We start from the raw sequence: 50,677 nt of genomic DNA, 5'->3' as shown, positions 1-50,677 counted from the left end.
TCAGCCTGCCAGTGAGCTGAGAGTGGGCTCTAGCCTATTACTGGAACTTTCTAGATCTTAGTGAGCTCCATGGTGTCCAGGTTTCCGTGTTCCAGAAAGACCAATACCCAAACTCGGAGTCTTTTTGCACACATCGACAGGTCTCAGGCATCGCTGGGCCCGTGTTCCACCTTGGAGGGGAGCTGGTTTACTCCTCCCTCTCTCACACGTACATACCAATTCAGTATTCACTGTACTTTTATAACTGGCCTGTCATAGTTCCGCTTGCTTCTGCTGGCCACCAGCTGTGTACATCACCATCATGAGCATCTCATGGGTCTACCTGTGTCGCTCCCAGATATTTTGCCAGATTAGCTTCCTATGTGTAGGCAGGCTTGTGTAAGAGCAAGGGATTTGGAGTCAGACATGCTTGGGTTCAGATTCAGGTTGGCCCTAGCTGTGTACTTTTAGACAAGGGATTTGACTTCATCGGCCTCGGGTTCCTCATTTGCTCAATGATGATAATAATAATGCCTATTTCCGTAGGCAGTTGTGGCAAGTAAACGAAATGAAGAATAGAAAGCCTGGCAGGTGGGAGGGTGGGGCGCCTAGGTGGCTCAGTCAGTTGAGTGTCCGACTTCAGCTCAGGTCATGTTCTCGCAGTTGATGAGTTTGAGCCCCGCGTCGGGCTCTGTGCTGACAGCTCAGAGCCTGGAGCCTGCTTCTGATTCTGTGTCTCCCTCTCTCTCTGCTCTTCCCCCGCTTACGCTCTTTCTCTGTCTCAAAAATAAAGATAAACATTTAAAAAAAATTTTTTTAATTGAAAAAAAAAAAAGAAAGTCTGGGGCATGGTAGGTGATAAATGGGGGTGATTACTGACGCTGGTAGGTTTTTGGCTTCTGGCTGGGCCTCTGTGCTCTGCTTCCTGTCCCCATGTCTCTCTGTCCTGTGACCCATGGCACAAGGCAAAGTGTTGGGCCAGGCCCTGCAGACAGTGTTCAGAATGGCTGCAAGCAGTTGCCCACAGGCTGGACGAGAATCCTTTACAAACGGGGACTGCACACATCACTTGTGTCATACACACAGGAACACACATGTGGGAGACCTCATTTTCCCACCCTCAAACTGGAGCACCTGGTCTGACCGGGCCAATGTATTCATGGGGCTAAAGGAGCAAAATGTCTGAAGCGAGTCCTTGCAGACTGCCCAGCTTCTAATCTTGGCGCATTCGGCCACCTGGGGGAGCCCTCTGTCACTTTCAGAAAAGAGGGAGTGGAGGGGGATGTGTGGAAAGGGGAGGGGTGCCGGCTGCTTTGGGGGCCAGAGAAGAGCTGGAAGAGTGGAGTGGGGTGTCAATTCCCCCTAAAAAGCATCTCTTCCAGGAGCCAGGCCGGGAGTTAACCCGTCTGTTGCCAGCCTCCACCCCTTAGGCCCCTGGGGCGTCTGGGTTCTGAGTAGAGATGGCCAGGGCAGGGTGAGCTGGGGGCATTTGGCCTCCTTGGGAGCCGTGCTGTGGGGACAACATGGAATTCTGTGCAAGCGACTGAGTCCCTCAAAATGTTCCCGCCCTAAGCTCAGGAAGAGTAATGCACGTGTGTGCGTGTGTGTGTGTGTGTGTGTGTGTGTGTGTGTGTGTTTAGCTTCTCAAATCACTGGGATTCCCAAGTCAGCCAAACCACCTGAAGCCCTGAGAAGCCCTCTGTGAACCTCCTGCTTAGTGATTTGGCCCCCTGTCACTGTGCCGGGGACCACCAGGCAGAGCGCAGAACCGGTGCTCCCTCTGGCTCCTCTGAACAGCACTGCTGGCGTCAGCCTGCACTGAGGGAGGTCACGTGCTCCCAAATCCTCACAGGGCCCGAGAGGTCATTCCATGCGGCCCTACCCCCTTGCCAGGTGAGGAGACTGAGGCACAGAGGGAGACAGAACTTGCCCCAGGTCACCCAGCTGGGAGGCAGTGAGGCCTCTTTGAACCCAGGATGTCTGATTCCCCTCCTTCCCCTCCCCACCCTCTGCCACTTCTGGAAGACTCTGGCACTGAGACCCAGGCTGACAGAGACAGCTGCAAGAAGGGCCAGAGAGGTGGACGCTGGTGGGAGCAGAAGAAGGAGGTCAGCAAACCAGACACGGCGCTGCAGAGACTAGCCTTTGAGTGGTTTCAGGGTGGCCATGAGCTGAGGAAGGAGGAGAGGAGGAGGAAGTACTGCCGGGTGTGGTCATCTCTGTCAAGAGTGTGGCTGTGAGGAAAGGGAGCCAAGAGGGAGGTGGGCTCAGGGTACTCGGGTTAACATGGAGGACTTGGTAGCTTCTGTGTTGATGGGAAGGAGCCAACACTGCGTATCAACTGGAGTCAGGTGCCCAGGACCAGGGGTGGGGTAGGGTGGGAGCCAGCACAGTGGCTGGAGCCACCTCTGCTTCCTCATGGGGGACAGCAATCTGAGCTGTTGGCAGGTGACTGAGGCAGGAAGTAGGATGCCCAGGCAGGAGGGGCTCTCTCTTCTCTGGGACTTGGCCGGTAGGGAATGGGAGCCAAGAAGAGGGAGGAGTAGAGAGGAGGGAGTGGGGCTTTCCAGCTGGCTCAGGGCTGGGGGTTGGGGATCAGATGTGAGAGCCCGGGGAGGGGGCCAGGGCCCAGAGTCACCCAGATCTGTAACCTGTCTCCTTTGCCTCCTTCCTGAGGCTCTCACCCGGCTCCCCCTTGCAGGCAGACTCTTAGGATGCTCAAGAACTGAGGCTCACTGATTTTGATGAAAAACAAGAGTTTCAGTAAAATGGGGACCTTCTGTCCTTGTCCAGGGCCTGACACTGCCAGGTGGTCTAGGTCTAAGGTGTTTTTGGTGTCCTCTAGCAGGTGGGCAGAGAGAGAGACCTGGGGGGTAGACCCTCCCATCTTCCCTTGGGACTGACCCTCTTTTCCTGGCCTCATGTCCCCCTCCCTACCAAACTCCCATCTCTTCCTCTATCCACTTGGCCCCCCACAAGGACCCCTGGAGCCACCTTCTGGAGGAGTGAGGCCTGGAAGGTGGCCCTGTAGGGTGGTGCTGGTAAGCCCCTCCTTATGGCCCATTCTACTCCCTGAAGCCTGCAACCTGGGGAACAGATGGCCCCCCCTCCCTGACGGCTCCTCAGTAAACCCTGGGGGCCCCTGGCTCCTCCTTGTGGCCTCCCCAGTGTCCCCCCTCCCATTTTGGGAAGCAGTGAGCTGAAAAGAGACAACATCTGGGTCTCCCCAGGGCCCCAGTGGCCCAGCTGCTAGCCTGGCCAGCAGCCTCAGGAAATAGCCACCCCTCCCCCCAGGGCTGGTGTCACCCTGATCAGTATCATTTGAGTACTTGCCATCCTTTGAAGCAGGATCCCAAGCTTGGCACCCTCTTATCCCAAGATATTTCATGCAAGAAAGAGCCTTGGGGGCCTGGCTTACAGAGACCCCTGGCCAAAGCCACAACTGTCCCTGTTATAGTGGGTGGCCAGGCAGCTCCTCAAAGGTCTTTGCCACATCAGCCACCAGACCCACAGGGCCAAGTCAGCCCCAGACTGAAAGACATTCCGCCCTGAGCCTGGGGAGGGGAGCATGCCACCAACAATCTGTGGGACAAGTGGCCTCAGAGGGGCAGAATGCTGTGCCTTTCATTGGACAGGGACCAAGGGCCCTGGGCTCAGGCAGAGGAGGGCTGGCTTACAGCCAGGGCCCTGTCCCCAGCACCTGAATGCCACCATGCCCCCCAGGTGCCCAGCCCACTGCTCTCTGTGAGGACACCCAGAGGCCAGGCCACAGGCACTCTTTAGAGCATCTGGGTCTCACTGGGCCTTGTCTGAAGAGCAGGAACAAGCACCGACTGATTTACATATTGAATTCTTGTTTGCATTTCACGCCCAGGTTCTGGCCTTGACCTTCTCCTCCCTCCTCCTTCCCACCTAGGAAAGACTCCTATGGTCTACTCTCTGAGAATCAGAACAATTACCCTTTGGCCAGCATAGCTGGGATCTTAGGACTGAGGGTCAATGAGCACAGTGAGCTGTTCCAAGTCATCCAGCCAGCTAGGGTCAGAGCTGGACCTCAACCCTGCCCCTGAGAATCCATCCAGGCTCTTTCCCTACACGTGCAGCCTGTCTTAGACCCTTAGACCAGAGGGGGTTCAGGGAGCTCTCTCAGGGGCCTCAGACCTGAGGGTCTGAGCCTGAGCATGAGTACAGGAGCAGGGATGAAGGCACTTGCCCCCCACTCAGAGCCAGCACAGTCGGGAAGGTGGTGGTAGAGTGAAGGTGTGTGCAGAAGCTGGGTGAAGGACAGCGAATGTGAGGGTGGGGTCTGGGCGTGGGTTCCGCTCTCCTTGGCACATCTGGGCCGCCCCAGTGAGTCCTGCGGTATGGGGGCCAAGCTGGTGTCCTGTTGGAGCTAGGTTGAGCCAGTGCCCCAGTGCCCTCCCTGCCCTCCGCCAGGACGGAGCTGAGAGCCTGCAGCACACAGGAACCAGGAAAGTCACCGTCATGCGGGCCTCTCCTGAGCCTTCCTTTCCTTCTGAGACTCGGGGGAATTTTATCTTCCTTTCAGTTGCCCTGCACTGACCTTGTTGGTTTCTGGGGTTTCCTCTCTGTCAAACAATGATCCTGCAATGGGATAGAGCAGGAGCAAGGCCCCTCCCCCACCTCGGGCCCCTCCCCCACTGGCCTGGCTCTGCCTGAGCTCCCACCATTGCACTGCCAGGCACACGACCACCTGGAATGATGCCTGGGCCCTCCCTGGCTGGCATTTCAGAGGGTGGGCACTCTGTAGCATAAAGTCCCTCTAGGGGAGAAAAACCTCTCTGGGCAGAGGTCCCCGGTCCCTTCCTAGGGGAACTTGGGGAACTCCACCTGCTACCTGCCTTTAGTCTGCAGGTTCAGGGCAGGCCTGATCCCAGCTAGACTCTCAGTCCCCCTGAGGCAGCCTCAGGGCCAGAGCTTCATTTTACCACCCTTTGTCAGATCCACAAACTGATGGCAAGAGGTGTGAGTTTGCCCTGGCCCCAAACTGCAGAGGAGATGGGGGGTGGGGGTGGCGCGGATGTCCAAAGTGTAGACCCGGCATAGGGTCGCTCCCTGTCTCCTGTTCATCCAGGAGTCAGCCAACAAACATGTATTAATCCCCAGCTGTGTGTTCACAGCCACCCTGCACCTATTCAGCTTTGTGAAGGGGCAAGACTGAGCCACAGTATCCAGAAGCCCTGAGACCTTAAGGAGCTCCAATAACTGTGGTCAGGTACCTGACAATTACCTGATAACTGGTCTTAGCTTGGGGTCCTGGTGAGAGCCCCAAAGCCAGGTTTTGCTTGCTGAGCAAAGGGCACACTCTGGCATCTTCTTTGCCCACAACCAGGGTCCTGGCCCCGTAAACAGGTACCATCCAGCAGGACTTGGGCTGCCCATTGCCTAACCTGGCCTCCTGAGATGCTGGTTTGCATCCCAGGCCATGACACTATTTTCATATGCAGCAAGGAGCCCTCCCCTTTGCTAAAACTGTGAAAGTAAAAAGCTGTGACCTTTGAGAGAGACACAGCCACAGGGGGACACTAGCAATAAGGCCTCGCAGGGTCAGGCTGCACAGGTTGGAACACAGAACACACTACTGTTTGCAAGAAACACTGGATGTGGTAGCCAGGTGGGAAGGATGAAGAGTGTTCTGGAAACGGTGTCATACACGGAATGGTGGGGAAAGCTGGTGTGGCTTAGCCCAGAGCAGATGACACTTCAGTGAGCATTCAGTATTATTTCATCATTCATTCTGACAACACATTCACTGAACACCACGATGCTCTGGGACCCTGGGAGTCTGCCTTCTTGGAACACACAGTCACACAGACCAGGACCATGAAGACGGACATTAAAGAAAGCAGATTTCAATTCTATTAAAGACATAACACACAGAAGAAGTACATTCCCTGCCACTGGAAGTAATCCAGGAACAAAGTAGGGGAGATGTCTGCTTTAGGTGTTGAGGTGACAGAGACGACCACTAAGATCACTTCTAACTTGGGGTGGCCTGGGTGGCTCAATCGATTAAGGTCTGACTTCAGCTGAGGTCGTGAACTCAAGTCATGATCTCACGGTTCATGAGTTGGAGCCCCGAAAGCCCACTTCAGATCCTCTGTCTCCCTCTCTCTCTGCCCCTGCCCTGCTTGTGCATGTGTGCACACTCTCTCTCTCTTTTTCTCTCTCTCAAATAAACATTAAAAAAAAAGATCATTTCTGATTCAAAGATTTGGCCATTTTATCTGTGTATGGATTATAGTATCTCATGCTTTTGACTGTCCATTTCCCCATCTTCTTTCTTCAGATTCCTTGGGGGGCTTCTCCCCAGTGTGAAAAGAGTCTATCCATTGATAGGCAAGGACGGCCATCGATCTCTTACTGACAGGATTCTTTACTTCAGCTTCTGGAACCTTATATCCTATAGAAGAGTGGTTTTCTAACTGGGGGTCTTAAATCCTTCTGTCGCACTGAACAAGGATGGGTGAGTGGCCTGGGGCGGTGGGCGGGGGGGGGGGGTCTGAGGCTGGAAATAATTTTCTGGTGTTGGGGAAGGCAGCTTGGGCATGAGTGCCCCGTGACTCAGAGGCAGACCCCAGGGAGCCAGGAATCTAGGGGCTGCAGAAGGAGGGATGGGAGTCACGGGGAAGCTGGAGAGGAGGGCTGGGAGCCAAGCAGAGTTTTTTCTCCTTCAGCCTGTTGGGGGTGGTGCTGCATGCCAAGGCCTCCAGGACCAGACATATCCCTGAGATGCAGCGTCAAATTATACTCCCTGAAATTAGACCAATTAGAGATTCACTAGGGTGGCAAGCTTCTTGCTGAAAGCCCCACTTAAAAAATATCCCATAGGGAACCTGCCCTATCAGACATTAAAGTTTGCTCAAAGGCTGTAATTGGCACAGATACTGGCCTCAGAATCCAGACCAGTTCAGAGGGTCAGGGCAGACAGCTCAGAACCTCGATGGGGATTGTGTCAGGGCCGGGGTGCCCTAATCAGGCTCTGGAGGCCTGCCCCTGCAGCCAGAAGGCAGCCCATGGGGCCCACGTTTTGATGCGGAGCGTTCTTGGAGGCCCGGAGCCTGAAGCCCCCCTGAAACAGAAGGCAGCAGGCTTTCTGCGATGCCTCTCATCCACTTCCCGCCCCTGGGCCATCCCTCCCATGAGTCACCCTGTTATCCCTCCACGGCCAAATATAGCTCCGGAGGCAAATGAGGGTGCTCCATTGTGCAGATGGACCAAGGAGGGGCCAGGGTGGTGGACCAGGCGAGGGGACCCAGCAGCCGGCCAGGCAGCCCACCCCTCGCCCCTTCCTCGCCCAGACCTGAGAGGTCTCCGCCTTGAACTCCAGATCTCAGGGCTACTTTGCCCACAAACGCAGGGGAAGTCGGCGAGCGGGAGGGTTCTGGCCGACAGACAGTGACCACTTCCTTCTAGGGGAACGTGCGACACGGGCAGGGGGACACAGAACAGGGCAGGGGGCCTTCCCCTTGGTTTTGTCCATCAGAGGAGGCCAGGTTCCCGCGCGCAGCGGCGGCCGTGCCAGTGAGCCAGGGTGGCCGCGAGGTCCCGGGCGTGCCCGCCGTCCCCAGCAGCCCCTCGGGCGCCGCCCCGGCCCGCGGAGCCACCACATAAGGAAATGTTTGCGCCTGGGCGGCGCGGCCCCTGGGCAGCGGCCCGCTCGCTCCCGCCCCCCTCCCCGCCTCCCCGCTCGCCGCCTCCTGGACGGGCCGGGCAGGGGCGGGTGCACCGAGGAGGAGCCGCCCGCGGCCCTGGGAGGCGGACTGGGAGGGCGGCTCGCGGGGTCGGCCGGCCCTGCCGCCGAGGGGGACGCCCTGCCGGGCTGGGTGGGATCGGCCGGAAGCCTCCTCCTGCCCCAAGCCCCCTGCGGAAGGCTGGGACCCGGGCTGCCCTGCGGGGGATGGGGGTGGGGGAGAGGACGGGACGCGTCCGGGACCACCAGGGCCCTCCCTGGCTTTGCCATCTCAGACGCTGGGATGTGTGACCCGGGCCCGGAGGGATGGTCCCCCTGAAGAAATCCCTCCCGCCCATTAGAAGCGGGCACGCTCGGCCAGCTGTCCCTCTCCGGGAGTCCAGAGCAGTGTCTTATTTCTCTGGATTGGGACCGAGGCATCCTGAGTCCCAGTCACTCCTTAGAGGAGAAACATATGTATAACCTGCCTGCTGGCGGGCAAGGTCAAGCTCACGTGGACTCCCTTCTGGAGTTTTCCATTAAATTATTTACACAGGCCCCGAACAAGCCCACAGACCTCTGCAAGAAGTCGGCAGGCACAAGGTGGTATTTATTCTTCTACAAACGGTCTCATTTCTCCAGGGATCCCCCCCCCCCCACACACACACATTTAAATGTGACCCTTGGAGGTAAGAAGCTGCCCAAGGGCGGTGCCTTCAAGGTCTCTGTGGTTTACTTTTGGGAGCTCGACGAATTCCCCACCAGGTGTTTCCTGGGCCGGACCCCACGCCCAGCCCAGCATTTAGAGGGGGCAGTTCTGGTCCTCTGCTCAGGGACTGGGGGACCGGGAAGCGTGACTCTGGAGCATACTCCAAAAAGAGCCGTTCAGGGAGGATGATATCACCCAGATCCTTGGCCTTTGGAAAAAGTGTGAAATGCAGAGCCGTGAATCCAGTACAACCTGCCCGTTCAGCAGGAGAGGGGGTGGGCCCACCTCACCTCCTTCCAGGTTACGTGGATTTGATTTAGATCAGATCTCAGGCTTGGTTTCCTAGGAGGTGCCGGCCTGTGGCCAGCCCTGCTGGTGGATTAAAGTGGTGGCATGTCACCCTTGCCTGAGTGACACTGTTACAGCAGCCATTTTTCCCCAAGGCCCCACCTCCCAGGCAGGCAGGGCTGCCCAGAAGTGGCTGCCAAGAGGGCTCGGCAGGATTGCTCCCACCCCTAAAGACAGCCCACAGTGCCCTTGTGAGGAAGGTCCCTAGTGGTTTTTTCTGCATAAAGTGCCTGGTGCTCCTGATCAGGAGGTCAGTTCTCCCTAACCCCAGTAGCAAGGACTATGGACCATGCCCAGGACTGGGGCAACTGTGGAATGCATGTGGGAGAGGGAGGCTATGTTTGGCAAGGTCACCCCCCATGGTAGGGTAGCAGGGGTTGTGCACCCATCCAGTCTGCACCTTCACAGCTCCCCAGTTGTTTTTCTTTTCCCCAAAGATTTTATTTTGAAGTACTCTCTACATCCAATGTGGGGCTCGAACCCACAGCTCCGAGAACAAGAGTCTCATGCTCTGCAGACTAAGCTAGCCAGGTCTGTGAGTTGTTTTATTATTTTTTACTTATTTATTTTTATTTTATTATTATTTTTTTTTTAAGACAGAGACAGAGCATGAGTGGGGAAGGGGCAGAGAGAGAGGGAGACACAGAATCTGAAGCAGGCTCCAGGCTCTGAGCTGTCAGCACAGAGCCTGACATGGGACTCGAACTCACGAACTATGAGATCATGACCTGAGCTGAAGTTGGACATTTAACCAACTGAGCCACCCAGGCGCCCCAATTTTTTACTTATTTTGAGAGAGAGAGATAGAGCGTGTGAGCGTATGCTCTAGTGGGGGAAGGGCAGAGAAAGAGGGAGAGAGAATCCCAAGCAGGTTCCATGCTCAGCTTAGAGCCCAACATGGGTCTCAATCCCACAACCATGACCTGAGCTGATATCAAGAGTAGGACACTTAACAGACTGAGCCACCTAGGTGTCCCATCCCTAGAGTTTTTTGTGTTTTTTTTGTTTTTTGTTGTTTTTTTTTTTAACATTTATTTATTTTTGGGACAGAGAGAGACAGAGCATGAACGGGGGAGGGGCAGAGAGAGAGGGAGACACAGAATGTGAAGTAGGCTCCAGGCTCTGAGCCATCAGCCCAGAGCCCGACGCGGGACTTGAACTCACGGACGGCGAGATCGTGACCTGAGCTGAAGTCGGACGCTCAACCGACTGAACCATCCAGGCGCCCCTCATCCCTAGAGTTTTAATCCCAGAGGCACAGGGGCAGCCCAGCGGGCTGTAATCCACATTGGATAGACTTTCAGCATCATATCAGGTGTGACGAAGCTATTTTGCTCTTGGGCCCTAGTGGCCTGCAATTTGGGTCTATAAGCTCCTAGAGGCAGGAAGTATTTGGTTGCTGCAGGGGTGATGAAGTTTTCCCTTCTTCCCTTCTAGTTTCTTTGGCTGGCCTAATAATTAAACTGATACAAGAGAGATTAACAAGAGAAAAACAAACAAAAGCATACATGCGTAATTGAATAAAATCCCCAAATGGCCAAACCCATCATCTTAGATACCATTTTCAGCTAAAGACAAAAGATGCTGGGGGTAGGGATCAATTATAGGAAGTTACCAGCAAAGCACAGTAAAAAAGTGTAAGGTTGTTTTGTAGATTTAAGTCCTTGTCTTCTCCATTGATAAGAGTTTCTAAAGATTTAGAGTCATCCTCCTCTTCTCCGTACAGTGAAGGAGTCACCCTTAGAAATGGAGATTTCCCTTATAAATGTAAATGTTTCTTACAAAAGGGTAACTTCTACTCCGTTTTCAGAGCTTCCCCTGTGTTTGCAGTCTCTGAAAACTAACCAGCCTAAAATAATCGTTATGCTAAAGAGGCATATTTTGGGGTAGTATATTTTGTTCCCCTTCACTGCTATATGCCTAGCCTTAACACAAGCCTAACACACAGCATATGCTTCAGAAAATTATCTTTTGGGGCGCGCGCGCGCACACACACACACACACACACACACACACAAATGCACGCGCGGACCTTCATTTCATATCCTAAAGATATGGGGCTCATGAGGATACATTTTTTATGCTTTAAGGCTGTCCTGTGAAGTGTCCTCCATCATGAGACACATTCAAATGATAACATATTGGGGTTGTTGTAGAGGGGTTCTCAATGGGAATGTAGAGGCATGTTAGAGTTGATGTATTTTTATGCCCATAAAATATACCTACGAATAGCAAGCATAACAAGAAAATATTCATAACCATATGAAATGTATGCTGAAGAGGTGGTTCTTTGATAACAGGACAAGGTGGGTCAGACAAGGAACTTCTAAAGTCAGTCCAGCATAAATGCTAACATCCCATGTGTATTCTGGGTTATTCTTGCTGTGCCTGCAGACTTCTCCACTGACATAGGTGCTTGCCCAGGCACCCAGCCAGTAAAGGTCAGCCCTGGGGCTTAAGTCCTTGTCTCTCCCCCATAGAGAGGAGTGTGCTCAACACAGAAGAGCCTGAAACACCAGGAGGTGTAAACAGCTGGGGAGACCATAGTCCCCCACCCTGTTTTTATACCCCATTCCTTCCCTGGGGAGGCCACTTTCCTTCTGAGCCTGTTCCCACTCTCTTGTCCCTTGGGCCCCACAAACAGTCCTCTTTACCACATACCCTCCTATCACCCGCCTCTTCTCCTTCAACCCCATAGTCTCAAAAGGAATTTGGTGGCATCTCCTGTTTAAATGCTTTCTAGAAAAAACTTCTCAGGCCTTTACAGGAAATTGGGACTTGACCCCTGATTCCCTCTGTAGCCAGGCCCTGGCCTTGGCTCATGCTTTCTCCAAAAAGGTTTTTCAAATCTTTCGGGCCAGGGGACTCCTTCCCAACGTCACCGTGTTGCCCGTAACTGCCCATTTCTTTGTGTTTCTTTCACTAGCTGCCCATCGCTGTCACCGCGTGGCCCCAATGCAAAGTGGGAGACGCCCAATGAGCTGGAAGGAAAGAAAAAAGATTAAAAGAAAGCTTAAGAATAGCATAGAGTAGCAGGCAGGTGTTCATTCTTCGCATGTAAACCCAGCAAGGGCATGTAAACTCAGCAAAGAATCCAAAATAGTCCAGAAACACCATAGTTTTTGAGGGTGCTCCTGACTGCGGGAGGCCGAGCTTGCACTAATGGGTCTGCACACGTCCCAGGGCAAACACAAGTTGGTGCATATACCAGACTCATGCATCCATGCACCTGTGCACATCTCAGGTTCGTGCGAACAGGAATCCGTACACACCCCTACCTCTGTGGGCAGCCATTCGGTGCAAACACAAGTGTGCGCATACTCGTGTGAAAAGCAAATCCTTGAGATCGTGCACAGAGGAAAACGTGGAAACCCACCGGTTCGTGCATATCGGATGGTGCAAACACAAGTCTACGTATACTGGGACGAATGCACTGTCCCGAGGTTGTACACACGTGGAAAGGGGCACACCCCAGGGTTGTGCACACACGAGGTCCCGCATGCCCCTTGGGCCAACTCTCAGGCCTAGTCCAGAGAAAGTAGAGGCGCCCATTCGACCCAAACTCGGGCACAGCTGTAGGGTCTGGGCGCCATCTTCGCCCCGCGAGCAGCGGAAAGATCAGCAGACCGGGCGGCCCTTGCGCAGGGGCCTTTGTTGTCCCTGCTTCCGGGCGTCCATCACGCGGAGTCCGCGCGCGCCGGAGCACGAAATGGCGGTTGGGGGCGGGGCGGGACGGGGCGACCCGGAACAGCGCCCACTCACGACTCCTGGCTTGGCGCGCCGTCCCGCCCCCTTGCGCAGGCGCACGGCACGGCGCGCGTTCCCGCGTTCCCTCCGACGCGCGCCGGGACACAAAGGGCTGGAGGGAAAGCACGGAGCGCGGCCAGCACCTACGGAGCGGCTAGCGGTCCGGAGCGGCCTGGAGCGGACTACCGGGGCCGGAGCCGGGCTCGCCGGAACCGCGCGCTGGGGCGCCGGGTGGGGCGTTGGGCGGCGCTCCTTCCCCTCCCCTCGTCTTCCTTCAACGGCCGTAACGGCCTCGCGAGCTGGGGTGGGGCGGAGCGGGCCGGCAGGGCGCAGGCGCCGAACTCCCGGCCGCCGCGGGGAGGGCCTGGCGCCTCCATTTTCCGTCGCGCGCCCTAATGGCGGAAGTGGATGCTTTTACCCGGGTGCGGAGGGAACGACTCGCCTCTGGGAAAGCCAGAGGCCTTCTCTCCCGCTTCTTTGCTCGGTCCGCGCGCTTCAGCGCGGGAGTTGACCGATGTAGCTCTTTATAAAGGTTTGGAATGTGATGTAAAAAAAAAAAAAAAGAAAAGGCCGACATCTCCGCAAATTACTACAATAGTTTGCAACTTGCTACTTCAAATTGGGAAATAGGGAGGTGGTGAGGATACTAATGCTGAAAAGGTAAAAATTTTTCCGTTATGGGATGTTTGTTAAAAACAATAATAGAACTTTTAAGGGGTATTTTTCATGATACAAATCCCTCTTCGTAGAAAATCTCGGAAGAAATCATGAAAGCTGGCATTCACTGAATAGTTACATGTCAGACCGTTTTAAGTGCTATAATTTTCCTAACTAGGTACAGATGGAGAAATAAACACAGCGAGGTTAAGCACACAAAAGTACTTCCAGGAAAGTACGAAAAGTGTTAAACCCACCTTTCAAGACAATCACTATTTCATAAACTGGCCTGGTTCCCGCCAGTGTTTTTCTGTCCGTTAAGAATAAGTTTGGTTCAAGTTACATGCAGCCTATGGCCTCTTGATCATCAGGGCCGTGGTTTGGAAAATGAGAAAGGCTCAGAGGGACCAGGCAGTGCCGGTTCCTCAGTTCCTCGCTGTGCCTGGAGCAGCTTGGTCCTGCCTAGTCTGGAGACAGCACTAGCTGATGCCCGAGGAGCACCCCAACTCTAGAATGTTGGCCTCTAGTGATCCTGGAGAATTCACATGACTGGTGACCATTTTTGGGAGTTGGGAGGAAAAGGGTCCTTATTCCTCTCTTTTTTCCTTCCCTTTTTTCCTACTGTAGCATTTTCTCAGGTCATAATTGCCGTACTTTAATTTCCCGAGCCCATTTCAGCCTATGAGGAAGGAAGGTATTTTCCTTGATCAGAGTAAGGTCAGTTTAAGAGAGGGCAGGGCAGGCATATCTCCTCATTTACAGGTGAAGCAGCTGAGATTTATGGCTAGAAGTCTGGACCAAGTTCATCAAATAATAGCGGAGAAGTGCTTCATCTAAGTTGAGGCATCTGCCTTGCGAAAACCTCAGTCTGGCAAGTCCTCAGCTTCCATGGGATCTGTTATGTCCCTGTTTGTCTTTCTATGTCTAACAACTTTGACAATATAGAGATCGCAACACCCAGCTGATAAATGGTAGGTGGTCTTCTTGCTTGGTGAAAGATGGGCTTTTCTTTTCTTTTTTAAAAAAAATATTTATTTTTTTAATTTGCATCCAAGTTAGTTAGCATGTAGTGCAACAGTGATTTCAGGAATAGATTCCTTAGTGCCCCTTACCCATTTAGCCCATCCCCCCTCCCACAACCCCTCCGGTAATCCTGTTTGTTCTCCATAGTTGAGTCTCTTATGTTTTGTCCCCCTCCCTGCTTTTAAATTATTTTTGCTTCCCTTCCATTATGTTCATCTGTTGTATCTTAAAGTTCTCATGTGAGTGAAGTCATATGGTATTTTTCTTTCTCTAATTTTGCTTAGCATATCACACTCTAGTTCCATCCATGTAGTTGCAAATGGCAAAATTTCATTCTTTTTGATTGCCGAATAATACTCCATTTATCCATTCATCCATTGATGGATATTTGAGCTCTTTCCATACTTTGGCTATTGTTGATAGTGCTGCTATAAACATTGGGGTGCATGTGCCCCTTTGAAACAGCACAGCTGTATCCCTTGGATAAAAACCTAGTAGTGCAATTGCTGGGTTGTAGGGTAGTTCTATTTTTAATTTTTTGAGGAACCTCCATACTGTTTTCCAGAGTAGCTGTACCAGTTTGCACTCCCACCAGCAGTGCAAAAGAGATCCTCTTTCTCTGCATCCTCACCAACATCTGTTGTTGCCTGAGTTGTTAATGTTAGCCATTCTGACAGGTGTGAGGTGGTATCTCATTGTGGTTTTGATTTGTATTTCCTTGATGTTGAGCATCTTTTCACATGGTGGTTGGCCATCTGGATGTCTTCTTTGGAGAAGTGTCTATTCATGTCTTTTGCCCATTTCTTCACTGGATTGTTTTTTGGGTGTTGAGTTTGAGAAGTTCTTTATAGGCTTTGGATACTAACCCTTTATCTGATATGTCATTTGCAAATATCTTCTCCCATTCTGTCGGTTGCCTTGTAGTTTTGCTGACTGTTTCCTTCGCTGTGCAGAAACTTTTTATTTTGATGTCCCAGTAGTTCATTTTTGCTTTTGTTTCCCTTGCTTCCGGAGACGTGTTGAGTAAGAAGTTGTTGTGGCCAAGGTCAAAGAGGTTTTTGCCTGCTTTCTCCTCGAGGATTTTGATGACTTCCTGTCTTACATTTAGGTCTTTCATCCATTTTGAGTTTATTTTTGAGTAACAGAGTGGTCCAGGTTCATTTTCTACATGTCGCTGTTCAGTTTTCCCAGCACCGCTTGCTGAAGAGACTGTCTTTATTCCATTGAATATTCTTTCCTGCTTTGCCAAAGATTAGTTGACCATACGTTTGTGGGTCCATTTCTGGGTTCTCTTTTCTGTTCCATTGATCCGAGTGTCTGTTCTTGTGCCAGTACCATACTATCTTGATGAGTACACCTTTGTAATACAGCTTGAAGTCTGGGAAAGATGGTCTTTTCTTAAACAGGTGGGGAGGTATGCAGCCAACATATCCCTCTTTACCATTAATCCTTTAAGGACTCATCTGTTTATCAAAATCCTTCTTATCCCATTAAAATTTTTTTTTAATGTTTATTTATTTTTTAGAGAGATAAGAGTATGAATGGAGAAGGGGCAGAGAGAGAGAGGGAGACACAGAATCTGAAGCAGGCTCCAGCTGTTAGCATAGAGCCCAATGCGGAGCTCGAACTCACAAGCCTTGAGATCATGACCTGAGCCAAAGTTGGAAGCTTAACCAACTGAGCCACCCAGGCACCCCCCCCCCCCATAGGCATCTTTAAGTTTATTTGTTTAAGTAATCTTTACACCCAACATGGGACTTGAACTCAAGACCCTGAGATCAAGAGTCTCATGCTCCACCAACTGAGCCAGCCAAGTGTGCTTCCTGATACTTATTTTGAAATATTCCTAGAAAATCAAGATGCTTGTGTCTGTGAAAAGCTTTCTAGATAATTACCTTTCCTTAACATTGTGTAAAACAAAGTACTTTAATACTTAGTAGCTTGTGGCTTTGCCAAGTACTTATTTCCTGATTCTGTGTTCTCATATGTACAATATGGATAAGAATATGTCCTGGCAGAGTTTTGGGAGGATGATTGGAGATGATGTTTCTAAAGTGCCTTGACCATAATAGGTGCTCAATAAACAAGTGGCAGCTATCGTGTTTGGTTGCTATTCTGTGTTAAGGAAGTATCAGGATTAACTAGCTGGTTGCATTTGAGAAAACATTAATATATAGTTCTCTGTTGAACACAGCATTTTGCTCAGTTCTACCCTAAAAAACATCCAAGATTGCTCAGAAACAACAAGTGTTGGTGAGGATGTAGAGAAAAAGGAACTCTCTTGCACTCTTGGTGGGAATGGACACTGGGGCAGCCACTGTGGAAAATGGTGTTGGTGGTTCCTCAAAAAATTAAAAATAGAATTACCCTACAACCCAGTAATCACACTACTGGGTACTTACCCAAAAAATACAAAAACACTAATTCAAAGGGATACAGGCACCCCCTACGTTTATCGCACCATTATTTATAATAGCCAATATGGAAGCAGCCCAAATGTCAATCAATAAATGAATGAATAGGGAAGATGTGGTATTTATATACAATGGCATATTATTTAGCCATTAAAAAGAATGAAATCTTGCCGTTTGCAATGACACGGATGGGTCTAGAGAGTATAATAGCGAAATAAGTCAGAGAAGGACAAATCCCATATGATTTCACTCATATGTGGAATTTAAGAAATAAATGATCAAAGGAGGAAAGCGAGAAGCCAAGAAACATTCTTGACTATAAAAAACAGACTGAGGGATGCTTGGGTGGCTCAGTCAGTTAAGTGTCCGACTCTTGATTTTGGCTCAGTCATGATCTCATGGTTCATGAGATGGAGTCCCACCTTGAGCATATGACCCTGATGGTGAGTCTAGGATGGTGGGGTGCTAACACGAGGTGGCAGTGGCCATGACTTAGGCAGAAGACCAGGAAGGCTTCCTGGATGCAGAGATGCCTCAGCTGAGCTGAACCTTCTCTTAAACTCTGAAGAGAGAAGAGGCACATTAAACTTGAAGAGCTGAACAAGTCCAGAAGGGCCGGGCATGGGAACTAAGGGGTAGGAGAGACAGGAGCTGAGACACAGAAAAAAATCAGACTATGGTGATTCCTCTAGGAGTATAGGAGAAGAAACACAATGTTTTTCCTCTACCACTTTAAATTATCTGATTGGAGCCTTGTAAATTAGTCTGTCAGACACAGATTACTAAGAGAAAAACACGTTTATTAAAATGTACATCACACAAACACAAGGAAGCACCAGTGGTAAGTAATTCAAAGGAGTGATTAGAACTTGGGCTTCTTACAGCGTGTTAATAAGAGAACAATACATTTTCAGAGAAGCGACAAGACCAGGGTTGCCTGTGTGGCTCAGTTGTTAAGCTTCCAACTTCAGCTCAGGTCATGATATCTTGGTTCGTCAGTTTGAACCCCACGTCTGGCTCCGTGCTGACAGCTCAGGGCCTGAAGCCTGCTTCGGATTCTATGTCTCTCTCTCTCTTTTTCTTCCCCTCCCCCTCTCACACTCTGTCTCAAAAATAAATAAACATTAACAAAAAGTGACAAGACAAAGGAAAAGGACTTTTGAGTTTCTAGAGTGGCAAACTGTGGGAAGGTACGTGTTCAGGGAACTAATGGTAGAGGATGGCTAATTTCTGCAAGGTTTGTTATGTAAGTTCCTCTGGTGCCATCTCCAGGCTGATAAGGGTCTGGAGTTTTCTCTGGTGATTAACTTCTGTCCTTCCTGGTAGAGAGGGGAGTGGGGACATTCTGCAAAGTTATGTCCTGCTTTTAGGCAAATAGGAGGGCAGAGAGTTTTTCTTGGATCTGTTTCTTCTTATTTGCCGTCCACTGAAAATCATCCTTATGCCAATGTAGTACATTTGAGGGCAATGTATTCTACTAGTCTTCTCCAGCTTTCATTGACTAAATTGTTAAATATTCTCAATAGACCCGTTTTTTGTTTGTTTGTGTGTTTTGTGCTTTTTACATATAACCCACATGCTATCAAATTTCCCCCTTTAAAAGTATATAACTCAGGGGCACCTGGCTGGCTCAGTCAGTAGAACATGTGACTCTTGGTCTTGGGATCATGAGTTCAAGCCCCCTGTTGGGTGTGGAGTTTACTTAATTAAAAAAACATTTTAAAAAGTATATAACTCAATATTTTTAATATATTCACAAAGTTGAGCAACTATCACCACAAATTCCAGACCACTTCATCACCCCAAAAAGAAACCCTAGACTCATTAGCAGTCACTCCTCATCTGCCCCTTCCTCCAGCCCCACCACGAATCTGCTTTCTGTCTCTGTGGATTTGCCCATTGTGGACATTTCACATCAACAGAATCCAAAATGTGTGCTCATTGTGTGTGGCTTCTTTCACTTAGCATGATGTGGTTTTTTTCTGTTTTAATTTTTTAATGTTTATTTATTTTTGAGAGAGAGACAGAGTGTGAGCATGGGAGGGGCAGAGAGAGAGGGAGACACAGAATCTGAAGCAGGCTCCAGGTTCTGAGCGGTCAGCACAGAGCCTGACATGGGGCTTGAACCCATGAGCCGTGAGATCATGACCTGAGCTGAAGTCAGACACTTACTGACTGAGCCACCCAGGCACCCCTAGCATGATGTTTTTAAGTTCATTAATGTTATGGCACATATCTATTTCCTTCTATGGCTGAAAAATATTCCCTGTGTGGCTCTGCCTCAGAAGACTTTTTTTTTTTTAAGTTTATTTATTTTGAGAGAGACAGAGAGAGCAAGAGCACGCACAAGCAGGGGAGGTGCAGAGAGAATGAGAGACAGAATCCCAAGCAGGCTCCATGCCATCAGTGCAGAACCTGAAGTGGGGTTCAAACTCATGATCTGTGAGATCTGAGCCAAGATCGGGTCGGAGGCTTAACCAACTGCACCACCCAGGCTCTCCTGTCTCAGAAGACTCTTGAGAGGAAGATGTTTGTAGATGTTACAGGAGTGAGTGCTTTGCGGCCTGGCCTCAGTGTGAGAAGAGCTGTGCTTTTGTATGACAGTCCACTGCCTGGGCTCTCCCCTCACTGGCTGTGTTACTGGGCAAATCACTTTCTTTGTGCCTCATTTTCCTCTCATAAATGGGGATAACAGTGGTAACGCTCATAAAGTTTGTGAATTAAATGAGTTAATACACTGAAAAGGCTTAGAAAAGTTCCTGGTGTAAAAGTCTAGTAGTTACTGGGAAGAAAAATAGGTTGGCGGATGCAGAGCTCTCCACTGACTAGCACAGTGCCCTTTATTCCAGAATCTTCCACATGGCTACATGGCTACTTTATAAAACTTGAAATTACAACAAGGTCTGAGTATAAGAGGGAATGAATTGAAGACAGCAGTTTCTACACCTCTCGTAGGTGAAGGGGAACAGAACATGCCACCCCAAAATATGCCACTTTGGCATGTAGATTATTTTGACCTGAAGGCAATCAAGTCCCAGCAGACTCCAGAAAAAACGTTTACCTCTCCCTTAATTGCGTAAAAGAATTTCCATGGGGAGCCTGGCCCAGAAAGAGAGCTATTACCAGAGACAATTCTTTTTTTTTTTTTTTTTAATCTGAAAGACTTACCCGCATGGCAGGGCCAACATCTGCTTAGCAAACATTTGCTCTTTTCATCTTCCTGCAGATTGCCCCCCTCCCCTTTGAAGCCCCAGCCCTGTCCTTTTCCTTAGCTGAGGACGGCATGTGAGTCTCAATTGCCTGACTGCCTTTGGGTCTCATATTTTTATGGGGCTCCCATACCTATGAAATAAAATTTGTTTTTCTCCTATTCATCTGTCTCCTGTCAATTTAAGTATTAGACCAGCCAAGGAACTACCCCGACAGTTTGGCGACCTGCAAGGGACCTTCACAGGCCAGACACCGCTTGCCCCAAGCCTGCTGCAGCTGACAGAGCTTGGGGCCTCTGACAAGAGCCAGCGGAAGGTAAGAATTCTTACCAAGTCAGTCTCCTGGATCTCCACCTGTAGGGTCCAGTGGAAGCGAGCATGCTGAGAGTCCTTTGTCCTTTTTCTAACTTCAGATTAGCGAGAGAAAATATTTGTGCGAAGTACTTCCTTGAGTACGGGGACTCTGGTAAAGATTTGCTACGAGGACTCATGCATCTGTTAATCCCTTTTCTCCCAGAGACAGTCACGGTTTCCTCTGGTCTCTGTCTCCTGTGTCCTTTGTCATGAGAGGGAGAATCACAGCCCATACGAGGTTTCCTTTCCATCCTGTTCCTTGTCTTGAGAGCTCGGCTTTGTGACCGGTGAGAATATTCTCACTGGAAGATGCGTGTACCAGCATGCATAGGGCATACGGCCGAAGAGGCTGCAGGTCTGAAAAGCAGCACTGTCTTTGTCTGACTGTGCCAGCTCTAGGGGGAGCTTAAGGGATCCCCTTTGTCTTAAGGGATTACGGTCCATGAGGGGCCTTTGTTGTCTTGTTGGTGATGGAAAAGCCCCATATCAGTAGCACCTGCCCAGTGTCACAGATATCAGGTCTCGAACTCAGGTACCCCCCGTGAGATCATGACCTGAGCTGAAACCAAGAGTCTGGATGCTTAACCGACTGAGCCGCCCAGGCGCCCCTGTACGGCACCATTCTTACTGCCTGTGACCCTGAAGGTCTTTGCTTTCTTAGATTAGTTATGGGAGTGAACTTTCTGGATTTTGTGAGGACTGAATCCTCTGCACCCTCTTTTGGAATGCTTCTTGCATCCATGGTTAAGCCATAAAAAGACTTACTGGTTGGAGTTACTACTGAGATTAATATAAGATCCTACTTGTCAATGGCCAGATAATGGACCTTCTGAATTGGCTGTATTTGAAAGTGAAAATTTTAGAGAGCTCTCATCTACAATTGTCTTACTGGTACCTGTGGAAAAAACAAAGAGGACACAAAGGAATATAATGGTTAGCCTCAGGGACTCCCTTAACAAGATGAAAGAACAGAAATTAGACTTCGATAAAAAACTCAAGCCCACCTTCAACGGAAATCCTGGCCTGTCTCCCTGTTTTAGCTTCCCTTTCCCTGTGACAGTTACAGAGAGCATTCTGGCTTGATGTCCAGGCCCAGGGTACTGGTTATCTGTGTAACTGCAGAGGGCCAGGGAGTGAATTTAGAAGAAACACCAAGCTCGGTAATCAGGCTGTACCAGCCTCAGGTCTTCTTATGCGGTGTCCTTTGCTGGAATATCTTAGGTGCCGACCACAAAGAATTCATGCAACAGAGACAAACAGCAGATCTTTTAAATTATAAAAATCCTCTTACCTCCACTTTCAGAATATCCTACCAAATTTAGAGAAGTGTTAGAAAGATCACTGGCCGTTCATAGGGTGCCTGGGTGGCTCAGTCAGTTAAGCCCCCGACTCTTGGTTTTGGCTCAGGTCATGATCTCACAGTTCAGGAGTTTGAGCCCTGCATTGGGCTCTACACAGTGCAGAGCCTGCTTGGGATTCTCTCTCTGTCTCTCTGTCTCTCTGTCTCTCTCTCTGTCAAAATTAATAAACTTTAAAAATTTTTAAAAGAAAGAAAGAACGATCACTGGCCACTCACAACCCCACTCACAGGGACCTGGACCAGCTGCTAAGGGGTGTTCTTCCCATCCTTAATTATACTGTAGCTAATAGACAAGCCAGATTGGCTCCCTGAGGAAAACCCCCCTCACGGAGTAAACAGATGACCAGAATTTCTCGTAGGCGCTGCTATAAATGCTGTTCAGGGACTGATAGAACCAATAGTAAAGATTTTTGCCTCTCAGGTGAATTGGTCCAAGGTTGAATTGTGCACTCAGAAAGAAAGCCTTTGTTAAAGCACTTTATACAGACTTTTCAAAGGCATATCACATTAAACCCTGAAGCTCTAGAACACAGAAATCTTTTGATTTCCACCTTATCTAGAAATCTTCTCCCTGATAAAAAGAAGCAAATTGAAGATAATGTAGTTGGATGGGTGGATCGGTGCCTCAATATCATTTAGGCTTCAACCCAGTTCTTTGAGAAATTAAAAGCAACTGTCCTTTTCTTACAAATGCAACTCTAGACATAATTCAAAGTCTACCTCTCTTTACCATCCCCCAAAGCTCTCCTATTCATCTCAAAATGCTTGCAGATATTGTTTCTATAATATCTGGGACATTGTGTCTATAATATTTGGGACATTGGAAACAGAATTGTCCTACATTTAAGGAAAAAAAGAAAAATTTAAATAATAATTTCTCTAGACCTTTGATAAGAGGGAAATATACTCAAAACTTCTTGGAGAAAACTTGGATATTTCCTTTATGCCTTTGTGATACAGATTTTCTACCCCATCTTTTCTAGAATCCCATAGCCAGCCTTTTGAAATGCAAACTTTTAAAAAATATTTTATTTTTTAAGTAAGCTTTACATCCAGCCTGGGGCTCAAACTTAAGACACCAAGATCAAGACTCACATGCTCTACTGACTGAGCCAACCAGATGCCCCCAGCGAGAGGTTTCTTATAAGGAGGACAAGAAAGGAACTATTTGTAAATTGGGCTGATGAAAAATCTTAAAGATCCTCTCCACAAATCTTAGTAAAAAGCTTTAGCAGTGGTGCCTGGCTGGCTCAGTCAGTGGAGCATGCAACTCTTGATCTTGGGGGTGTGAGTTTGAGCCCCACATTGGTTGTAGAGATTACCTTAAAAAAAACAAAAAAGGGGGTGCCTGGGTGGCGCAGTCGGTTAAGCGTCCGACTTCAGCCAGGTCACGATCTCGCGGTCCGTGAGTTCGAGCCCCGCGTCAGGCTCTGGGCTGATGGCTCCGAGCCTGGAGCCTGTTTCCGATTCTGTGTCTCCCTCTCTCTCTGCCCCTCCCCCGTTCATGCTCTGTCTCTCTCTGTCCCAAAAAATCAATAAAAAACGTTGAAAAAAAAAAAAAAAAAAGGGAGCTTATGCCGGCTGAGTAGGTGAACTTATTTCAACTGCCAAAATAACATTTGAATCCAACTATTCTTTTATAAATCACTGGGTTTTGTAATTATCATACCTGACTCTCAAATTCTAAAATTTTAGAAAGAAAGATATATATATAGGGTCTCTGTGTTAGTCTGTATGGTTGCGTGTGTCTACGTTTGTATATTGTAGACATGTGATATTTTTCTATTTCCTGTTAGTATTGCCAATATTAATTTGTAAAAAAACTCTGTTCATTTGGTTTGAAATAAGTGCTTATATGAATTAAGTATTCCTAAACCCTCAGAAATGTAATAGAAACAAATCCAAGTGCTTTTCCAATTCATGTGATCTGGGAAAATATTCAGTAACTAAAACTGGTTTAAGTTTATTGGTTTAATTAAAATAGACATGTTTTCAGGGGCATCTGGGTGGCTTAGTTGGTTAAGCGTCCACCTCTTGATTTCAGCTCAGGTCATGATCTCACGGTTCGTGAGTTTGAGCCCCACATTTGGCTCTGTGCTGACAGCACAGAGACTGGGATCCTGTCTCTACCTCTCTCTGCCTTTCTCTCTCTCTCTCTCAAAATAAATAAATTAATTTAAAAAAGTAAACATGTCTTCAGAATTGTCAACATTAAACATAATATAGGCATACAACTTTTATTCTACCTGAGTTTGCTAGTCAAAAAATTCATGTCATCTCTGGGGCACCCAGGTGGCTCAGTTGGTTAAACATCAGACTCTTGGTTTCAGCTCAGGTCATGATCTCAGGTTCTTGAGATCAAGCCCCACCTTGGGCTCTGGGCTGGGCAGCCCAGGGCCTGCTTGGCATCCTCTCTCTCCCTCTCTCTGCCCCTCCCCTGCTCATGCTTTCTCTCTCTCTCTCTCAAAATAAATAAATAAACTTAAAAAAAATGATATCATCTCTGTTACAAAATTTGTCAGCAAGAAAATAACTTGGGATGATGGCCGTCTCATAAAGCTCTCATGGGTAGTCTAAGCATAATTGTTGGGAACAAGTGACTTAGATATAATTGGAATAAGAACTTTTAGGTGAACTTCTCAGCCATCATTACATTTTATGGCGTGTGTACTTAAAAATACCTTCCAAAATCATTTAATAACTTCCACTATTAGAGTGGTGATGGAAGAGCTAAGTGATGGAAATTCATTGAATATGTAGATCATTTCCAAGTAAGATAAAATCTTGAAACATTAATTACTGAACATGGGTTTATCTGCTTTTTGCTTCTTATTACAGAGAAACTAAAAGCCATTTGGATGTGTTAGTACTACATTGGAAAATTGTACTTAAAAAAAGGCATATGTTTCTAGAAATTGTGAAATGTATTCATAAATTTGCCAGTCTAAAGAATGCTATATAACAATTTACATTGCTCATTTATTGGTTTTCACTAGAAGTTCAGGTTTTGTCAGGTTAGGAATTCTAACAAATGACGTTAAAACTACAAGAAGTAACAAAGGAAACAACTCTACAAAGAAAGTAAGATGTGTTTTTGGTAAGAAGAGGTATGAGATATGAAGATACATTTTGTCAAGGGAAAAAAAAATAAACTTGTCCTAAAGTAAAACTGGTTATTTCAGATTAGGAAAGAGGATTAAAGGACAAAAAGGTATAGAAAGTCAGGAAGAGAGAGAGAAAAAGGAGCGAGAACTTGTGTAATCAAGCTGGCTAAAATTGAATTATTATTTTAAGGGTTTTAAAAATAAACTTTAATGTTAATGGTGTACTTATGTAAAATGAACTTCTTTTTCTTTCATCTACTGAAAGGATAAAGTTATCCTGAACTATTGGTCTGGTCTTGATAAGAAGAGATTGTAAAAAGTTTTTCTTTGCCTTTTAAATAATCTGACTGGAAAGCAAAGATTTTGTGTCTTCCCAAAATAATTTCCTATGCTTCATGTTGTCTTAATTAGGTCTTTGATTATTTAAAAAAACTAAGTCTTCTCAATATTAAAAGTTCTAAGTTTTGCTTATAACTATGTACACTTTGGTATTTGCCTTCAAAATCTTTTGTCCCTTTAGTTAAAAAAAGTTTTTTAACCTTTATTCATTTTTGAGAGACAGAACATGAGCAGGGAAGGGGCAGAGAGGGAGGGAGATACAGAATCCAAAGCAGGCTCCAGGCTCTGAGCTGTCAGAGCAGAGCCTGAAGTGGGGCTCAAACCCGCAAACTGTGAGATCATGACCTGTGATGAAGTTGGACACTCAACCAAGTGAGTCACCCAGGCGCCCCTGTCACTTGAGTTAAATAGATAAATAAGTATTGTTTCATAATGATTTGTGATCCTATTTAGTCAAGTCTTCAAATCCTTTGCCTTTTTTTTTTTTAAGTAAGCTTTACACCCAAAGTGGGGCTTGAATTCACAACTCCAAGATCAAGAGTCACACATTCCACAGACTGAACCAGCCAGGCACCCCTAAAACCCTCAAATCTTTTGATATTTTGGACAAATCTCCAAAAAACAAATTCTAAATGAAATCTTTCTGACCTGCGTGCGAGTAACTTTGATTTTCCAGAGGGTTCCTGGAACCTCTCAAAAGATTTATTATCTCTTCTTACACAATGAGAGACATTAAAACTAATTAGGTTTATTTGATATGTTAAATTACATGGGAAGCATTGTCAAATAAGAATACTAAACCTTGGGGCACCTGGGTGGCTTGGGCAGTTAAGTGTCCAACTCTTGGTTTCAGCTTAGGTCATGATCTTATGGTTCCTGAGTTCAAGCCCTGCATCAGACTCTGCCATGACAGTGTTTTACCTTCTTGGGAATCTCTCTCTGCCGCTCCCCTGTGCACTCTCTCTCTCAAAGATAAATCAATAAATAAAAATGAAAATTACTAAACCTTCTTTACCTTATGTTTGTAAAGGTATACGTTACTATACGTGTTTTAGAAGTTATATAAAATTCTTTATGTCCTGGGATAATGTTAACCAGTCTTAATGCTAGTTATTGTCTTAAAATATCATATGTCATAGAAATAACCACATTTCCTTGTTGATTGCATTATAATGAATTGTTGTTAGGTCTTTAACCATGGCCATTATAGGCCTTTGTCATTTACGGAGAGTTACTGTTTTACTCTGATGCTTTCACAAAAGTGTTCTGGCAAAAGTGCTTCTTTGAGGAAATTCTTGGAAAGGACTTTGACAAGTATAGGTTTCTGATAACTTTAAGATCATTAGACTGAACTGGGTAAGAATTTCCAGAACTAATGCAAATACTGGATTCAAGCAGAATAAGAATTAACATGGGACTGAATGAACTGAGGAGGACGATTATAGTTTTTTATGACTTTTTGCTTGAAATGTTGCTGGTTCCTTAATGTTTTATTCCTCCAGATTTAAGGAAACTTTTTTCTCTTTTGCTTACCCCCCTTTTTTTTAAGAAGTGTGTGTGTGTATAATTATTATTATTATTTGTGTGAGAGAGAGAAAGAGCAAGAGCGGGGAAGGGACAGAGAGAGAGAGAATCTTAAGCAGGCTCCATACTCAGCACAGATCTTGATGTGGGGCTTGTTCTCATAACCATGAGATCATGACCTGAGCTGAAACCAAGAGTCAGAAGCTCAACCAGCTGAGCCACCCAGGTGCCCTTTCACTTTTTTCTGAAGCTAACTATGACTTACACCAATTTGGTAAAGTACACCTTTGTAAACAAAGATGAAACATTTACTTTCTTTCCCTGCCTGATCCTTCCAGTATTGGGAAACTTAGCGAATATTCTTTATGACAGTACATTTATTTGCTTAAGTTCAATAAGAATCTGTTCTCCTGTAATAGGACACAATTGGAAACATTGGTTATAAATTACCAAGGCTTTGACTAGAATGTCATATTTGAGAATAAAAGCATAGGCTCAGATATGATCAGACAGCTTTAAGGAACTAATATTGACTTTATAGAGCCAATAATGCCCTTGAAAAAATTGGTCTGGTATCCTGCTTACAGACAGAGTTCCCAGCAGTTTTACTACGCAAGTAAAGAAGGTCAATCTCCGGCAGGCTCAGGAACCTTAGAATATTTTGGGGACCTCAAGAAAAAAAGAATACACCCAAATCTATACGTATTGCAGGCAAAGTCTGATGGTGAGTCATTGGCTTGGCTTAGCCTTGAGAGGCTTTTAAAAGTCCAATATGAGATTCCTTATGAAAAGTTCCAGCAAAGCAGATTTGAAAGAGCGTATATGGTAAGTCATTATTCTTGCTTCACTTAAGTAAATAATCAGGCCAAGGTTATCCAAACTAGACTTAATTTGCAAACAAATTAGTCTTACTGTGGTTATCTTTGGTAGAAATGGGGCTGACTATAAAGAGAAAATTATGTTTCTGCTGTCAGCACAATCCTCTGTCTCCCTCTCTCTCTGCCCCTTCCCCGCTCACGCTCCGTCTCTGTCACTCTCAAAAATGAATAAATGTTAAAAAAATTAAATTAGAAAAATAGAGAGAAAATTATGTGTCAAAGGAAACTATAGTACGCCCATGTGGATATCGGATTCTAGTCCTGCCAATTGTCTCCCAGGTTTTGTTGCGACTTATAAACTGACACGGGTCCTGAATTCTTCTAGTTTCCTCTAATATTTGGCTACAGCTCTTCAAACTAACATTTCCGATTTTCTGACTGTTGAATGTACATGAGAAATCATATTCTTCTACTTTAAAAATATATATATATATTTATTTATTTGAGAGAGAGAGAGAGAGAGAATAAGTGGGGGAAGGGCAGAGAGAGAAGGAGAGTCTCAAGCAGGCCCCACACCCAGTGCACAGACCAACATGGGGCTTGATCTCAAGACTGAGATTGTGACCTGAGCTGAAATCAAGAGTCAGACACTTATCTGAGCCACCCAGGCGCCCCTACTTTTTTTCTTTTCTTTTTTTTTTTTTCAGTTTATTTATTTAACTAAACTCTATATCCAACATGGGGCTTGAAGACAGGTCCCCAAGATCCAGTGGGGCGCCTGGGTGGCTCAGTCTGTTGAGCATCCAACTTCCGCTCAGGTCATGATCTCATGATTCATGGGTTTGAGCCCTGCTTTGGGCTTTGTGCTGACAGCTCGGGGAGCCTGAAGCCTGCTTCAGATTCTGCGTCTCCCTCTCCCCCTGCCCCTCCCCCACTTGCACTCTGTCTCTCTCAAAAATAAATAAACATGAAAAAAAAAGATTTTATTAAGTAATCTCTACACCCAACATGGGGTTCAAATTTACAATCCCAAGATCGCAAGTCACATGCTGTACCAACTGAGCCAGCCAGGGACCCTGCATAGTCTACTTTTTTGACCCTCTGACCTGGAATCATTGAGGACTAAAACTGCTCTTTTCCCAGAGCCACGCAAGCAAGCTAAAGCTGGACAACTGATATAAACTTCAAAGAAATCACCACAACATGTCATATAAGGATAGTCTTCATGCCTGTATCTGTGTGGCCCCTCAGAAAGACCACCAGAGACATTAAAACTGCCAACCAGAAAAATCTATCAGGTTGCCGTTACCTGGTCTTACTGCATCTGAAGAGGTTTCCAAACAGATATCTAGAAATCTTCTCAACTGGCTGCCCTCAGAACTCAGAAATCGGGAGTATAATCTTCTCCAATCATTAACCATTGTTTTCCTTTTGTTTCCATAGAAATGCCTCTTATTAAATATCTGATTGCTTGCACAATAGGCCCAACTTTGAGAGCCCACCTGCATTTCTGTCTTAAAATAAGACACAACTGTTTAACTGAACTGGCCTATTCTTGGGCCTAAGAGACTGGCTTAGTGAGATGAGGCAACCTACCAATTCAACTTATGGACTGTGAAGCTTCTTGGGAAAGTTTCAGAGATGGGACCGAACGGGACCAGAACGTGCCACCCCAAAATGTGCCACTTTGGCATGTAGATTATTTTGACCTGAAGGCAATCAAGTCCCAGCGGACTCCAGAAAAACTTTTACCCCTCCCTTAATTGCCTAAAAAAATTTAGATGGTTAGATGGGGAGCCTGACCCAGAAAGAGAGCTATTACCAGATACACACACACACACACACACACATATATATATATATATATATATAATATATATATATATATATATATATATATATATCTCCTGAAAGACTTACCTGCATGGCAGGGCCAACACCTGCCTAGGAAACATCTACTCTTCTCATGGTCCTGAAAATTGCCCTCCTCCCCTTCGATGTCCCAGCCCCATCCCTTTCCCTAGCTCAGGGTGGCATGTAAGCCTCAATTGCTTGACTGACATTGGGTCTTGTTTAAAAGAAAAAATTTTTTTTTAATGTTTATTTTTGACAGAGAGGGAGACAGAGCATGAGCAGGGGAGGGGCAGAGAGAGAGGGAGACACAGAATCCAAAGCAGGCTCCAGGCTCCGAGCTGTCAGCACAGAGCCGGACATGGGGCTCAAACCCATGAACCGTGAGATCATTATCTGAGCCAAAGTGAGACACTTACTGACTGAGCCACCCAGGCACCCCTTGGATCTCATATTTTTATAGGGCTTTTTTATATACCTAATTAAATTTGCTTTTTTTTTTCCTGTTTAATTTTCATTTAATTATTAGACTAGCCAAAGAACTTAGAATAGTAGAAGGAAATTTTTTCCACCCTCACATAGGCATTTAGGATCTTGTAGTTGGGCAGACTTTCAAATTTGTTGTTAGTGATGATGAACCCAAGGACTTTTTCCTGTATATGTACTTCTAAGGTTATCTGCTTTTAGAGCAGTTTTCTTTCTTTTTTTTAAGAATATATTTTATTTTTTTAAGCAATTTCTACACCCAAGAGTGGGGCTTGGACTTACAACCCTGAGATCAAGAGTCACATGCCTTGCCAACTGAGCCAGCCAGGCACCCCAAAGAATAAACTGCTTTAAACTTTATTTTATTATTTTTTTTAATGTTTATTTTATTTTATTTTATTTTATTTTATTTTATTTTATTTTATTTTATTTTTTGAGAGAGAGAGAGAGAAACAGAGTGTGAGCAGAGAAGGGGCAGAGAGAGAGACGGAGACACAGAATCCAAAGCAGGCTCCAGGGTCCACACTGTCAGCACAGAATCTGACGTGGGGCTCAAACTCATGAACTGCGAGATCATGACCTGAGCTGAAGTCAGAGGCTTACCCGACTGAGCCACCCTTAAATTTAAAAAAAATTAAATAATTTTCAACATACGAAAAAGTAGGAGGGGGCGCCTGGGTGGCTCAGTCGATTAAACGTCCAACTCTTTATTTTGGCTCAGGTCATGATCGATGGATCATGAGATGGATCATGAGATCATGAGATGAAGTTTAAGATTCTCTCCCTCCCTCTCCCTCTCCTCCTCCTCCTCTGCTTGTGTTCTCTCACTCTCTCAAAAAAAAAAAAAAGTAGAAGAATATGATTCCTCATGTCCTTTCAACAACATTTATTCCCATTTTTCAGTTTTTGACAAATGGTTTTTGTTCCACAACTGGATGGGGGAGGCACACCCTATGGGGAACCATTTTGTAAGGATCCGTTTTGTAAGGAACCATTTTGTAAGGATCTGGGGAAACTGGTTTCATGGGCAGGTTGAGAAATGCACGCTTGCCTAGGCAGCTAAGGCACTTCATGGAAGGTAAGGTTGGGCAGGGAGAGCTGTACCCCACCCCCTGCTCTGCACCTGACCACTCTGCGGGGCTAGGCGTGGGATGAGAAGGCTCCCTCTGGGAAGCTGGCACCAGTACCATGATGAAGTTGTGCCCAAACATAGTGACACCAGTGTCCCTCAGGAGTGAGGGATGCAGCAGTCAAGCTCATACTTATGGCACCAGGAACTGTCTGTCAGCCACATTTTAATGTATGTTGACAGGCCGTGGAGTCAAAGGAGCAAGTTCGAGAGGATAGAGGGCCTCTAGGTCAAGTACTCCAGAACCTCCCTACTCAAGCAAGGCTGTGGGCCAGGAAGCTGGTTAGAAATGCAGAGTCTTGGGGCGCCTGGGTGGCTCAGTTGGTTGAGCGTCCGACTTCGGCTCAGGTCACGATCTTGTGGTTCACCAGTTCAAGTCCCGCTTCGGGCTGTGTGCTGACAGCTCAGAGCCTGGAGCCTGCTTCGGATTCTGTGTCTCCTTCTCTCTCTGCCCCTCCCCCACTCATTCTCATTCTCTCTCTCTCTGTCTCTCTCAAAAATAAATAAAATATTAAAAAAGAAAATTTTTTTAAATTTAAAAAAGGAAAGAAATGTAGAGTCTTGGGGCCCCACCCCAGAGCTATTGAATCAGAATCTGCCTCCAGGGCTTCCTGGCACATTTCACATCAGAGAAGTGCTTCTCTAAAGCTCTCAGGTGTGGCTTTTTGGAGGCATAGATGACTCCAAATCTGGAACCTCAACAGTTCTGGGTTGCTAGCAGTTGGTCCATCCCTCAACAGAAAATGTATCAATTCCTTTGGCAAAACCCCAGAGAGGGAGCCTCCAGATACTCCAGCATCACCTCCGTCCATAGGCCATTCGCTAGCTAGGCAACACCTCTTTCAGGCTTTGGTAAACTACTGTTGGAAGGGCAGGCTGTGGGCTTGGCAAGGAGAATCTTAACTGAAGACCCTGCTGAGAATGTCTCCTTTCTATTGTCCCTATGGGAAATTCCAAGCCCTCAAGCTAAAGTTTAAGGAAGACTTTTCCTGTGTTAATTATAAACCCATTTTCAGCTCCTGTTCAGTGGGCTGACAGTACTTGAGAAAAAGAAAGTCTTTGAAAAAGACTTTTTCTTATTTTATAATTTTTAATTTAAAAAATTTTTAAGTTTATTTATTTATATTGAGAAAGAGAGAGAGAGCATGAGTAGGAGGGGCAGAGGTGGCGGGCGGGGGGGGGGGGGAGGAGAGAGAGAGAGAGAGAGAGAGAGAGAGAGAGAGAATCCCAAGCAGGCTCCTCACTGCCAGCATGGACTTAAACTCACAAACCGTGAGATCATGATCTGAGTTGAAATCAAGAGTCAGATGCTTAATGAACTAAGCCACCCAGGTGCCCCTATTTTATAATTTTTTAGAAGTCCAATGGTAGTACATGCTTGTGGTTAAATTTTTTTGAAAAATGCTGACACCTATACAGATAAAATGCAGAAGCCTGTGTCTCATCTCTCTCCCTGCTCCTGCTACCCCCAGGGCACCTTCAGCATTTGCTATGTACCCTTGCAGATCTATTTCTTGGCATTTAAGAACACTACACACACGCACACGCTCGCACGCATGCACACGTGCACGTGCTTCCTGAAGTCTTTCCAATTTATCTCTTCTCCTTCTCAGCCTTTTGCACTCCTTCTTAAGAGGTTACTACTTGAGTATTCAACCATCTATTGGCTAAACTTATTAATTGATTTTCAAAACTGGGTGAATCCACCAGGTCAAGCAAAATTATCAGAAAATTGATAATTGTAGAATCTGGTTGGGGGGTAAATGGGCATCCATTTTGCTTATTTTCATGTGGGTTTCAAATTTTTTAAAACACAAGTGAAACTGAAAAGGAATATGCCAAGCCCTGAGACATAAAGTAAGACTGTACCCAGGCTCAGTCGGTTGAGCATGCAACTCTTAATCTTGGGGTTGTGAGTTTGAGCCCCATGTTGACTGTGGAGATTACTTTTTTAAAAAATCTTTTTTTTTTTTAATGTTTATCTTAGAGATAAAAATCAAGAGCGAGTGGGGGAGGGGCAGAGAGAGAGGGAGACACAATCCACAGCAGGCTCGAGGCTCTTGAGTTGTCAGCACAGATCCCCATGCAAGGCTCGAACCCACCAACCCACCAGCAGTGAGATCATGACCTGAGCCGAAGTCAGAGGCTTAACTGACTGAGCCACCCAGGGGCCCCAAAAAATAAAATCTTAAAAAACAAACAAACAAACAAACAAACAATTAGTAAACTGCATCTGGCTGACCTGTTTTTTAAATAACTTAAAAAAAAAAATTTTTTTTTTTTTCAATGTTTATTCATTTTGAGAGAGAGACAGAAACCAAAGCAGCTCCAGGCTCCGAGCTGTCAGCACAGAGCCTGAGGCAGGGCTCAAACACACCAACCTTGAGATCCTGACCTGAGCCGGATGCTTAACCGACTGAGCCACTCAGGTGCCCTTGCCCTGTTTTTAGGTTCAGACTGCTAAAGAACAAAAATTCAGCTGAGTAAATTGAAGATCTAATTCAGCAACTGATGAATTGGGCAGTATCCTCTCTAGCAAGTAGAGGGGAACCTCCAAGAGTTGTACAAAATGGAAAGTTTTTATAGGAAGGAGGGTGGGGCAAGGAAGTTATTAGCAAAAGAGAAGAAAGGATTGCTTGAGGCAGAGTCACTTTCCTTTAAGGGAAAGGGCAGGGAAGGTCTTGTTGGGTGGATTATCTCCTGATCCTTTTGGGAGGCAGAAGACCCAGGTGACAGGAGTTCGAGCCCTACGTTGGATATAAAGATTACTTTAAAAAAAACAATACACTTAAAACACGCCAATTGACAGGCTAAAACTTCCATTCTAGCAGAGGTTGAAACTGCAATCAGGTTAGGTGTTGAGCCCAGTTTGGTGACTTGGCCTGGCCTGGTGTCGCCATTTTTGGCCTGTGTTTCTCTCTGTCTTTTTTTAATTTTTAAAAAATGTTTATTTATGCTTGAGAGAGAAAGAGCACAAGTGGGGGAGGAGCAGAGAGAGAGAGACACAGAATCCAAAGCAGGCTCCAGGCTCCGAGCTATCAGTGCAGAGCCCGATGCAGGGCTTGAACCCACAAACCGTGAGATCGTGACCTGAGCTGAAGTCAGACGCCTAACCCACAGAGCCACCCAGGTGCCCCTGTGCTTCTCTTTTTAGTAAGACTCAGAGTATCTGTTAAGATTGAAGCATGAGCAGAAGGAAGGCCTTCCCCCGGCTTCCTTGCTGTTGGCCATTATTGGGGTGAACTACCTTCCCAAGGGAGGAGGCTCCTGGGGATTTCTTGGCTTCCAGCTCCTCGGGCATGGTCTCCCCAGAAGTGCAGCGGAGGGGGTGGCGGAGGGGGGATGTTGGAGGGGAGATGGAGAAATGAGAGGGAGAGAAACCCCGACCGGTCTTCCCAGCCGGGCCCTGTTTTTCAACTGTCACCAGAGAGCCTGGAGGGGTTGGGTGGGACATCCACCCTCGTAAACTTCGTGCCTGTGTCCAGCTGGGGCAAAGTGTCCTAGCAGAAGCTAGACCAGTCCCCAGACCCCTTTTGTGTCTCTGACATTTTTTTGGTTTTGTTTCTGACACTCACTTTGTTTGTTTGTTTGTTTGTTGTTGTTTTTTTAATTTTTTTTTTTTTATGTTTATTTATTTTTGAGACAGAGAGAGACAGAGCATGAATGGGGGAGGGGCAGAGAGAGAGGGAGACACAGAATCAGAAGCAGGCTCCAGGCTCTGAGCCATCAGCCCAGAGCCTGACGCGGGGCTCGAACTCACTAACCGTGAGATCGTGACCTGAGCTGAAGTCGGACGCTCAACCGACTGAGCCACCCAGGCGCCCCCTCACTTTGTTTTTTAAAAATGTTTTTATTTATTTTTTGAGAGAGAGGGAGAGAGAGAGAGAGAATGGAAGGGGCAGAGAGAAAGAGGGACAAAGGATCCAAAGCAGGCTCTATTCGCAGAGCAGAGAGCCCGATGTGGGGCTCAAACTCAGGAACCATGAGATCATGACCTAAGCCAAAGTCAGACGCTTTAACGGCCTAAGCCACCCAGGCGCTGCCTCACTTTGTTTTCCTAAAGTTTATTTATTTTGAAGGAAAGTGTGTGCTGGTATGCACATGGGGAAAATCAGAGACAGAGAGAGAAGGAGAGAGAGAGAGGGAGAGAGAATCCAACAGGCTCCTCTCCATCAGTGCAGAGCCGGACTCGGGGCTCAATCCCACGAACTGGGAGATCATGACCTGAGCTGAGGTCAAGAGTCAGACAGTTAACAGACTGAGCCCCCCAGGAGCCCTCGGACACTCACTTTGAAAGTACACACTGGTTTGGAGAGATGGGCTAGAAATCCATCTTTTCTTCCCCACTTGGTGCCCCTTCAAACCTTCACTCCTCAGTTTCTTCGCCTGTGATTAAGGTTCTAGGAGTCCATGAATTTGCAAGGGAAATTTTTACATGTCTATTTTCGTTAATCTTTCATTGAAATCTAGCATTTCCTTCCATTGTGTGTGTAGACATCACATCACATTAGTGCAGGCGGTTACTGGGACTTTGTCCCTACTGGGAGTGAGAGCTATTTCCATAACACATCACAGTTGCCAACATTTTGAATATCTACGCTCATCATGAGTTCAAAATCATAGAAGTTATCAGGCCCACCACTATACTGTACTTCAGTATAACTTGCCTCGTTTGTAATCCTGGGCATTTTACTTTATGCATTTAAAAATCTTACTCTGGGGGTACCTGGATGGCTCAGTTCGTAGAGCATGTGACTCTTGATCTCTGGGTTGTGAGTTAGAGCCCCATGTTGAGTGTAGACATTACTTAAAAGCAAACAACTAAAAGTCTCACTCTGGGAAGGGTCCAAGGGTCTCACCAGACTCCAGAGTGGCCTATGGAACAGAAAAGATGAAGGGGCCTGCTCAGTCCTGTCCACAGCACCTCCTGCCCTCAGAATCACCCTGCCAGTCCTCTCTCTGGGCATCCAGTCCCCATTCCTGGGTGCTGTGTGTGCCTGGCACCCTTCCTCAGCAGGCCAGCTACATGCTGCCATCTGCTGGGGGTGGGCCACATGACACCCTGGGGGTAATGCCAGCAGGCCACGTCTGGGGACCCAGGGGTGGGGGGGTCCTGAGGGACCAGCTGAGAGGGTCTCTGGCTGCTCCCAGGATAGAAATCAAACTCAAGCCAGCAGGGGGTAAAAGCAGAGCTTACTGAAGGGAGAGAGAGCGAGAGCGAGAGAGAGAGAGAGCGAGCGAGTGTGTACAAGGTGTCTGGGAGGCTCAGAAAGGAAAGGAGAGTCTCTTCTATTTTCCTGGGTCTGGTATATGGGTCTTCTCAGACATCCAGGATCTGGTTAGAACACAGGGCCCGGGTGTTATTCCTTGGAACCAGTGGGTCTTGGCGGTGAGCTGTGTTGTGCCGGGGTGGCGGGCAGGTTGGGGGGGGGGGGCAGTCTGGAATACAGATACGATGTCTTCCTTCAGTCTTTCTCACCTGGTCCTTCCTTAGAGATTACCTGTTCTAGAGTAATCATGAACTCCTCATCCTTTACAAGGAGGACATACGCTATTTGCATTATGAGGCATGTGAAGAGTGGGGTGGGGGTGCAAGTCCTAGCAAGAATAGAAGCAGGAAAAGGAGCAAAAGGCAGACTTTTTTTTTTTTTTTTTTTTTTTTTTGAGTCCTTCAGTTTCCCTAACCCCATGGCCTTGGTTAGATGCTTGTGGTCCTTCTAGTCTTTCTGGGCATTATGAGGTGTAAGTGAAGATATGGACTGTGCCACAAGTCTTGCTGGAGGACCCTCCGGGCCTGCCACTCCCACTCGACACTTGCTCCCTGCCAGGGTCCCTGGGTCCCTGCACCGCGGATGTGTGGTGCTGCCTGGCCCATGATGAGGGTTTGGGAGCAGGTGAACAGCCCAGCACAGAACTAGGACTTGAAGCCAGAGGCGGGAGCACCTGTGGTGGAGTATCAGGCCGAATGGATTTTTATTTTATTATTTTTTTTAATGTTTATTTATTTATTTTTGAGACAGAGAGAGACAGAATGAGCAGGGGAGGGTCAGAGAGAGAGGGAGACACAGAATCCGAAACAGGCTTCAGGCTCTGAGCTGTCAGCACAGAGCCCGACGCGGGGCTCGAACTCGCGGACCATGAGATCATGACCTGAGACGAAGTCGACGCTTAACCGACTGAGCCACCCAGGTGCCCCTGAATGGATTTTCATTTATTTATTTATTTATTTATTTATTTATTTATTTATTTTAACGTTTATTTATTTTTGAGACAGAGAGAGACAGAGCATGAACAGGGGAGGGGCAGAGAGAGAGGGAGACACAGAATCTGAAACAGGCTCCAGGCTCTGAGCAGTCAGCACAGAGCCCAACGCGGGGCTCGAACTCACGGACCGCGAGATCATGACCTGAGCCGAAGTCGGACGCTTAACCGACCGAGACACCCAGGCGCCCCCGGAATGGATTTTTAAAAACCGATTGTTCTTTGAGCACATGGGCCACTAGTTAAAAGTCGAAATGAGAATGTGGTGAGAAGCTTCTCTCCCTCCCTGTCCCGCTGGCCTCAAACTTCACCAGCTTCGCCTTCCTTCCAGAGCCGCTCCCCACATCTAAAGCAAAAATGAACATGAGCTGGAACCCTGCCTTTTCTTATTTAAATGTTAGGCACCTGGTCTGCACCTGGCTTTTTTGTTTAACAATATTGTCTTGAAAATTGCTTCTATCTACATATAAATACTTCCCTCCTGGATCTTTCCTTTTTACTTCTCTGGTCATTTCCAAGCAGTCTGTGGAAAAAGAATGTCTTTCCACAGAAACAGGAGTACTCAGATATAGCCAGAAATTGCAGGGTAGTTCTAGAATTCATTTACCCACCTACAAAATTCCAAGGATCCTAGGTGAAAGAATTCTGTATTCCTCTTTAGGTGGATTTGCTTTTCAAAAGGGGTCTCACAGGACTATTGTACCTTAACTCCAAAAATGACTATGTGGTAAATTTTGGGCAGGGCTAGGGGTGAGTTGCTCTTTGGGTAGAAGTCTACTTGTGGTGTCCCAAATCCAAGTGCTAGGGTTCAAGATCTCTGTCTGTCCAGAGATTAACCTTGTCTTCCCAAGCCAACCATGGGGCTCTATATAATAAATGTCACTCTCCTACTGGCAGCCAACCAGCTCTCCTGCCCAGCTTCTCTCACCAGATATGTCCGCAGGCCAGCAGCCACCGCTGGGAACACCTCAGAACGATGCTAAGAGGTCGAAGTGCTCCCTGGGGGTGGGCCTGGTGGATAGGCTGCCCTGTGTCCCTGCACTAAGAGCAGTTCCCGTTCCAAGTTTATCAGGGTTAACATGCCATTCTCTGAAATAAGCTTTGAGCTGAAGAATGGGTGCTTTCTCCCAACAAACCACACGTCCAGCAGGGGGCTTCTTCTCATAGACATCTGACCCTTTCATCACTTTGGGCCACTGAGATACACCAATAGATGCCAGGCCCACCCACTATACTTCTCATTCTAGTATAGTTTCCTGCCAGACTCACCCAGCAGGAAAGAGAGACCATCCACACCTGCCAACGTAAGCATCTCGTGGGCCAAGCAGGCTTCTCGGCAAAATAGGAAGATAGCATTCTGGTTTTTACATCAGTGCTTGGTGAGTTTGATTAGTGTGAGTCAATCTTGCCAAAAGGATCCCCTCTGGTCCACAGAGCTAAGGGTTGCACTGCAGACCACAGTGATTTCCCCCAGAGTAAGTGCCCACTTTGCCCTCTTAGGCCAGTGAACCTGCTGCTTGGGGGCAGGGGCTCTTCCTGGTGGGCCTTTTAACTGGAGGCATGCTAGTCAGACTGAGGAAGTAGGTTCCAGTGTCTGTTTGCTCTGTGTGAAAGAAACTCAGTTGCAGAGATCATAGTGACCTTCCATGTACAGTGATCAGATAGCAGAAAAATTAGCACAAATCCATCCTGACTGCTAACAAATGGTCAGGGTCAGCGGGTCCCCTTCCATCTGAAAAATGGCACCACCGGTGTTTCTCCTTCCAGGTTGAACTTGGCATTGTTTGGGAGGAAGACTTTTTTCTGTACGCTCTTAGGTTCAGTTCTTGGGAACATGCAAATTAAACTGGCAAAACACAGATTTGCAAAAGAAGAGATATTTTAAAATTCATATACATGCATGTGAGTTCACAGAAAAATGAAATTCAAGGAGGTGGTTAGAATTTGGGGCTTCTATACCACCCTAATAGGGGAAGGGGAGGGGGAGAAGGGCATTTACAGGAAAACAAATGGATTTTATTTATTTATTTATCAATGTTATTTATTTATTTTGAGAGAGACAGAGACAGCATGAGCAGGGGAGGGGCAGGATAGAGGGAGAGAGAGAGAATCCCCAGCAGGCTCCGCACGGTTGGTGCAGAGCCCGACGAGGGGGCTCCAACTCACAAAACCATGAGATCATGCCCTGAGGTGAAGCCATGAGTCAGATGCTTAACCGACTGAGCCACCCAGGTGTCCCATCAAATGGCTTTTAGGAAAGATAAGTAGGCCCTTAGGAAAATAGATAGGAAATATGGTAGTCTTGTGACAATACCTGCTTATGTGATTTCTCACTCCAAAGCAGATTTCTCTCCAGTGGAAAGAGCCCATCTCCTGAGGAGGAGACTGGTGACAGCTGAATCCTTCCGGGAGGCTCTGCTTTTAGATACTGGGAGTATGGGAGAAACCACTCACAGTGAGAGATTCTGGATCCCTTCAGTATGAATGCTCCTCTTCTCCTTGTCCAAAGGCCAGGCTGGCTGGGGGTGCTCAGGGTCTAGGGGTTTGGTTCAGCATTCCTGAGACTGGCACAGGGAACTCCAGCAAGGGCAGAAGGAGCGGGGTAGTCCCCCCAGCAGAGGCTGTGCGAGGGTGGAGGAAAGGGCCAAGTCACTATGGTTGGCGATCCAGGGCACGTGTAGGAGCACAGAGGGCCAGGGTCAAATCCTATGTCCTTGGGCAAGATTCTTAACTTCTCTGGGCTTCATTTTTCTACTTGGGTAAAAACCCTCACAGGACCACAGTAAGGCTAAGATTACTTAACGCATTTAAAGCACATGATACAGTGCCTGGCACAGAGCAAGTGTTCAGTTAATGCAGCCAACTTCCCTAGACGCTGGGGACACGGCAGTGAGCAAAGCCGAGCCCTGCTCTCCTGGATCTTCCATTAAACAAAGGTGTACGTGCCATCATCAGATGGCCGGGTACACCGGGAGAAAAGGAAGCAGGTGAGAGGCAGGGAGGGAGAGGTGGGGGCTGGTGTGGTCAGGGAAGGGACATCTGAGCAGAGACCAGAATGAGGTGGCCTCACCGGAATTAGGATGATGTCTCATTGCTGTTCCTCCTGCATGTTCCCTTAATCATTCCTTCTCTTGCCTGAGTTTCCACCAGCCAGTGAACCGGGACTAGGTCGGTTCCCATCTCAGCTGAGCACGTGGCCTCCTCTCCATGATGCTTTCTGGGGGTGGCGTCAGTGGAGCGCGCACATGGGGGCCCCAGGTTCCGAATGTGAGTTAGGGTGGTGGGTTTCTTCCATTCCTCTGTACCTCCCAATTCCACGGGGCCAGAAGACACGGGGGAGGGGGGGTGCCCTCTCCAGGAGAAAAGCTCACACATTCCGCCCTCTACCTTGTCTGGAGGAGCAGTCGTGCTTGGGGAAACTGGCCAGCTGTATGGCTGCGGGGCGAGGCTGAGCTGCAAGAACCAGAATAGAAGGGCTAAATTTAAACCGTGTCTGGAGGCTTCAGGGAGCCCGCGGGCCTGTGGGCCCTGGGGTGGCTCCGTCCCACCTCCCTCCTCTCCTTCCACCTCCCCACTCCCTTCGGCCTCCTCCCCCTCCCCCTCTCCCCTCCCTCCACCCACCGTCTTTCCCCTCCCACCTCCTCCCCCTTCCTCCTCCCACCCACTTCCCTCCTCCCTCCTCTCTCCTCTCCTCCTTCTCAGAATGGAAACTGTTTCTTTCCTGGCTGCCGAGAGCCGGTTTCCTCCCAAGGAAATAATGTCTCACCGCAGCTGAGGCCGGCTCTGCCCCCTGGAATTTCCCTGCAGGGGAGAAACACCCCGCTGGCGGAGCTGCTCTGAGCTGGGACACACCTAGAGCCTGCTTGTGCACAACCCAGAGGGGGACACGCCCAGAGACACACACAGAAGTAAACAGAAACAGAAACAGGCTGGGAAAACCCTGGGGGGGGGGGGGGTGAACCCTAGGATCAGGTTCTTGTCCCAACTCTGTCTCCACCTCCCTGTGAGGCAGGAGCAAATCATCTCCTGTTCTGAACTTTTTTTTTTTTTTACCTCCTTAATATTAAAATAGACCTCTTAAGAATCAAAATAGAACAGAACTCTAAAGGAATCAACCTAGAAAGTGCTTTGATTATTTCAAAGATGTCTCTTTCTTTGTTCAAAATATTTTTAAATCCCTTTTTTTTTTTCTTTCTGAAAAATTCCTTTAAGGACCAGTTTTAGGCACTCATAGGTCTGCCTTGTTACTTTTCCAGACATTTGAGTTTTGCCTAGAGGGATCGCTGCCCACGGTACCAAGAGACTTGGGGCTGGTTCCAAATACTGAGTTCAAAAGATTCCTGCAAGGACAGTGAAAAGACTGTCAGGTGCCATCACTGTTGCAGAATTCCCCTGATGCCCAAGGCCGGTCCCCAGAGAGGACAACAGCTCCTGGAGGAGCTCTCAACCCTCAGCCACACGCAGGGTCCTTCTGGAGCCTTACATAGTCCAACACTCAGACGCAGAGGGGTCTGCACACACACACACACACACACACACACACACACACACACACGGCCAAACGGAAACTTCTAGTTTCAGCTACAATATCCAGAGGTAGCAGTCTGTGAGAACCTGAGCCACGCACCCCTCGTGTTTTTGTGCATGTATTCACTGAGGCTAGACACGGGGGCTGTCACAGACCTGATCAGGTGGGGATGGTCACAGCTCAGACACCCTCCAGGCAGGCTGTGCCCGGAGACTTTAGCAGGAGAGCGAGCTCTGAGGGGACACACCCAGACACATTGGGTTGCCTGGTAACACAGAATGCCAGGCCCAGGGACACACACCCTCTCTGGGATCACACATTCATACTGTTTCCACAGGGGCAGGATCCCACGGAGCCGGCTGGCTGCCCCAGGCACACCCTCTCGCCACCGAGAACTGCCTTCGTTCAGAGATGCGCCTGGTTGGCTCAGTCGGTTAAGCGACAGACCTCCTGACCTTGGGTCAGGTCTTGATCTCACAGCGTGAGTTCCAGCCCCGCATTGGGCTCCTTGCTGAAAGCTCAGAGCCTGCTTCAGATTCTCTCTCTCTCTCTCTCTCTCTCTCTGAGCCTCCCCCATGCACATATTCTCTCTCTCTCAAAATTAAAAAAAAAAAAAAAAAAAGGGAAAAAACAGCTGTGCAGCTAAAGATCCTGCTCATCAGCACCCCAAAATGCTTACCGGATTTAGAGTGCTGAGCAAGCCCCCCAAAACTTCCAGTCCCACTCAGTCACACACACACCGTTAGAGTGGTCAGAGTCTAGACTCCTCACGTCCTTTTGTTTCCTCTCGGAAAAACTTTGGCTTTTCCATTTTAAGCAGCCAGTGACCAAACAGTCTATTTCTGTAACTTCTTAGTATTAGCCAGAGCCTGTTCTTTTGAAACGTCTACAGTAAGTCAGGAAGAATGCTTCTGACCTTTGTTTTCAAATTCAACTATGCAGAACACTAAACACACAATGTGAAAACACAGAGGCCAATTTTTTTTAAGGTTTTTTGTTTTTTTTGTTTTTTTTGTTTTTTTTTTTGAGGCCGAGAGGCACAGAGAGAGAAGGAGAGAGAATCCCAAGCAGGCTCCGACTGTCAGCCTGGAGCCCTATGTGGGGCTTGAACTCTCAAACTGTGAGATCATGACCTGAGCTGAAGTCAAGAGTCAGATGCTTAGCTGACTGAGGCACCCCTCAGAGAACAATTTTTAAAATTCACAGACAAACCATGTTTGAGGGTTTTTCAGCTTTTTGTGGGAGAAAGGCAAGTTTACTGACTTCAGTGGTTTTTAAAATTCGAACTTGGCAAACAGGAACACAACTGTGGAGTCTTTGTAAAGTGAGCAGCAGGTAAAAGCTCCTTCGGGCAGCACCCCTCACTTCTTAGGGATGGGCAAACTGAGGACTCACCTTTGACCTGGTCTCCCCAGCTGCCTTGACCAAAGTCAATGTGACCTTGATTCTGCGGAACTTCCGGTGTGGTGTTTAGACTGCCTGTCTAGTAAACAGCTGTGCCCTCCCTTGGGTCCAAGGACAGCCCCCCGTGTAGGTTCTGTCCCCTTCTCTGGATGTTTCAGACACGGCGTTGGCTTCTGGGATGAGATAATCTGGTTTTCCTGGCCACAGCAGTCTGCTTCCTCCAGTTCCACCCTGGAGACAGGACCACCCTGGAGACATCCTCAGATCTATACACTGGGTCTAGCTGGGCCCTCCCCTGCCATACAGGTCCGTCCTTCCTCTGTCCCTTTTCCCCTTTGCCCTTCCTTCCCTCCCTCCCTCCCTCCTCCATCCCTCCATCTCAACCTCTGACAGGAATTCCAGTGTGAACCTGGATCGGCTACAGTGAATAGGGATCTTGCCACACTCAGCCTCTCCTTACGTTATCTCCCTCTCTCAATATTCCTTTTTATTCTTACTATTCATACAGCAGTCCCCTCTTATCCTTGGGGAATACTTCCCAAGACCCCCAGTGGATGCTTGAAACTGTGAGTGGTACCAAACCCTATATATGCTGTTTTTTCCTGTACAGATATACCAATGATTTATTTGATAAGTTTCATTTATAAATTAGGCACAGTAAAAGATTAACCACAATAACTGATAATAGAACGATTATAAAAATATACCACAATTTGAAAAAAAAAACCCATATATATGTTATGTGGATGTATCTCTCTCTTTCAGAGTATCTTATCGTACTGGGCTCACCCTTCATGTGATGATACAAGATGATAAAAAGTCTACATGATGAGATGAAGTGAGGTGAATGACGTAGGCATTGTGACGTTAGCATTAGGCTACTGTTGACCTTCTGATGTTACATCAGAAGGAGGGTCACCTCCTCCCAGGCCATGGTTGACGGGGTGATGAGACCCGAAGTGAAATCATGGATAAAGGGGGACTATGGTACCTCGTTTCCTGAAGTATTGATGAGTGCCACATTCAAGACAGAAATAGAAATAAACAAAACAAATCCTATTAGACTTAAATTTTCTTAAGTTTATATATTTTCTTTAGTAATCTGTGCACTCAGCGTGGGGCTTGAACTCATGACGCTGAGATCAAGAGTTCATGCTCTTCCAACGGAGCCAGACTGGCACTCCTAGATCTAATTTTTTAATGAAAAATTTCTATATGTCAAAACTCACAAAACATATTTATTTATTAAAATTTTTTTTAAGTTTATTTATTTATTTTAAGGGAGAGAGAGCGGGGGAAGGGCGGAGAGAGGGAGAGAGAAAATCCCAAGCAGGCTCTGTGCTGTCAGCACCAAGCCCGATGCGGGGCTCACACTCTCGAATTGTGAGATCATGACCTGAGCTGAAATCCAGTCAGACGCTTGACGGACTGAGCCACCCAGGCGCCCCACCAGCAAAACATATTTAAAGGCAAAAGACACATGTGGAAAATACATTTTCCAGATGTATGTGGCAACAGAGGCAAATACCCTCATCATCAAAGGGCTCTGATAAAGCACATGGCACCAAACAGATAGATGGATGATGTGAGCAGGGCAGAGGAATCAAAACAATGAAATAAATGAAATAAGAAGAGAAAATGTCTAATCTCCTTAATACAAAGAAGTCAAAATAAAACCATTTAAAATAACATTTCCCCTTATTACCATCAGATTATAGCAGATCAATGCCCACTATTGGGCAGCAGCTTTCTCCTGAATTATTTCTAGAAATGTGAAAGAATTGGAACAGCCTTTTTGGAGAGAAATCAAGCTTTAAAATTACAAGTATCTTCTGACCTGTCAGTTCTACCTCTACAAGTTATCTGGAAGGAATCTTTAAGGTGTCCAAAATATACGGCTACAAAAATGCTCATTGCAGTACTGTTGCTAAAAGAAAAAGGGGAAAAAAATGTGTTTATAATTTTTTTTCCTTTTTTTCAGAATTGTAGACCCATGATTGTATTGCTTTTTTTTTCTTAAGATTTTTTAAAGGTTTGTTTATTTATTTTGAGAGAGAGAGAGAGAGAATGTGAGCAGGGGAGGGGCAGGGAGAGAATCCCAAGCAGGCTCCGCACTGTCAGCATAGAGCCCAACATGGGGCTTGAACTCACAAACCAGGTGGTCATGACCTGAACCAAAATCAGGAGTCGGACGCTCCAATGACTGAGCCACCCGGTGCCCCTCAAGATTTTTAAAAAAGTAACCTCTACACTTATGGGGATCCAACTCACAGCCCTGAGATGAAGAGTCACCTATTCCACCAACTGAGTCAGCCAAGCCCCGCCCCCTCACCTGTTTTATGTTGTATTTATTTAAGTTCTGAACATGCCAAGCTAGACCGTTATTTTGTATTTTACTACCTTATAAAAACTGCAGTTGATAAGAAATATTCTGGGGCGACCGGCTGGCTTAGTCAGTAGAGCGTGCAGCTCTTGATCTTGGGGTTATGAGTATGGGCCCCACACTGGGTGTAGAAATTACTTAAAAATAAAATTAAAAAAAGAGAGAAAGAAAAGACATATTCTCAGCCGGGGTGAGTCTGAGGGTTAACTCAGCCCCTCCCTGGCCCTGTGACCCATGGAAGGGTTTTCCCCTTCAGTGTTTCATTCTGAGTGTGCGGGACCTTGGGTTGAGTGAGTCTGTGGAGATGGGTGAGGACGCTGTGTGGAGAGAAGCTGGCAGAAAAGCAGGAGGGAGGCTCTTGGGAAGATGCCTGCAGGTTAGGTCGCAGGTAACCAGAGCCATGGTGCTGAGCCACATGTCTGGGGGGAGAAGTCCTTTAGAGGAGGAGATGGTGTCCACAGATCGCATCAGGGTCCGTGTGGGTGACTCAGTTAAGCATCTGACTTCGGCTCAGGTCATGATCTCACGATTCATGAGTTTGAGCCCCGCATCAGGCTCCCTGCTGCCAGCACAGAGCCCCTTCCAGATCCTCTGTCCCCTGCCTCTCTCTGCCCCTCCCCCACTCTCTAAAATAAATACACATTTAAAAAACCCCCCAAAAATAAAAAAATAAAATGGAGTTTGGTGGGGGGGGGGGGGTATCTGGCTGGCTCAGTCAGTAGAACATGTGACTCTTGATCTCTGGGGTCCTGAGTTCGAGCCCCACCTTGGGTGCAAAGATTACTTAAATAAATATAGGGGCGCCTGGGTGGCTCAGTCGGTTAAGCATCCAACTCGTGATTTGGCTCAGGTCATGATCTCACAGTTTGTGGGGTCAAGCCCTGCATCAGGCTCTGGGCTGAGCATGGAGCCTGCTTGGGATTCTGCCTCTCTCTCTGCCCCTCCCCTGCTCACACTTGATCTTTCTCTCTCAAAATGAATGAATGAATGAATGAATGAATGAATGAATGAATGAAATGGAGTCCGTTGAAATGCAAGGGAATTCCAGAGCCCCTGGAAGGCTTCCTGACTCAGGGGTGAGGGTGGGGGTGGAGTCTGTGCTTTCAAAATGCCTCCCAGAGACCCTGAAGCATCTGATCCTCATCTCCTCAGCTGCCATTTCCTCTCCAGCAGGGTCCTTGCTCTGGCCATGGTGTCTTGCAGCCTCAAGACTTGTTACACGTTCCCTTTACTTCTTCAGCTTTTCCCCCTGAGGGGCCCCTATACTTAGTCTGATCCGGAAACCCCATCCTACCCCTTCAGTGAATCTTACACCTGTCTGCCACTTTTCTGAACAACTAACTATAATATTTATAGGGTTTAATATATTTTTTAATGTCTATTTATTTTTGAGAGAGCGAGAGCGAGTGGGAGCAGGGGAGAGGCAGAGAGAGAAACAGAGGGAGAATCGCAAGCAGGCTCCACACTGTCAGTGTAGAGCCCGATGCGGGGTTCAAACTCGTGAATGGCGAGAGCGTGACCTGAGCCGAAATCAAGAGTCCGACGTTTAACGGACTGAGCCACCCAGGTGCCCGTTGGGTTTCATATATTTATTTTTAATTTCACAAGTAGTACAGGAATACATCTTTACTATAACACAATTCAAGTGACCCACATGGAGTGAATGCAGCCTCTTGATCGTCCCTTGTCCCCCACTCCCGCACCAGGCTGACTCTGGGGTGGGTGGGGTGTCATGTCCTTCCAGACGCTTGTCCATGTCTTTCTCAACTAGTCTCCAGCTCTGGAAAGAGAAGAACCATCTTTCCTCCCACCCAGGATCACTCCTCTGCCTGTGCCATGTTCTGGACCCTCAAGCCTCTTCTTCCACAGCCTTTGGCCTCCACTCCTACACCCCCCAACCGAACATCTCTCCCCACAACAGCCCTCCTACCCATACATGCACACACACATGCACACAGATATACCCAGATGTTTCTTTTCCTGAAAACAAGTCTTTCTGGATCCTTACATGCCCTTAGCCCCCTCTCCTATCGGTCTCTGTTGCAGCCAACCTCTTCAACAACTGGCTCCCTTGGCCAGACTTCTCACCTGCACCCATCAGATCTCAGGCAGCAGCCGCCTGCCGAACTGCCCTGGGAGGGCACTGACCCAAGTCGAGGCTCCTGTTAGCACAGTGCTGCTGCCCACCCCCCTGCATAAGACTTCTGGCCTTGGAGGGGTGCCTGGCCATCCAACATCTGGAGTCTTCACTCCCAGGCAAAGCCCCTGGGCACTGGCTGCCCTCCCCCCGCCCCGGCAGCCCACGCGGCCTCTGCAGGAGATAGTACAAGGGCCAGGGAGCGTTGGGGGAGCTCCTCACGCAGTGCTCGTGTTCATCTCTGTAGTCACCTCAGATTTCTGTGGGCTTCTGGCAGCTTTACCTTCCAGGGACGGAGGGAACCGGCTCCGGAAGTTCTCCCGGGGTGTGGCTCACCCCAAAGCTCTGGGCATGTTCTGACAACCAGGGCTTCCAGAAACTCCAGAGGCTGGGGTGAGGAGGGTTCCTCAATGGCTCAACCTCCTCTAAAGGAGGAGGAACAGGAAGACAGGGCCTAGGCTCTACTTTACTGCTCTTCTCCCAACTTACCATCATAAAAGAAAAGCAAGCAAACTTTTGAATTATGAAACAATGCCCCCCAAGACACTGTATTAGTTTTCTGTTGCTGCTATATCAAGTTATCGTGAATTTAGCGGCTTAAATCAACACAAATTTATTCCCTTACAGTTCTGGGGGTCAGAGTCCAAAACCAAGATACTGACAGGGCTGCATTTTTTCTGGAACTTCGGGGAAGAATCTGTTTTCTAACCTCTTCTGGTTTCTAGGGGCTGCCTGCGTTCCTTGGCTAGTGGCCTCTTTTTCCACCTTCAAAGCACATCCCTCCAACCTCTACATCCACGATCACATCTCCTCTCTCTGACTAACTCTCCTGCCTCCCGAAGGACCCTCGTGATTACATTGGGCCCAGGATAATTCAGGATAATCTCCCTATCTCAAGATCCTTAACTTACTCATATTTGCGAGGGCCCATTTACCGCAGGCGGTAGGATATGCATGGATTCTGAGGATTAGGTCATGGAGGGACATCTCTGGGACCATCATTCAGTCTACCACAAGTGTGAAATGTAATATAGGTCAACATCTGTAGACAGACACTGAGATTAGACAGATGCTAATATTTTGCCTTATTTATTTATTTATTTAGTTAGTTAGTTTATTTATTTATTTTAAAGAGATAAAGCTCTACAAACATAGCTAAATCCGTATGTGGCTTTTCCTTCCTTCTCTCCTCAAAGGTAACCACTTCCCTGAGGTTGGTGAAATTCACCCCATGTATGTTTCTGTCTTTGGTACATATTATAAACACACTAAAAAAATTTTTTTTTAGTGTTTAGTTTTGAGAGAGAGAGAGACAGAGCAAAGCCGGGGAGGGACAGAGAGAGAGAAGGAGACACAGAATCCAAAGCAGGCTCCATGCTGTCAGCACAGGGCCCGACGTGGGGCTCGAACCCACAAACCAGGAGATCATGACCTGAGCCAAATTTGAACACTTAACTGACGAGCCACCCAGGTGCCCCTAAAGATTTTATTTTTAAGTAATCTCTGCACCTAATGTGGGGCTTGCACTTGTAACTCTGAGGGCAAGAGTCACATGCTCTACTGACCGAGCCAGCCAGGTGCCTCAAGTGCATTTTTAAACCGAAGAGTACCATTTGTATGTGTTTCGAAACTTTATGTAAAAGGAATCACCGTGTGTACCGTATTGCAACCTGCTCTTCTAACGCAATATGTGTTTGAGATTTTACATGTTGATACATGATGATATAGTTCATTCACTTTAACTGCAGTATAGAATGCCTCCCACGAGCAAGTTAGAGTTCATTTTGTCCATTCTTTTGCCTAGAGACAGATTGTTTTCACTTTTTTTGCTATTACAAACAGTGCTTCAAAAAAAAAAAATCTTCGTGCTTGTTTTCTGGAACACCTGTGCCAAAGACCTCAGTGGGGATACACCCAGGAGCAGCATGGCTGGGTCCCGGGTATGCACACCTTCAGCTTACTGAGGATTGCCACGCGGTCCCAGGGTACCTGCCAACACAGTGTTTAAAAATACCCATTTCCCACATATCGTCAGCATCTGGTATTTTCAGATTTACTGTTTTTTAAGATTCATTTTCCTTACCTATTTTCCAGTCAATCTGTTTTGTTCCAAGTCTTCTTGAATGTTCTGCAGCAGCAACCTTTCTTCCATCTTGACCCTGAATGACAGACCCACCCAGCACCTTCTGTGCTCAGTGTGGTCCACCCCATTCCCTCAATTCTCTCTCTTTTGAGTCCCCCGCTCCAGCCAGCCCTCTGCCCACTATGTTTCATTTGGGCCAGCCTCTAGAAGAGCTGGTATGGTTCTGAAGCTCTCTGCTTTCCCCACAGAATGCCGTGGAATGTGCTGAGATGGTCTACCGGGAGGAACGAAGTCTTCTGCATTACGACCCCTCAGCCTAAGTGAATGAGTCAATCTAATCCTGGCAATGTGAGCAAATCCACTTGAGAATTACTCAGTCCTGAACTCCCCCAAAATACATGCTTGTCTATTTTTCCTGTCCCCAAGTGTTCTGAAACACACCTGCCAACGAACTGAACTGTATCCTGGAAAATGGCAGCATGGAGGAATAAATCCAAAGACTGTGACCTTTCTTCCTCTTTTCTTTATCAGCCTGTGGCTTTTAGGCACCAAATTTTGTGTTCTAAGTTTTTACACCCCCCTTCCCTACTGCCCCAATCCAATTACAGTGGTGGGCTAACTGTCTTGAGCTCCTTCAACACAGGGAAGCCATCTCTGAGTTATGTGGCCCTCATAATGATCCATTTCTCCTCCTGCTGCTCCCTGAGTAAACTGAAATGGTATTGTCCTTGTGCGTGGATGGTAAGCTGAAGACATTTCTCAGCCATCTGGTTCCAACCTCATGGTCTCTTGAACTTTGTATATTCCTATTAGCTGTCCATACCCATCTTATGTATTCCCAAATTCCCATTAGCTATGGCTTCGCCAAAGATATATCCCTGGCAAAGATGGGGCCTGAAGGATTGTTTCCCAGAGGGGATCAGCCACATGCTTCAAAGGGAGCCCCGAGTGCTGCCGGGGGAGTCATCCATAACCTCCTGCTGTACAACCATGGCACGGGGCTACACCCACAGCTCTTTATACACTTGTATGTCTTAGCATTCGGAGTGAAACCCTTCTCAGTTCTAGGTATAAGATGGATACTTTAGAAGGTATTGCTTTTCCACAAACTAAACAGGTTGTGGTGCTAGTGCTCAA

At 47.4% G+C, this 50,677-nt stretch overlaps 3 long non-coding RNA genes across 5 annotated transcripts; 1 reads left to right on the top strand and 2 right to left on the bottom strand.

Moving 5' to 3' along the window:
* Positions 1-9,898: 9,898 nt before the first annotated feature.
* On the bottom strand, positions 9,899-12,797 carry LOC122226775. The gene is made up of 3 exons (XR_006205765.1): positions 12,106-12,797; positions 11,612-11,710; positions 9,899-10,180 (listed from the first exon to the last, which is right to left on the bottom strand). It is a non-coding gene; the product is annotated as an uncharacterized LOC122226775 (long non-coding RNA).
* On the top strand, positions 12,793-50,264 carry LOC122226773. Of its 2 annotated transcripts, XR_006205762.1 has the most exons (4): positions 12,793-13,136; positions 19,797-19,855; positions 19,966-20,095; positions 49,789-50,264. It is a non-coding gene; the product is annotated as an uncharacterized LOC122226773 (long non-coding RNA). The 2 variants fall into 2 exon arrangements; XR_006205761.1 differs by lacking the exon at positions 19,797-19,855 and having other exon boundaries at positions 49,789-50,260.
* LOC122226774 lies at positions 39,182-42,267 on the bottom strand. Of its 2 annotated transcripts, none has more exons than XR_006205764.1 (3): positions 42,213-42,267; positions 40,076-40,458; positions 39,182-39,626 (listed from the first exon to the last, which is right to left on the bottom strand). It is a non-coding gene; the product is annotated as an uncharacterized LOC122226774 (long non-coding RNA). The 2 variants fall into 2 exon arrangements; XR_006205763.1 differs by lacking the exon at positions 42,213-42,267 and adding an exon at positions 40,772-40,947.
* Positions 50,265-50,677: the final 413 nt, after the last annotated feature.

This window comes from Panthera leo, chromosome C1, assembly GCF_018350215.1.
Source record: "Panthera leo isolate Ple1 chromosome C1, P.leo_Ple1_pat1.1, whole genome shotgun sequence".
Lineage (NCBI taxonomy): Eukaryota > Metazoa > Chordata > Mammalia > Carnivora > Felidae > Panthera > Panthera leo.
The sequence above is the reverse complement of the archived record's forward strand: the minus strand, read 5'-3'. Positions and strand labels throughout refer to the sequence as shown.